The sequence below is a fragment of the Myxocyprinus asiaticus genome, chromosome 39 (assembly GCF_019703515.2).
Source record: "Myxocyprinus asiaticus isolate MX2 ecotype Aquarium Trade chromosome 39, UBuf_Myxa_2, whole genome shotgun sequence".
Lineage (NCBI taxonomy): Eukaryota > Metazoa > Chordata > Actinopteri > Cypriniformes > Catostomidae > Myxocyprinus > Myxocyprinus asiaticus.
This window is the reverse complement of record NC_059382.1, coordinates 1,972,474-2,044,562: the sequence shown is the minus strand read 5'-3', so window position 1 is coordinate 2,044,562 and position 72,089 is coordinate 1,972,474. Positions and strand designations below refer to the sequence as shown.

The 72,089-nt window shown below is 38.5% G+C and overlaps 1 protein-coding gene and 1 pseudogene across 1 annotated transcript in view; one reads left to right on the top strand and one right to left on the bottom strand.

Moving 5' to 3' along the window:
• Positions 1-28,343: 28,343 nt before the first annotated feature.
• LOC127429921 (NACHT, LRR and PYD domains-containing protein 12-like) lies at positions 28,344-63,140 on the bottom strand (annotated as a pseudogene).
• Positions 63,141-68,723: 5,583 nt separating this feature from the next.
• The window catches only part of LOC127429923 (26S proteasome non-ATPase regulatory subunit 2), a 14,045-nt gene continuing 10,679 nt past the window's right edge, over positions 68,724-72,089 (top strand). The window contains exons 1-4 of the mRNA XM_051679286.1: positions 68,724-68,890; positions 70,265-70,321; positions 71,397-71,561; positions 71,693-71,814. Of these exons, the coding sequence (XP_051535246.1) occupies positions 68,786-68,890; positions 70,265-70,321; positions 71,397-71,561; positions 71,693-71,814 (449 nt within the window). The 5' untranslated portion in view covers positions 68,724-68,785. The remainder of the gene's footprint in view (positions 68,891-70,264; positions 70,322-71,396; positions 71,562-71,692; positions 71,815-72,089) is intronic.

Genomic DNA, 72,089 nt, shown 5'->3' with positions numbered 1-72,089 from the left:
CTTCTCAGATGTTTCTTCTGAAAAAAAAAAGACCCCAGTTTTCTCAAGTAAAACTATTGTAGAGTTTCAGAAGAGATCTCGACAATGTCTCAAAGTGTGCTCAGATTTGCCAAGATCCCAAAAATGTGCAATCAAACTCAGAGATCTCAATTATAAATTCCAACATTTCTTCAAATTCTTCTATTACCAAATGATCTGAGCTATGCCATGCTTGTTTTAGCACTATACTCCATACAGCTTGTGGGGCCACAATGCATATTTAAGTCACAGGTCTTTTATGGGGCTGTGGACATCAGTGAAAAATAAAGCTAAATACAAATAAACTATTTTATACATTTATATTATATAAATTATCTATCTATCTATCTATCTATCTATCTATCTATCTATCTATCTATATATATATACATATACATATATTAATAATTATAATAGATTGATAAATGATAAAAATATATAGTTATAATTTATCAAATATATTATTTTATAAATTATAGGTTTATAATTATAATTTATTATTTTATTTTTATAATTGTATCATTTTTAAAGTGAATTTCGGGCAAAAATAAATAATAAAAAAAACATAATAAAATAATTAAAATTGTTTTATATACTGTATGAGTCTGTCGTTACACATTTCAATTGTATGACAAATCTGCTAAATGCACAAATGCATACGTAAATATTATGTACAGTATAATTTTCATGGATAGTATTTACCCTCATATATACGAGTCTACTGCTAACCCGTTCTCACTCCCAAGGCGTAAACATCATTCTGTGCTTGTGGATAACCATTTAAACAAATATGTCAGAATAAAATCCCAAAAAGTGTACTTGTTGCCATGTGCATATCATCCCACACTAAACACGGATCTGTTCGTAAATTACACGTGAGGATTACTTTTTAAGCTACTATTACCATTTCAATTGTTCTCTAGTGGCATATGAGTCCGATAACAGATTGTGACAGTAAAAGCACATTCACTGCAGACAGACAGACAGACAGTTACCATCCAGTGGCCTGTCTCTTGTGTGTGTTTTATAAACAGAATCTTCTTACAGCTGAATTGTAGTGTTCCTCGGCACGTCTCATGACACTGGGCATTAAACTGACTCTCTGAACTGTCAAATACACGCCTCGAAGATGCCGTAAAAAACTACAATTCTAAAGCTCGCTCTTGTGCTTTCCATTAGCAGTCGGACACGTGGATTTTTGTCATGCTACCGGGTATGACTGACAGATCTAGAATGGCTGTTCTGAGGCCTGTGACCTAAAGCTCTGTCACCTGAAGCTACATGATCTCAAGTTTGGAGCGATTGGCTGCACACACATGGCCCTAACTGACTTAATTAACCATGCCGTGATGGATTCACTGTTCACGCTTGACTTCGGGCAGGTAGAAAGTTTATCTGTGTCCCTGTGAGAGAGTTTATTGCTTTGGTTAAATTTAGGAATTGGAACGACTCTTTCAGGTAGTGGAGCACTGAGGTCGAAGAGCAGAAATGACAAAAGCTCTGTTCCCAAACCTAGTAAGCTGCCTATCTAGACAGCATTTTAAAGACCCCATTGTATTGAAGTTTAGTTTTTCTCCGCATTACCCTTTGGGTCTGTTTATGCCAAACAGGTTTATTCATCCATCCGTCCTGCGTGTTTTTTAAATTGTTTTTCTGTGAAAACATGCACTTGACTGACGTCTTTGTTCTGCCCCATATCTGTGTTTGTGTGTATGCTCTTGCTGGATTTTATAAGGACTCAGTATTTCTGTTTGTTAGAAGCATTCTAAGGACACTTGTTGTGAATTGAAACTCAAGTGTTTTCCTGTCTGTGGTTTCAGTCCCTCAGCAGCTGTCCTTGAGTGATTTACAAGAGTTTCTTTTTTCTGATTTGCCAGAGACAATTATTATGCACTGAAATTGGACCTGAATAAATTATGTAGGGTAGAAAACAATAAATCTTAATGAGTATTTTTTCATCAATGCCAAAAAATAAATAAATAAATAAATATTGTGAGAAATTGCCAGCTTTTAAACTTAATTTACATTAATTAACATACTGCATTTTCTTTTTTTAAATAAAATAATATTTTAATGAAAAGTTGTGTCCTTACTATTTAATGCAGTGACATTATTATTATTATTATTATTATTATTATTATTATTATTATTATTATTATTATTATTATTATTATTATCATAGTCATACTGAAATTTTTTATTTAAAGGAATATTCTGGGTTCAATGCAAGTTGAGCTCAATCAACAGCATTTGTGACAATACTAATTACAACAAAAATTAATTTTGACTCGTCTCTCCTTTTCTTTAAAAAACAGTGAGACACTTACAATGGAAGTCAATGGGGCCAATCTGTAATCATTAAAATACTCACTGTTTCAAACGTATAGACACAAGACATAAACAATATCTGCGTTAATGTGGCAGGGCAGATTAAACCCTCCCTGTGTCACTGACTTGCGTCATGTCATTATGACATTACTGACAACCTATCCACAATATTCCTGAGTCCCATGATGCTTTGTGTGCAATGTGGGCGGGACTTCCAGGCCAAGAGTATAAACAAATATAAACCTATGTTCCAGCACAACTTTAAAGATGACAGAAACTTGGAAACAATCGAAAACATAATTAAAGCGATGTAATATTGATGTAATATTCTTCCCCGTCCATCTGTTATTAATGATCGGTGGGAGGATGAAAGTATCATGCATTAGAAGCATTTTAGTCATTTGTTGAGCCTTTCGTGTAGTGATGAAGAAACTATGAACAGGCTAGCCTGATAAGCTCCAACACTTGTCAGTGTTATTCATAGCTGTAAAGGTTGGACATATTTTAATGAGGACTGTAGATAATTCTGTGTATTTTAAATCAGATATTGATTGTAGTCAGTACCCGAAGAGTCCGTTCTAGCGAGCTTGTGTACTTACAGAGACAGCAGGATCCTCATTTCAGGCTCACGAGATGATACGCTCATGCTGCTGTTATTGTTTGGATAAAATACAATTATTTTGTGGGAGATGAGTGTGTAGTATGCTCATTCTAGTGTTATAACTGTTAGTTTATGCACATAATCTCCGTATCTTACTGATAGCCTAAACCAGTATGAAATGTTTGTTGTTGCCAGAACAGCTGATAGTATTCAGAGACAGACTGACTTTATTTTTTAAGGAAATAAAGATGCACTAGCAGTCACACAGTAAACTGTGCCATACAGAAAGAACCACATGTAATATAAATAAATACATTTATTTGGACATACAGTACATTATAAACACTGTTCATAAAAGATCAATATTCTCTGTACAGCAACTTTGAAACAATATATATTATTAAAAGCACTTTACAAGTACATTTCATTTATACTGAATAATAATGTCCACATTTTTATTTCAAATCAATTAGTTTTTTTCTTTCCCTTAAGGGAAGACATGGACATCCTGCAATGGAAGGAAAAATGCAGAGCAAAGGGAAATCAAATTACAATTCATTTTAAACGTCATAAAACATCTCACTACCTATGTCACATCTCATAATTATGGTCTTCCAGTATAGAATTCATCCATTGAGCATCACAGAGTGAAACAGATCAAACATCAGCACAATCCATTTAACCAGATTGTTTGTTTTTAAACTGAGTAATATCTTCAAAACATGCAAAGCATCTGTAAAGGTCATCGCTGAATAGAAATGAGCATGCATTTAAAGTTTCTAATGAACTTTCAGAACATGTACACACACACATTCTCCGCTGTTGACTTCTTGTCAATAAAGTGAAAAGAGCACGCAAACAAATTATTCCGAGATGTTCTGATGTCAGTCCCTCTGTATGCAGCCGGGTGGACGGAGAAGCATTGGGTGGAGTGCTATTTTTGCTGATCATAACATTGTTTTAGCCCAAACTTTAGTTTCGCTCGACTGTTAGGACAGTGATTAACTACACACATTGTCTAAAAAATTTTCAAAAGCATTTTACAATGTTTTAAAAGCAAGAACACAAAAAAAATACTGCCGCTAGCCAACCGGTAGTTCCGCCCACCTGTCAAAATACAGTGGACGTGCTGAAGATATTGTGGATAAGCCATCACGGCCCACCTGTTTAAGGTCAGTATATGTCACCTGGGAATGCGTTATGGCCTGGGACCCAACATTTCCGGTTCCTGGCATGTCTGGCTATGTTGCTTATGTCTCCTGAGAGTGGGATTCGGAGACGCCCCTATGCTTCATTGCACGTTAACTACTGCCAGCTTACTCCCAGGTATGTTTTATGGGTTTCTTTTCTCCCCTTTTTCTCCCTAATTTGGAATGCCCAATGTGCTCTAAGTCCTCGTGGTGGCGTAGTGACTCACCTCAATCTGGGTGGTGGAGGACGAACCTCAGTTGCCTCCGTGTCTGAGACCGTCAATCCGCGCATCTTATCACGTGGCTTGTTGAGCGTGTTACCGTGGAGACCTAGCGCATGTGGAGGCTTCACACTATTCTCCGTGGCATCCACGCACAACTCACCACACGCCCCACCGAGAGTGAGAACCACATTATAGCGACCACGAGGAGGTTACCCCATGTGACTCTACCCTCCCTAGCAACCGGGCCAATTTGGTTGCTTAGGAGACCTGGCTGGAGTCACTCAGCACACCCTGGATTCAAACTCACGACTCCAGGGGTGGTAGTCAGCGTCTTTACTCTAACCTGTTTTATGAGTGATTTTAATTAAGCGTTAGTGTCCTGAGGCCGTAGCATGGCTTAGCTGTTTATGCTTTGTGTTTTAGCTAGCTGCCACGCATCGGTTCCCATTAATTTGCGTTATTCATGCTTACTGTTGACCCTAACCATGGTAAAATGAGTGACCAGCTTCTCTGTATGGAAGTCTATTTATGTAGTATTCGTTTTGTCTTTTGTTTTTCTGTTGTTAAATGTATCGTCTTGTATGGCTGGCGGCGTGTTCCTGTTGCCGGGGCAATGAGGCTAAAACTCCGGTTGCCCTTTTTTATTTGATTTGTTAGTTTCTATTTAATTTCTATTGCTCATGTTTCGTGTTTTCTTTGATTTTTGTGCCAGTTGGGCTTCTGCTTATAGTGGTTTGCATTCTTCTATAAAACCAGTTTAGCTTTATTGAGTTTGCAGCTATTTGTTTCAACACTGTATTTTGCCCTCAGGGAAACACACTTCCATCTCCCTGCCCCAGGTCGATTTATATTGGGGCACTCAGAGTTGCTTTCTCTTTTTATGATTGTATACCCTTGATGGTGTTTTTTTCCAATGTGGGACCCATTGTTCCCTTGCTCTAGCCTGCCTTCTGCCATTAAGCCTCAGCCCTTTAGTTATGATTTCTATATGAATGTCAATTTTTGTGTCATGGGCTAACAGCTCGTTTTACATGTAAATTATATTGTGTGTGGATATATATACACTGGCAGCCAAAAGTTTGGAATAATTTACAGATTTTGTGGAAATAATGAAAAGATTTTGTGCTCTAATGGAAAGAAATTGGTACTTTTATTCACCAAAGTGGCATTCAACTGATCACAATGTATAGTCAGGACTTTAATAACATGAAAAATGACTATTACAATTTGAAAAAAATGTTCAGAACTTCTTAAACTACTTCAAAGAGTTCTCATCAAAAAATCCTCCACGTGCAGCAATGACAGCTTTGCAGATCCTTGGCATTCTAGCGGTCAGTTTGACCAGATACTCAGGTGACATTTCACCCCACACTTCCTGTAGCACTTGCCATAGATGTGTCTGTCTTGTCGGGCACTTCTCACGCACCTTACAGTCTAGCTGATCCCACAAAAGCTCAATGGGGTTAAGATCCATAACACTCTTTTCCAATTATCTGTTGTCCAATGTCTGTGTTTCTTTGCCCACTCTAACCTTTTCTTTCTGTTTTTCTGTTTCAAAAGTGGCTTTTTCTTTGCAATTCTTCCCATAAGGCCTGCACCCCTGAGTCTTCTCTTTACTGTTGTACATGAAACTGGTGTTGAGCGGGTAGAATTCAATGAAGCTGTCAGCTGAGGACATGTGAGGCGTCTATTTCTCAAACTAGAGACTCTGATGTACTTATCCTCTTGTTTAGTTGTACATCTGGGCATCCAAATATTCCTTTTCAAATAGTGATGGTGCTGTTTTTTACATCAGTAATGTCCTGACTATACTTTGTGATCAGTTGAATGCCACTTTGGTGAATTAAAGTACCAATTTCCTTCCGAAACAGCAAAAAGTGTGTGTGTGTGTGTGTGTGTGTGTATATATATATATATATATATATATACGTGCTTGTGCGTGTGTGTGTGTGTGTGTGTGTGTGTGAAGGGGAACTCTGTGACTGGATTCCAATCCTACATGTGCCATTAGGTATATACACTGATTTGATCAATTAAATTTTTTTGTACTAAATAAAGATCTATATTTTTATAACTGGACCCACGTCTCCTGCCCTGTGTGTAGAACGAACCTGTATGAACTGTTTGGTTAAATCTGCCATTTTCATTAACATTTCCCTGGGTGAAATTCCCAGGGTGGCGTGGTCAAACTCCTTTCTAACTTAAAACCTAATTTGTCATTTTACACTGCCCTCACTCCACTCCGCTACATTAACATGATTTTAGTGAGATAAAATCGCTAACTAACCTTTTTTTTTTTTGTGTAAAGTTTGTCAATTTTACAAGTTTGTTGCCATGACGAGGTAATGTCAACAAACCCTAAAACCCCAAAATGACTGTAAAATGACAATTTAAACAACTTAATAGCTCAAATAACACATGACTTTTAACAGAAGAATTAATGTAAGTGCTTTTATAAAATTATAAGCTTCACATTGCTGCCATTAAACCCTCCAAAAATTGGCCCCATTGACTTCCATTGTAAGTGTCCTACTGTAACCTTGATTTTTGCTTTTTTAAAGAAAGGAGGAACTACTAAACTAAAGTTGAAATACATTTTTGTGGTAATCACTATTATGCCACAAATGTTGCTGAGTGAGCTCAACTTGTTACATTTATGCATTTGGCAGATGCTTTTATCCAAAGTGACTATGGCTGTGGGGATTGAACCAACAACCTTCTGATTACCAGTTATGTGCTTTAGCCCACTACACCACCACCACTCATATTGTGGTGTAACTTGAATTGAACTAAATTGGGATTACAGCCAGGGGTGGAGCAAGGGGATGGCCAGGGGTGGCCGTGGCCACCATGGACCCCATTGGCCACCCCACTTAAACCCCCCACCCCGGTCCGACGAAAGAAACATCCATTTTCTCTTTGATTTCTTTACATGTTTAAGCCTTGTGGGTAAACTTGCGGACAGCTTTTTACAGAAAGAGGAGTCAATGTTGTTCCACTCTTTAAACAGTTGATGAGACCAAAAATTCTCTATAGGGTTCAAATCTGGACTCTGGCCAGGCCAAAACATGAGCCTGATGGACTTGGTCTCAAGCCACTTCTTGGTGGTCTTTGCAGTGTGGGCAGGAGCAAAATAACATCTGATCGTTCATCTTAAGAAAACAACCTTTCTGCAATATTGTCCTGTATGCCAAAGCATTAATCGACTTTTCACAGTACCAGCAGCTGAAAAGGATCCCCACACTTCTCTCCTCTTCCTCCATGATTCACTGTGGTAGAGATGCATTCACTATTCTCACCAGGTCTTTGAAGACACCTCTCAGGAGCATCACCATCCAACTCAAATCGTGATTCATCACTGCACACAAACTCTGAATAAAACTTTCCATATTCTGCTAAAAACTTCATCCTGTCCTTGATGTTTCTGAGATAGCCATGGCTATTTAACACATCTTCTGGACACAAAATCTACATTAGATATCCTGCTTATTGTTCTACTCTTGACAGCAACCCCTGAATGATTTTGGAGCAGATTTTCACCACATATTGTAGATCTCTCCCTGCTCGATCACTCCTGGTGCCATTTATGAGCTTGTAATCAGACCTTTTTTGGGCTGCACCAGTTATGGCAGATCAGCAACTAATGACTAATCTTTTAAGAAAAAAACATCCATGAAGATATTTTTGGAAAGTGTTGTACACCCAGACAGTGTTATTTTAATCATTATCATGATTTTACCTTTGCTTATAAGAAGACTATATAAGTGAATTTCCTGTTTCCAGCTTTTTCCCAAACAGTTCACTGCAGCAAAAGTTAATGAGCAAATGGTCGCACAGAAGTGCACCAGGAGTGCATTTGTTTAATTCTTGCTAATTTCCTGACCATTTTTTTATTTGTTGTTTTTTGTTTTTTTGGTGACCATTAAAAGCTTAATGTTTTGCCACTTTAGGCTTGGCCCATTTTTTTGCCCAGGACTGTATATTTTCAAGTAATATTTACCACACTCCTTATATTACTCATATTGAAAACACAATTATAAAAACCCCTAGAAAAATCCTGAGGGAACCCATGGCGAATTAGCCTTTCGGGCTCGCTTAAAAATTTATCACGGCTGAACAGCATCATATAGTACGCCCCCTCGTACCTTGCTTTAATAAAGAATTTTAATATTGGGCTACTTTTATAATAAAAACAACACAAAACTAATTTTTAAGTGTGATTAAAAGTAATATTGTTTTACATTAATTTTCCATTTCGGATAGATTTTTCTGGTATAAACTAGTCTCTCTGTGAATTAACTTTGTGAGTCTAATAGTTTTATTTGTGTTTTAGATGGAGTGGAACGGTTCAGGAAAACACACACACACAAACACACACACACACAGACACACACAAACACATGCATACATGGGTAAATAAGCAAGCTGTTAATTAATTAAATCATTGTGTAGGAGCCACAGGGAGTCATTAAAGAAACCAGTGCAGAGAGAGAGAGAAAGAGAGAGAGAGAGAGAGAGAGAGAGAGAGAGAGAGAGAGAGAGACTGTTGGTCTCTGGCAATTAGGGTTGCGTGGTATACCGGCACTAACGAAATATCACGATACCAAAAAAATTAACGATATCATATTGTTGCTAATTTCGGTACCATTTTACAGTATGTTGCCATTAGCAAAATGTTATGAGATGTGAACGTTTTAAGATGAAATCATTGACAATTTGAAAATAAAATTTAAAAAGATCTCGATGGCCAAGTGTGATCATTAAACAACAGAATGGTGTCATTTAAATAAATAATATACAGTCCCATTCACTGCGTGCTACAGAATGAACAAGAGGTGCTGCTCCGCTCTATATACTTCACACATACACACACACACGCGCGCGCGCACGTTATACTTGTGCCACAATTCTGCATGCACAAAATTATATTTTTCGTTTGCTCAAAATGAATTTATCTTTGCAAGAAGATACATCGTTTTACAAATCTGAGTTCAACCGTGTGCAAATAACTTTTTGTGTGCTCAAAATATCATCTTGCGTGTGCAGAAAATGCTTTTGCATTCAAAATATTATCTTGTGCATGCAGAAAATTTTTTTGCACTCAAAATATCATCTTGTGCATGCAAAATAACTTTCTGTGCACTCAGTTTCATCTTGCGCGTGCAGAAAAAACATTTTGCACTCAAAATATCATCTTGTGCATGCAGAAAATGTTCTGCACGCAAAATATCATCTTGCGTGTGCAAAATAACTTTTTGTGTGCTCAAAATATAAACTTGCGCGTACAGAAAAACATTTTGCACTCAAAATATCATCTTGCGCATGCAAAATAACTTTTTATGTCCACAAAATTTCCTCTTGCACATGCATACATTTTTTTGTGCGCTGAAAATAGCATCTTGTGCGTGCAAAATAACTTTTTATGCGCTCAATTTCATCTTGCACATGCAGAACATTTCTGGGCACATATATAACTCAATACTACTGTTGCTTGATTTTCATGCAGTGTGTTTAGTGTGTAAAAGGTTGTGAACACTCAAATCTCCTCAGGTGTGGCTTGAAGATTTAGTTTGTGAGTCAGTACAGGAGTATTACAGCATTAATGGGAAGCTTGATATATCTAACCCGTGAAGAACTCAAACGTCTGTCAAAATAAAAGTTTTATTTCAGCTAAAATGAAAGCTCTATTTATGCCTGAAAATTGAAGACAGAAAAATATAACTAGTGTAAACAATTGAATATTCAAAAAGTAGCAATAATACTCATAATAACAGTAGTATAATATTAAATGGTTATATTATGATTATTATCATATGTAAGCAACATCACAAAAGTGTCCTGCTTGTGCCTTGAGGTAATCAGATTTTTTTTCCATTAATGTTTTCATCAATACTGTAAATCTCTGTTGTGCAGCATTTTATTTTACCAAAAATAGAATTTCATTTTTTTTTTTTTTTTTTAAATTAATTTTTATATTTTCATTAAAGTTGCATGTATTAATAATAAGATTTAATTAAAACATTTAACATGGAATCCATAAACATTTAAATGGAAAACACAGAATCTGTGAGACTTTATGCAGTTCTTTTAATCAAGTCATTTTCTGTGTAATTTCATCAAAAATATGAGGTTTTTATTTGTTGCCTAAGTATTGATTTAGTATCGATACCGAAGTACCAGGGCTGGTATCATACCGAAGCCAAAATTTTGGTATCGAAGCAACCAAGTCCATACCTGTGACACCAGTGTCTCACCTAAGACGCAATCTGAGCATTCTCAGTGTTTATTATATCAGATGGACAGCAACCAGCAACTCACCATGTAATGAGAGACTTCTGTTAGCAGACTTAAAGTGCTCATATAAAAATGAAACCAATTTACTAGATATTTTGAGATATAAAAACATACTGTAACTTTCGTTCAGAAGTCGAAACTTCTTCTCTAGTCCAAAAGAACATTAATTGAACATTTCTGAAAGCTGAAACATTAATTTATCACTGCCCACGTTTACAGATCAATATGGGTATATTAGGTGTTCAGAAAGTGGTCCAGTCATAGTAAAGGAAATAAGGAGGAAGTGGGATCAATACTATTATTCCTAAACATCAGAAGAAATAATGATAAGAGTAAAGTCTGTCAAAGCTTGTGCTGTTTGTCTCTGTGTGTAGCACCTGCCACTCTGCAGATCCTTTCTGAAGAATCCTAATGAAACGAGCAGCTGAAGTTTATTTTAAGAAGATCTCTGATCATTTCAGTCTGATCTGAACAGTTTGAGCAACACATTTCAGCACAGATTGTTTTATGAATCTGTCACAATGTAATGCAGCTGCACAAGGAGACTGTTATAGATGGAAGCAGCAGTTAAAAACAATGAGTGCAGCAAAGCTTTGTAATATTTTTCTGAAAGTCATAAAAATTCACCACAGTGTCTTTGAAATTCTCTCATATTCTGTATTCTGTTCAATAGAATTCTGTAGTGGAAATGACGTGAATGGAAATGGCATTTGTAAAGGCCAACTGTACAAGCTGTCTTTTACAGCTTAATTGGAAATGACGCCCATAAAAATATTCTGCTCTCGAGTGATATTTCCCTTGATTTTTCTTTGTTTTGTCACATATTTCATGCTCTTCACTGACACTTTTGTACACTTGTTTAACAAGTACACTAACTTTTGGAAAAGAAAAAAAACTATATTATATATATATATATATATATATATATATATATATATATATATATATATATATATATATATATAATACACAATAAATATTAATAATAATAATAATGTTTTTTGCTCATTTAGATGATCATAATTTTAAACATGTAATAATATGTATTTTAATTATGGACTTTCATAGTTTAATATTGAAAGTCTGGGTCTGAAGGATAAAACAGTCAAATCCATACATAAAAGACATTTGAAAAGTACCAGAAATAAATGATGAAGGCCTGGTGAAAAGTTCCCAATTCAGTTATAATGACACTTTTATATAACAAAAAGAACAAAGTTGAAATCTATTTGTTTTAATAAAAATCAACCCTACTGACTGCTGTCATTAATTTGCAATTTCATATGGTAAGCTGGCTAAATGTCACAGTCATGCTTTTGACTCAACTTAATTGTGTGCTGTTGCTAAGCAACAGAATCCTAAATGAACATTCAGAAAGGAGAAGTTATGACCTCTTAATATTAATGCTGTTTAGAGATTTCTTTGTGTGTGTGTTTGGATCACAAGTGTAATGAACAATTGTCTATAATATTAAATAAACGACTAAAGATTTGCATGTTACAGTTTACAAACCATTTAGAATATAATTTTATTCCAATTAAACTTTAAAAAGCCATCACCTGTAGTGGCATTAGCAGAAACACTGTGTTCCGGTTCACTGAGAATCTGTCGAGCTCTTACATGCACAGATTGTGTGCAGACTATCATGATGACGCAACCGTCTGGTGCTGTGGTTGATTTGGTTATAACTCTACAATTATAGTCCTTGTTGTGTATTTTCATTTAGTCTAAATCAACTGAGTCTGAGGATAGTTTTGTGTAGCACAGCTGTGCTCAGTTTACAGGTGGATGATGAATGTGGCAATGTTCCACATATGATGTGTTGCTAGTTAATCATTGTATTGTTTCCTCATTTGTTTTATTTCATCAAGTGTGCGGTTTTATTTTTATAACCTTCTAACTAATCAATAACACACCATATGTCTGCAGAGTGTTTTGTAAAAATAAACACAAAGAATTTAAGGCCCAAACTTGCATCTCTTCATGTCTCATAAGCAGCACCGGCATGCAAGGTAATCTGGGCCCCCTGACTGTATATTTCTCTGGGGGCCTTTCCTATTAAAATACAGTTTAGAATTTTTTGTGGGACCCCCTGTACCTTTGGGCCCCTAGAATCATTACCACCTGTCAACCCACTAGCTACGACCCTACAGCAAAAACCTGAAAATAATTGTAATAACACCCCAGAGACATTTTGTGCATTAAAATAGAGGGGATGCTTCTTTGGGCATCTAAAAGTGTATTTCAATTGACAGATTACACTCTAGTGTGCAGTTGTGACCAACAGTAAAACCACGATTCCAGGGAGTAGGCAAGGGAGGCAGTGTCTCCTCAAAAATTTGGGTGAGAAAATAAAGGACTGATGTAACAAATATTGTGAAATGTGAGCTCAGATTTCTAAAGTCACTCTGTCAAACAGCGACACCCAGTGGATAAAGTTTCAGTGGGAGGCAGCGTCTCTCAAGCCTCCCTTCAGCTCATTGCAATAACATTGAGCATCTAAAGTGTGGCAAGAATGTGAGGGAGGTAACTACCGAATATAGACAAAAAGTCACGTGAGGGGAGACATTGGCTCAGCTGATTTGTCTAATATGCTGTCAATCAATGCAATAAACCCTGCCTCTCATGCTAGTGTAACGGTGGCCAGCTGATAGATAGCTGTGCAATGTGTATAAACCTCACTCTCCTGACCTCAAGAGGTGCACTAGTGACTGACACTAGAGGCTTTAGCCTCCTTGTTATCGCACCCACCTCCCATGCCAGAGATGCCGGTTTGAGTCCAGTACGGAGCGGGTAGAACAGGAACGTCACAATGGTGCCGTGACCCAGATGGGAGTGAGTTTTATGAGGGGTGAGTGTAATGGTGGCCAGCTGATAGATAGCTGTGCAATATGTATAAACCTCACTCTCCTGACCTCAAGAGGTACACTAGAGGCTTTAGCCTCCTTGTTAGTGCACCCACCTCCCATGCCAGAGACGCCAGTTCAAGTTCCACACGGAGCGAGTAGAACAGTAACATCACAATGGTGCCGTGACCCGGATGGGAGTGAGGTTTAGGGGGGTTAGTGTAACGGGGGCCAGCTGATAGATAGCTGTGCAGTGTGTATAAACCTCACTCTCACTAGCGCACTAGCGACTGACACTAGAAGCTGTAGCCTTTTGCCTCCTTATTAGCGCACCCGCCTCCCATGCCGGAGATGCTGGTTCGAGTCCCGTAAAGAGCAGGTAGAACAGGAGTGTCACACTAGTCTCCGCAGATTACTATGAATGGGACAAACTGAAGTAAGTGGAGAAACTATTTGCACAGAAATCTACTAACCCACACGGACAACAGCACTTTTGGTCACGTCCAAATCAAAATGAACTTGAAAAGAAGTGCTAGTGAGCCGCTTGAGCGATTGCTCTTAAATGTGGCAGCTCGAGCCTTCATGAAACCTGCACTGTTTACCAAGGAGAAGATGACAAATGATCCAAAAAATAAAGATGACTATAAAAATAATAGGCGAGCAGGGATATGTACATGGAAACATGAAATGTACATGAAATATGCTTGTTGCTGCATTCCTCTAGGTATTTTTTAAGCAATGTAAATATAATAATTATTATATAATACACTTGATGAGTATTTGATTTGACTTGATTTAATAAACAGGGTTAATATGAACTTACAAAAATATAAGTGTTTCATGATTATTTACAGTGTAAGTTAAAAGGTATTTCATAAGCCTTCCCATACAGAAATCTGACATATGGCAATTAACAAATATAATAGTTCAGTTTGTTTGGGCATATACTGTATGTACATAGCCTATTCAAATTATATGATATTAAACTACAGTATGATTTTAATGTGTTACACGTAGCAGGAATTTGTAGTATTTTGTAATTTTGTTAATATGTTTTCATTAATATGCATTTTTGAGCAAGTATGTGATTTTTTTTTTGCATTGTGTATTTTTATGTAGGCCTACTTTTTTATATCATATGTTGTGAAATCTCATATGTCAGATTTCAGATTTGTATGGGTTTAACCTGAAACTGTGTAAATGTCAACTGGAACCAATGGTGAAGATTTGGCTTGAACATTGGGAGGGTTGCAACGTGATGCAATCCCCCCAATCTTCAAGCCAAATCTACGCCCTTGTGCATGATGTACAATCGTACTTGGAATATTACCACTGTGTTTTATATCAGTCTACGTGCGGTTAACCTGTCACGTTCATTTGGAGCGTGCCACACACGTGCAGCTGATCAGATCGGGAGCGGCATTAAGACAAGTGCTATGAATTATTTTTCTCTTCCTTATTCAGCCTTTGGTGGATTTACAACGTATCTAACTTTAGCATTTGCAATATTTTTTGCAAAATCTCAATTTCTCAATTTAAAAAAAATACAAATGGTGTCAAAACGCAAATTCGAATTAATCAGAAACATCGTAAAAAAATGCCCAGCCCTAGTTTTACTCATTAAAACCTCAATCTAATATTCACCTTAAAAACCTTGTCTGATTTCGACACCATTTCACTCGCTTTTGGTGCCCCCCGCTGGACAATTCACTGGGAAACTGCAGGCAAACGTGTAATGAAGCACATAATTTAGTTCTGCAAAAAAGTTGCCACACTCACATAATATTCATGAGATCAGGCTGCATCCATCCATCCATCCATCCATCCATCTCAATGAATGCTTAACAGACGAAACAGAGTTTATGGATAGAAGGGTCAATTTACAGTAAACTAACTTTGACAGCTTAGACAGTCGCCTCTGGAATAACCTTAAGTCAAATGACTGGCTCAAGGGGATAGCAGTGCTAATGGATCTTCCTTGACCAAGTCCAGAAAGTCATATTACATTAACCATTCAAGTTAAATCATCTTATTGTGTTTTACACTGTTGATTTACCTGCTTTTACTGCTTAAAGCAGTTTAAAGGCATCACACAACCTCCCTTTCTCAACAAAAATGACATTATTGATTGGAATTTTATTTTTTATTTTTTTTTTCTAGCAGCTTTTCTGCTGGATGTCAAACCTGTTTCACACAGAAGTAGATGAAGGCTGATTGGAGCAATTCTGATAAATGGCACCCATTCCACACTGTCTTAGAGATCATCTTCCGCCCCTGAGGAACATTCTCCAAGAGAGAACACCACAAAATAGAAGGAGATTTGTATATTTTCTGAAGAAAATGTGTGTGGTGCTTGACCAATTTTGGGGGATTATCAGGGCTTTGCTATGTGGTTGCTAGGGTATACTGGGTAGTTCCTTACTGGCTCAAGTCAAATAAGTCCACCCCTAAAGCTCTATGATATTGTTGAGTTAGGGTTAGTGGTTTGTTCAAATCCCTAATCCCCCAGTTATGACCAATGGTAAAAGTGATGCTTACCTTAGAAATGGGAAGGTAACTAATGGAAAGGTAACTGAATTGTTAGATTATGGAATGATTTAATATCTCTATAATAACTGGGTCCTCATTAAACCGGATTATTCTAAACTCAAGCCAGATGAGAAATATGAGGCTTCTACACAACAGTAGCAATATCCCCCAAGGCCTCTGTGACTCAAAAAGCTCTAGATAATTTTCACACAGAAGGAGAGTGAAACAATGTTGGAATGGAAGAAAGGAGATTGTACATCAGATGAAAGAGACGAAAGACAGAGGACCGATGAACATCATAGTCTCAAACAACAACAAAGATGCAAAACCATTCCAGGGGGACCACAAGCTTTCTGGACTGAAATCTTGTCTCATTGTAAGTATTTTGAAATTCATGTCAACAAACACTCTTGATGTATTTTAATGAGCTGAAGTATTTTAAAGAGTTACATAAGGAATGGTATTAAAATTGCTTAGTTTTCTTAAAGCAAAATATAATTTATTTTGATGTGGGGGTGAAATATGACCTGGACATATTTTGATGAGATTCATCCTTTTAAGGTGTTTTAAAAAGGTTTATAAGAATTTAAAATAATTTGTAAGTGATAAGACAAAATTAATAGAAAGGTAAGAGAATAGAAAGGAAATTGACCTGGGCCCCAGTTAATCAAATACTATCACTATTAAGTCTATGAGCCAAATTACTAGAGAGGAGAGTGGCACCTTCCTTGGAGGGATGGAGTCCATCTCTCTTTAGCAGGTCAGGTCTACCCCAAAAGGTCTTCCAATTGTCTATAAATCCTATGCTATTCTCCAGACACCACTCAGACATCCAGCCATTCAGTGACACTAATCTACTATAAACCTCATCACCATGACAAGCAGGGAGGGGGCCAGAGCATATTACAGTGTCTGGCATCGTTTTTGCAAGTTCACACACCTTTTTAACATTATCTCTAGTGATCTCTGACTGGTGAAGCTGGACATCGTTAGTGCCGACATGAATAACAATTTTAGAATTTTAGAAAATCTACATTTAGCATTAGCCAGCACTTGTAATTTGATCTGATGTCAGACGCCTGAGCCCCCGAAATGTATTTAACAATAGTGGCTGGAGTATCACCTATTATCACCTATAATTAAGGCTCTTTCAACATGATTCTCAGTGGGTGCATCACTGAGTGGGGAGAATCGATTGGAAACCCTAACAGGAACGGGAGAGTGGTGTCGCTTTGCTGAGCGAGTATGCCGCCAAGACGTCACCCAAACGCCCTGCTGCAAGGGCTCTACAGCCAGAACCAAAGTGTGTGTGTTGCTTGCTGTACTACCCGCATCCAAAACAGTATCTTCCGGCTTCTCTTTCTCACTGACCTCCATAAACGTTCGGATGCATGTCTCTAACTCATTAACCTTCACTGTCAGCCTGACTAATTCCTTACATTTATCACATGTGAATCCCTCACTGCTGACAGAAGAAGCTATAGTAAACATGTGGCATGCAATACAGGAAGCAATAACATGAGCGGATGCCATAACTTACCGAAATTGTTTGTTGTTGTTGTTGTTGTTGTTGTTGTTATGGTTGTTCTTGAGCGGCGAGGGTTTGAGATCGATTTGGATCCCTCACACACTTGTTTGCTGTTATTATGATGGTTCCTGATCAGCAGAGGTTTGATATTGGTGCAAGAATCCCTGTAAAACACAGAGGAGAAAACGAATGCATGCAGTCGAAATGCAAGATGTAGACAAGTGGGGAGGGGGGGAGAAAAGTGTGCATGCGGTAATATACACGCAGTTGAAACAGTAGAAAAGCGGTAAAATGGCAAAGGATGAAACGATGAAATACTTGTTTCAATAATATGTTTGTTTTTTATTTGCCGTTTAAAAAAAATAGGTAATGCCTAATTGCCTTAGCATTACAGTTCTGCTAAGCGGAGTTTCTGAGTAGGTTTGAAACGATTAGTCGACAACATCGACAATAAAAAATTGTCAACAAAAAATTTAGTTGTTGAATAGTCATTTGATCTCATTTAATGTAACATGAGATCATATGAAACTCTAATGATGACGTGCATGAGAGCAACACTGCAGTTCCCGCCTGAGAGGAAAGGAAAAATTACACAGATCACAGTCCAGATGCACTCTAAACTTTCCAAACAGCTTCAGGAGATGTAGATCGCAAAGTATGAGGGAATTATACAAAAATACAACATAAGTAAATACAGAAGCCCTCTCATTGTGGAATAAGTGGAGCTGGAGCAAAACTTGCGTGTTGAGCGTCTTTAAAAGAAACACCCCGGCATTACATCATAAATGCAGTTATATTTAATGCAATATATTTTTAATAAAGTTCAAATAATATGGAAGCAGATCCTGTAAATAACTACAAACTCCAAAACTGGCATTTCTCTGTGCGGTCAGCGCCTCTTCTATGAGATGTGCGAATGTCCCGATCTAAGGGGGAGAGACTGAAACTGCACCCGGCTGATGCACACTCTGTTGCGGGGACGCTTGTCCCTCGAGCACACACTTGCTGCAGCTAGATTATAACGTGATGGCTCGCGACTTATTGAATCAATATATATGTTACTGTGCATTTCTTATCGTGAAGAAAATTGGCAATACGCAGCTTTATTAATAAGAGAAAGTTTTTTTGTTTTTTTTCGTGAGTTAAAGATGGATTGAAGTGAACAGAAAGGTGAGAGAGGGTAGTCTTCACCCCATTATACACTGCAACAAAATACGTTTTTGATTTGTTTTTGTTTTGGCTTGTTTTCCAATATAAATATCTAAAACTACTTTAAAGCAATGTACATTTACTTTAGCAGCTGTACTGCAGAAAAAATAAGTGTTATCCGAGAATGTTGAATATAATATTAAAAGCCTGTGGCTTTAGTGAGCCGCCAGAGCCCCCCCCCCCCACATGGCGCCTATGCGTTGCATACCTTGCATATATGGTTTTTGCGCCTCTGTATTCACAATACACTTATATTTAAGATACATTCTCTTAAAGCAAGTCTAAATATCGTATATGTTGCTTCTCAAGTAAATATATCTTGTTTTAAGGATTTTTAGACAATTTTAAATGGAAAACGACAAAAACACTTGATAACAATATAATTTTCTGCAGTGGATTTTTTACTGAATTAAACATAATAAAAAGTATTTTTACCCTTTAATTCAGTAAATGTCATTTAGAGGTATTTTTAAAAGATGATTTTGTCCTTTTTATTGTTAGTAAACACATTTAATACAACCTTTTAACTCGGGGCACAAGCTGAATGATTAATAGTTGCTAATGATTAATCGTTGCAATAATCGCCGAATAGTCTACTAATCATTCTAATAATCGCTAGATTAATTGATTATCAAAATAATCGTTAGTTGCAGCCCTATTATTTTGAAATGTATTATTAAAAATATATGCAGGGATTTCGCGGGTGATGTAACGTACTGCGCCTGTCCACTCATAACCTCCTCAGGAATTATTAACGCAGTCACGATTTCTCCCTCTCATCATTTCACCTGTTTTAAAGGTATGTCATGTGCTAAAAATACACAAAATATCTCAAAACTGAATGACAATGATTTGATTAAATCGACTGTCAAAGAAAACATGACTGTTGAGTTTAGTTTAGGTATCACTAGAAACTGTTTTTGGACAGGCTACTGAGGCAGCATTAATGCCATGATTAACACCATCTGGTCAAAGTCTTTTTAACAAGTCAGTCCACTGTCTGCCATCTTTGGAACGCTCTTGGGAGGCTATTTCCAGTCATTCCTTACAAAAAATCTAAACTAGCCGCAAATTTGCATCTCATTATTTTCACATGCAAATGAGCTTTTGATTCGCCGCAAATGTTTGCCAGAAGTTTGCAGCTCTTTGCTGGTAGTGGTGAACCCCCGCCAAACCTTTGGCAACAATGAACAATTTGCCGCAAGTTTGCCGCAAAGCTCATTTGCGTGTGAAAATTATCAGTAGTGTATTTACAGCAAGTATTCTGCAAATTTGTCATGTACTCTCGGTTTTCGTAAGAGATGCCATTGCAGCTCCTATCTACTTGAATGTAGAAAGACCAAAATCTCCAAAATCAACCAAAATGGTTAGTCAAGATTACAATCAAAGAACATATTTCAAATCAGCAATAAAATCTGACAAAACTGGAATCATAAATTGTGATTCTTTACCTCATAATATGCTAAAAAAAAACTACATTTTCCCGGCTAGTATAGCTAGTGCGCATGTGCGTTCTAGAGTTGATTGACAGGTGATGACTGTATCTAAAAGGTGATTGGCTCTTTTACCTGTAAGGCGGGACTTCCTGTCTGCATCCGTTGACCGTTGTGCGCTCAGAAGCTCCTTAGTTGAGCGTTCCAATTTGTCCCATACATTTTAATAGAAGTGACCTGTCTCTGCTAAATAATCTCTGATCTGGTGTCCACTAAAGGAAACGTGTCTGCTTCATTCATCCAACCAAACCAAAATGGTGTAATAATCTAAAACAAAATCAAATAAGTTTTGGCGATAACCAAGTGTATATTTAATAACTGCAATACTACTTTCTCGCTAGAAAGGTGAGAAAAGTGAATAAAAATGCACATACACAGATTGGCTATCAACTGCCTCTTTGGCCGCCATTTTTTTCCCTTCAGCTCAACAGCCGTGGATCCGCACGCACAGGATTGTGGGATTTCATAGGCAGCAAAGGATACATCTATGCTGCCTTAAAAAATCAATCAGATGAAGGTATCTCAGTAGACAAGATGTGACACAAACTTTAGATTCGGACGTGCCTTGATCACTTCCTACCCCCGGAGGCAGCATTTTCCTGGTTTCGGATGCAGTCATTCTCAGTTTTGCGTGCTCTTTGTTCATGAGGTGCTCACATGACACACTTACTGAACCCAATTTCAGAATAATGTAACCATTTTTTTTTTACAAATGAAGATATAATTCATATTCAACATTAATAATGCAATTTACAAACATTTGTGTATTTGTATTATGAATCAGAGTGAAATTTAGGTAGTATAGCCTACTATAGTTAGATGAATATGAATTGCAACACCTTGATTAGGTACATTTGTCAAAAGCGTACATGTGATAGTCCATCATTTGGATTTATGCCTATGATACATGAATGGAAAATATTTAAATTGCATTTACTTTTCATCAGTCCACCTGGAAACGTCACGTTCACAAGCTTCCGTGTTGATACAGCGAGCGGTTTTGAGGATTAAATTATTATTGGATTTGCCAAAGCTTGCCAGATAAGTGACATAAAATCTTTTAAAGATATTAAGAGTTTTGTTTGAGGTATGCAGTTGCACGCCAAGCACATATCCACAAGCATAGCTTAATATTCTGCTTTGTTTACTTCGTTAAGTCTGGGTTCCATGCAATCGTAAATTTTGCGTGATGGACTTCCTGTGGGGAATAATTTCCTCACGCTGATTTGCCTCGAGTTCAAGTTTGGTGAACTTTGACAGGTGAAATCCCCATGTTGACCAATAGGAAGTTGCTTGGTTTGTTGTGACCTCTGTGTGGGCGGTGCTTCATAACAGCTACACTGAAAATTCACAGTTGATAAGGATATAATTTTAGCAGTGAGTTTTTAACTGAACTCTTTTTAACTTAAGTCTCAGTGAGTATAAAGTGCAGCATTAAAAAGGCTGTTTGACAATTATATTTTTGCTGGTTTCATGGGCGCTCAACGTCCAGCCACGCCATCTTGCTCTGCGGAATTGCGCTGTGAGAATGCATGTGTGACCACGCCTTTAGACTCTCAACATATTGTACGCTACTTGTTCATGTGTTTTCGATGCAGACACTCATGGAAAATGCCACACAATTATTTTATTTGTTGCCCCCCAAATCAGTCTTTTATTATGGTTTAATATATTTCAGAAAACCCCACCCCTACATGGCACATAATGACAAAACCAACTGTGATTGATTGATTTATATGTCAGCAGAGGTGGGTAGATTAGCCAAAAATGTGCTCAAGTAAAAGTACAATTACTTGTGCTAACATAAATAATTACTTGAGTAAGAGTAAGAAAGTATCCAATTAAAAAAGTACTCAAGTAGTGAGTAACTCATTACTTTCACAAATGACATAATGGACATTATCTACCCTATATTCCATTACATCAGTGGCGAATTCTCAGGGCCAGCAAAGCCTTCTCTGCTGGCCTAACATGCCAAATAAATAAATATTTTTCATCCTTTCATTCTCAATCACCATTTTGCCCATGTATTTTTAATCGCTTTCCACTCTTAATTAATCTACAAACAAATAGAGAAAAATGAAAAGTTTATCCAGTCAGAATTTATTCCTTGATGCTTACAAGCGAAGCGTAACAACTGTTTCACAAATCGCATGCCCGAAGCAGCGTGTGAGTTTGAGCTCCTCCCCTTTGGGCCTTCAGAATTTCCACAGAATCCCTCAACAGTGCAAATGAAAAGGCATCTAAAGTCAAACTGTCAGATTCATCAGCCAATCAGATTGATTTATTTGTTCTTGGTGGGTGTGATCTTTAGGATATGTCCCGGTCGAGGCCTTCTAGCTGGCCTTGAGTGACGCAATCACGCTTAAGTGATGTACGTTATTTGAAAGCGAAGAGCATAAGATCAAGCTGTCTGACGAGTCGGCTGTCATCACTGCTGGTGTTGCCATTGTGAAAGAGATCCTTATGGATTTAAAAACACGAGCTGTTCTGCATGATCGTCCAATTGCTTAATTTATTAAACAGGAAAGGAGGGCTGATTTTCACTTCAAGCAAATTGGTAAGTGCTTTTTGCATTATTATAGCAACTTCAGGAGTTTTCTAAGTGTAAATTAGGCTGCTTGAGCATTAAGTGTCGTTTCAAGTTCTGGCTTTCGTGCGTGGATGTGTTTTTAAAATGTCAATTGGTATTACTAGTTAGCTGCGACATAATGTATGATGCCCAAAGGCATAGGGTATCTTATTCATTGTGAAACTGTGTTTTCTTAATGGCATGAATCACACCGAAGGCCTAGACTTTAAATGCATGGCCTGCCACTGCATTACATGATACACATTTAGCATGTATCACAGAATTATTATTATTATTATTAATGGAAATTCTGTCATCATTCACCATCATGTTGTTCCAAACCCGTATGACTTTCTTTCTTCCATGCAACACAATAAGGAGATTTTAGACAGAATTTGGTCACCATTTACTTTCAGTGAATGTGTTTTTTTTTCTCTATATTTTGAAAGTGTATGGTGACTGTGTCTGTCAGTCTCTATCATTCTGTCTAACATCTTTTGGGTTCCACAGAATACAGAAGGTCACACAGGTTTGGAACAATATGAGGGTAGGGAAATGATGACGGAATATTAAATTATGGCCATCACTTTAAAGGGGTAGTTCACCCAAAAATCTAAATTCTCTCATCATTTACTCACCCTCATGCCATCCCAGATGTGTATGACTTCCTTTCTTCTGCAGAACACAAATCAAGATTTTTAGAAGAATATTTCAGCTCTATAGATCAGTACAATGCAAGTGAATGGGTGCCAAAATGTTTATGCTCCAAAAAGCAAATGCAGGCACCATAAAATTAATCCATACGACTCCAGTAGTTAAATCCATATATTTAGAAGTGATATGATAGGTGTGGGTGAGAAATAAATCAATATTTAAGTCATTTTTTGCTAGAAGTTCTTCTCCCAACCCAGCAGGGGGCGATATGCACGAAGAATGTGAATCACCAAAAACACAAGAAGAAGAATGTGAAAGTGATCTTTTTCTCATCCACACCTATCACATCGCTTCTGAAGATATTGATTAAACCACTGGAGTCATATGGATTGCTTTTATGCTGACTTATGTGATTTTTGTTTCTTTTTTTTTTTTTTTTGCTTTAAAATGTTGGCACCCATTGACTTGCATTGTATGGACCAAAAGAGCTGTGAAATTCTTCTAAAAATCTTAATTTGTGTTCAGCATATTAAAGAAAGTCATACACATCTGGGATGGCATGAGGGTGTGGAAATGATGAGAGAATTTAACTTTTTGGGTGAACTATCCCTTTAAGAGCTCTTGTCAGATCTGGATGAATTTGTCAATAAGAAAAGAGGTTTGGAAATTTTCTAGTAATTATTACAGTGAAAACGTAAATGTCCCACAGGGAAATATAAACCAAAGCAAGATCATGTTTTCTTAATGCCTACTTTCACTATTTCATTGCTTTTAGTTGTTAGTTCAGGGTAGTTACAGTTTTCAGTGTCGAAAGACTTTAGATCATTAGTTCTGTACAGCAGTACCGCCGCTCCCTAAACGCAGAGTACGCAGCCTGTGTAGGGCACCACGTGCAGAAATCAGAATCAGAATCAGAATCAGCTTTATTGCCAAGTATGCTTACACATACAAGGAATTTGTCTTGGTGACAGGAGCTTCCAGTGCACAACAATACAAAAACAGCAGCAAGACATAGATTATAATAAAAAATAAAAATAATAATTATACACATACGTACATACACAGACACATACATACATACATACACACACGTAGTGCAAATCTAATACAAATCTGTTACGTACAGTGCAAATGTTTTTTTTTTTGTTTTTTTTTTTTCAGAAAAAAAATGAGATGGATAGCCTGAGGGAAAAAACTGTTCCTGTGCCTGACAGTTCTGGTGCTCAGTGCTCTGTAGCGTCGGCCAGAAGACAACAGTTTAAAAAGGTAGTGGGCAGGGTGAGTGGGGTCCAGAGTGATTTTTCCAGACTTTTTCCTCACTCTGGAAGAGTATAGTTCTTGAAGGTGGGGGGGCAACCAATAATCCTCTCAGCAGTCCGAACTGTCCTTTGTAGTCTTCTGATGTCTGATTTCGTAGCTGAACCAAACCAGACAGTTATTGAAGTGCAGAGGACAGACTCAATGACTGCTGAGTAGAACTGTATCAGCAGCACCTGAACTTCCTCAGATGGCAAAGGAAGTACAACCTCTACTGGGCCTTTTTCACAATGGAGGCAATGTGGGTCTCCCACTTAGGGTTCTGTGAGATGGTAGTGCCCAGGAACCTGAATGACTCCACTGCTGCCACAGTGCTGTTTAGAATGGTGAGGGGGGTCAGTGTTGGGGTGTTCCTCCTAAAGTCCACAATGATCTCCACTGTTTTGAATGTGTTCACCTCAAGATTTGTTTTGCTGCACCAGACAGCCAGCTGTTCAACCTCCCTTCTGTATGCAGACTCATCGTCATCTCGGATGAGGCCGATGACAGTGGTGTCGTCTGCAAACTTCAGGAGGTTGACAGAGGGGTCCTTGGCGATGCAGTCATTGGTGTAGAGGGAGGAGAGTAGTGGGGAGAGCACACATCCCTGGGGGGCACCTTTGCTGATTGTACAGGTGCTGGAAGTGAGTTTCCCCTGTCTCACAAGCTGCTGCCTGTCTGTCAGAAAGCTGGTAATCCACTGACACATAGATGTGGGAACAGAGAGTTGGTGTAATTTATTCTGGAGTATAGCTTGGATGATGGTGTTGAAAGCCAAACTGAAGTCCACAAAAAGGATCCTTGCATATGTCCCTGGTATGTCCAGATGTTGCAGGATTTGATGCAATCCCATGTTGACTGCATCATCCACAGACCTGTTTGCTTGATAAGCAAATTGAAAGGGATCTAGAAATGGTCCAGTGATGTTCTTCAGGCCAACACCAGACCACAGACATGAGGGCGACAGGTCTGTAGACATTAATTCCTGTGATTTTTGGTTTCTTTGGGACAGGAATAATGATTGAGCGTTTGAAGCAGCATGGGACTTCACACTGCGCACGCAGCTGTGTGAACCTCTGCTGTCGTAAAAGTCCCATTCAGTAATCTCTCAATAAATTACGCATTAATTAAAATTAAACCCAGTAATGGAACAGCAGGAACGCCGCCCATTGTAATGATATAAAAGCACAAAAATTAAATTAGAAATGTACTTGAGTGAGAGTAAAAAGTACCCACATTTAAACCACTAAAAGTAAAAAGTTACTCAAGTAAATGTAATGGAGTTAAAGTAAGGTGTTACTACCCATCTCTGCATGATAGTTATACTGCCTCGTTCACGCCCCAAATGATATTGTCGTTTGGTGTCACTAGACTCTGCGATCTGTGAAGCTGGTGGGCGTTCCTACTGCTGTTGGTTTAATCTTATTGGTGGACTGTACATCTAGCCATAGCAGCTTTGGAAATTCTGATTATAGATTATATTGCCGGTAAAACTAAGATGTCATTCTAATTTGACAAGGAATCAGTTCTATTGCTTCTAAAAATGAATAGCCTATTTTGCTGGCGAGAGTGTTTTTATATAACCTGCAGCAGTGCTCAATGCATCATATTATTAAACACAACGAACGATATATCAATATATGAATCAAACTCACTCAGAATGCCGCCACGGTTTTCCACACATCATTTTATTAGCCCATATCCATGTATGTGGTGACATATAATCAGGGTTGGGAGGGTTACTTTTGAAATGTAATCCACTACAGATTACAGAATACATGCTGTAAAATATAATTTGTAATGTATTCTATTAGATTACTCAAGGTCAGTAATGTAATCTAAATACTTTGGATTACTTCTTCAGCACTGGTAGATTTTTGAAACACCTCCAGTATCTCACTCACTGCCTAGAGATGGATGACGTGAGCTCCTCTGTCTTCACTCTCATTGGTAGTCGCTCGTCATTTGCATAAAATTAACAATTTATCGACTTTGTCTTGTCGCTTGCCACGGCGATCTCTACTGCCAACGTTCACTACAGCTCGTGTCGCCAGAAGTCGCTCTGCTCTTATTGAAAATGAACTGGATAATGTCCCTTTGTCACGCAGTGCCGTCGATGGTGTGACTAAGTGGCGGTCCTTGGCCAATTAAGGATGCAATACAGTCCAGACCTTTGCTGTGTTAGTCAAAGGTCTGGCTACATGGGACTAACTATAAGCTATTTGAAGCTAATGTAATACTGTGGGGTGTTTTAAAGTAAATTATTGAGGAATTGTTAATCACAGTTATGATTTCACCCTTTCATTCCTTTATCTATTCATTCATTCTGGCTCTGTAAGTGTGTTCTGTAAGAATAACATTTCAACAACATTCCCATAACATTATTACACTATTTCTATTATCCTGACTTTATCGTATTTCTACAGTAATACAACAACATTTTCTGGTGATGTTTGCTAAGGGAAGCTTCACAATTACCATTACTCTTACATAGGGTCAAGGATTTGCACAAACTCCTAACCCTAAGTATTAAACTTAAGCATGCAACTAGCCTCATACCATTTGTAATACGGACATGAATAATCCCTCAACTTGTGTGGTTGAGAAGAGGTGTGCTTTTAAGAGATCAGATTCAGGCTTTTTACCTGGTGGATAAAAAAACCCGGAAGAAATAGCCCACAGACTTACATATAAGCAGAGACCAGAGTGCAGAATGTCATAGACTTCAGCTGGGCTCTTTTGACTTAAACCAACAAGCAATGACTTAGAAACAACCGAGAAGACCCTGGTAACCACCAACCATGGCAACAACCCACAACACCCAATAGCATGGTGGTGGTGAGTTCTGAGCTGGCAAAGATCACTCACATTTTGATACTGACCTCACAAAGGAGATGGAAGAATAAAGCCATGATTTCTGTGAGCATCTTCTGCAGAGTTTTTGCCTATACGGCAGGCTTTTTTTTCTTACAGAAGTACCTTCATTATATTTTGTAAACATTTTTCCAACAATTGTTTCAGGAAATCTGGTTTTCTCCTGGTGGAAATCACAGCTCATCTACATGTTAGAGGAACGGCTACCATGAGGCAAAAGAAAGTTCTCCCCTAAAGTTCTCCAGACCTATAGATACCCATCACTGCCTTGTAAATAATGAATTTGAATGAATAAAATCCCTTTCTTTGGCAATATCTCTCCTAGATGAGACCATTGCAATACAAGATGAAGATAACATCTCATTTGTTCTCAGCTAACTGCATCCAGCCATTCTGGTGTTCCTCACGAACAAACATCTATGGTAAGCGTGTTCTTGTTGATCCCTTTTTCAACAATTATATTATTTCATTTAGCAGACACTTTTATACAAAGCGATTCAGTCAATATATACAGGTCTAAATTGTTTGTTTCCTTGGATACTATCTACGCATGTCCTCAAACTGCAGTTGTTGTGGCAGATTCCCCAAAACAGCAATCGAAGCGCAGTCGAGTCAAAGATTTCTCGGAGGCACAAGTTCTGATTCCAAAAATAGACTTTTATTACAGAGTAACAAAGCCGAGGTGGTCCATGGAGCATCTAAAATTACACTTTAGAACATGCATATTTTATACAGTTTCTGTTCTCCTTATCTCTTTAGGCGATGGCCTCTTCATCCAATAAAAACATCTTATGCCCCCCTAGTTTCGTCACCACTGTCTCCCTTCTAGCTGGTCATCCTGACCCAACTTGCTTTATATGCATAAAACACACTGTTATCACTTCATATGCTTACATATTTTATATTAACTAACAATCATTACTTTCTGCATTAATTTGATTAGTATATTAAATAATTTCCCTTATTACAGTCATTGGTTACACAAAACATCCCTGTAAGATGGAGAAATGTGTGCGCTGCAACAGGAGGCGTTTGATCCTCAACACACACCCATCTCACGAGTATTATTACACATATACATTTGTTTCATCTCGTTTCTAGCACTAATTAATGCACATATATTATCTGCATCTTTCAGGCACCAGGTAGTGACTCTGCTCTTATTAAAACATTCTATCATTCTTTTAGTATCGACACACACAAATCCTTCTGGGTTATTCACAGAAATGTCATACAGAGAGATACAGAGAGAGGCTGTAATTCTTCATAGAGAAGTTAAGTTGTATTTTTCCAACATATCTAACAGATTGAATAACATTCATAATGCAGTTATTCATTGATTACACATTGTCATTTTTAGATCATTGCATATTGCATACATATTAAATTATCAAAATGGATTAACTGAATGATTAAATGAAAATATCCCATTCAGTTTAATAATGTTTTGCAGTCCAGAGTACATCAGAAGTCAAGATGTTAAGTTTTTGTTAGCAACAAAAGGAGGTGGCTAGGAGAATGGATAGGGCAGCCAAAGACCTGAAATAAACAGCAGGTTTACTTTAAATGGTTGCATCACTTATATTAAGTATTTAGGTTGTTAGCTGTGTGTGTGTGTGTGTGTGTGTGTGTGTGTGTGTGTGTGTTAACTGTTTATTAATCAAGAACTCATCATTGAGTAATAATCCAAAGTGTCAATTTCAGTTTATGCCCACTTCTGTTGCGTCAAAGGTTTCTAAGGCAAGTCTTAGTGCACCAAGTTGAGAATTATGATCGCTATAGACCTTATTCAGAGTAGCAGTATATTTATTTTTTGACAGGAATGAAAACGAGTCTGTGAAGGATAGACTTTACAGACGTGTTTAAAGCTGCAGTAAGGTTACAATTTGGTCTGTTTCTCACCCAAAACAGATTGTAACACTTCAGAAGACATGGATTAAACCACTCAAGTCATATGGATTACCTTTATGATGCCTTTATGCCCTTTTTTGAGCTTGAAGTGTTGGACCCCTTTGACTTGCATTGTATCGACAAAACACCTCATATCTCCATCAAATTATCTCTGTGTGTGTTCCGCAGAAGAACATTATACGTGTTTGAGACGGTTTAAAGTTGAGTAAATGATAAAAGAATTACCATTTTTTGGGCCAAATATTCATTTAAACAGCACATGTTTGCATACATCATGGTTTAAATTAAAGCAGACAGGTTTAATCTGACCTTCAAAACACTCTTACACAAACACTGATCACTGACTATTCCTTAAAATGTGTTTCTATAAAGTGTAGTTCTGTATTGTAGATGCATATCCTTAGTATCTTTCTGTCTTATATTTGAATGAGTAATTAATTCACTGTTCTTCAAATAAACATCACATCCATGCAATTTTTAAAAATACACTACAACAGATGGTCTAAGCCCGGCAGGCCAGTAAATCATCAAATAGAATTTTTTCTGATCTCTCCGGCAGAAATATTCTGAACATTGAATAGAAATTCCTAAGAGGTTTTATTGTTTTGTGTGTTTGTGTATTAAGATTTCCATGCAGTAGATGATTTATGCCGAAATTCCGCAATCCTACAAATCTCACATATGCTCACAAATGCTACACATATGAACAAAAAAATACACTTTCACTGGCTCACACAGACTCATACACTTTGTTAATACAGATACAGTTATACAAGCACACACACACACACACACACACACACACACACACACACACACGCTGGTTTAGTTTCGTTTAAAGCACTCTGGTGCCATCTGCTGATAGTGGGGTTAATCCTTGTCTGCTAGTTGAGACACAATCAATGTATGTGTAACTTTGACACCCTCTGCTGGTAACACACATAATTTAAAATAATTTTAATTAACAAAAGTATACATTTTACCAATACAAATGTCCACTTTGTGGAAGAAACGAAAAGTTGCATTGTTTCAGAGTCACTTCAGCAGATGTATTTGATCATTAGGGAAAGCTTCACACACATATCCGGTTGTGATCACTGTGGGGTGAGCATCTCTCTGTAGAGGTTCCTTATTCTCAATAAGTTGATCCTCAAAAAATCACAGTGACATCTAAAACCTGTGAGTACAACAATAAAATACAGTCACATATGCAGTATAGGACAGAATTGCTTACAGATCTGTTCAGGAGATCCCTTTCAGAAAAAAAAAAAAAAGAAAAAAAAAAAAGAAACTACTAGTATGACCATTGAGATTTATTAAAAGCTTAAATGTGATGTCCACTACAATTTTGTTCAATACTGATTATCAACAAAAACTGTAAAAGTTGAAAATGATATTCATATTAGGGCTGGGCGATATAGCTAAAAACAATTATATCTCGATATTTTTCAAACTTTTGACGATATTTAGATGTACTGTCTATCTAGATATTTTTGCATTTTGCTCTGGAATCATTTAAAAAGGTGATTTTCTTTTGCCCCCCATGAAAAAACAAAAACAAAAAAAAACATTTGGATAGAACAGCTATCGTTTCAAAATACATACAAAATGTTTACTGCAAAATCAACACACAGTTAAAAAAGGTATCTAGACATAGTGACAACTTACTGCTTTTTACTAAATGAACACAAAAGGCATATTTTTTAAATCATATTTATTTAAATGTACCTATATAAAAATATGAAGAAAATGGTACAAAAAGTGCACTCTTCTTTCTTTTTTTTTTTTTTTTTTTTTGTAGATAGCATTTCAAGTACTATATTTTCACTTTTAAATGTGCCAGTAGAACAATATGAAGAAAAGGGTACAAATCAGGCACAAAACAAAGTGCAGTCTGCCAGCTTCTTTAGAGGAAAGTACTTGAAATACCAGTATTATCTTTTTACACTGATGTCAATTAACACAAGGATTGATATTCAGTCATATTCAAATGAACCAAAATAACAATACGAAAAGAAAAGAAGAAAGAAGTGCAATTTATCCGTTTCTTTAAGTGCATAGTACTTCAAGTACTAATTAGATTATCGTTTCAAGTAAATGAACGCAAGTAATGACGTTCAATAATTTTTAAATGTAACAATATGAAGAAAGAGTGCAAAACAGGTACAAAAAGTGCATTCTGTCAGCTTCTTTAGAGCAAAGTAATTCACATATTGCATTTTACAATATGCAGCTGGGGTAACAGGTTAAGCATTTTTTCATAAAGTTTTTAGCTAAGAACATGATCTATCAACTGTTTCTGGTTTAAAAGATGCTCTGTGGCATGACACTATGTTTCCACTGGCACTAAAAACTCTCTCAAATGGGAAACTAGTTGCTGGAACACATAAGTACTACCTGGCTAGTTTTGCCAATTATGGGACATTTTCCTCATGGATTCTCCACCACTGAAGTGGATTTGTGTCACTGTCAGCATTTTCAGATTGCAAGTAGCTTTCCAGTTCCTTATCAATGGTGTCCCTCTGGGACAAAGCCCTTCAAGAAGATGATGATGCTGCCTCTTTAAAGAAGCTCCCCACTGACTTATTTTAACTGTCTGGTGGCTCAGGTGGAGCTTCTGCACTTGCTGTTGGAGTGTACACCACAGTGTCAGGCTCAAAATAAGTTTTAGCATGTAGGGACTCTAACTCGTCAACAGCTTGGATCAGTGAAGGAGCAAATGTTCAACAGCCTGTTGGTCTCAGGAGCAGAGTATGTGTCACTGAGGTACTCCAAAACAGAGCTTTTGATTGATTTGGTGAGGTCAGTATCTTCCTCTTGAGGTGCAAGGATATTGATGTTGAACAGAGAAAGCACAGGTTTGATACAGGAAACTGTCACATAGTCCTGACCTGACAATGCATCGATGAAATCTAGAAGGGACCGTAGAGCTTTGTGAACAGACTCCAGCACCTCAAGGTCATACCAGATAGGAACCAAATGTCTTGTCTTTTTATCAGAGGCAACGACTTTGCTTATGGCTGGTTCTTACTCCAGGACACAAGCAATCATTAGTTCCCTGGATTCCCACGTGGTAGGTGACTCTTCTTTGATTGAGGTCCTTCTGGAAACTGGTTTGCAGACAAGTGGATTTAAGCTCCCAGCCATCAATAAAATGTATAGTTAGACTGAGGTAGGGTTTGTAGGTTCGGCTCATCCACAGGTCGGAAGTGGTCACGAATTGTATTATCCGAGATAACTTTTGTGACAGCTGTTCGCAAATTTTAAAATACAGTTTCAGGAGTGCTTCCTGAGCTATATTTCGGGGGTCGATTGTCTTTGGCAGCCGCTTGAACACAATGTTTTCCACAGACCTGACTGGTATCATATCTTTGGTTATGGGAAACGTAACCGCTGATGTAATTTCTTCCCACTTCTTACTATTTTTCACATATGGTACACCGTAGCAGAATGATTCAACCAGCTTTGCTTGTTTTGGGACAGAAGGCCCACCAAATTTTGGCAGAAGAAGAGGCCGAGGCAAGCGATGGCCCGCAGAGTTTCATGCATTCCTCGTACGCCACAGGATGTTGCTTGAGGTGGTGAAAGAGATTGGTTGTGCTACCAAACTTTGTGGCTATCTTCTTCTTGCACAGCTTGCAAAAGACTGTATTTCATTCAGTGTCTGTTTCTTTAAAACCAAACCATCCCCATATTACAGATTGTGCATTCTTTTGGGGGACTAAATCATCATCACCTCTCATGTCTCTTTCCACACCTGTGTTGCTTGCTGTCACCATTTTGCTAATAATGTGTAAACAGACCCTCCCCCATCAGTACATCTCTTGTCTTAAAGCTGTCATACTTGTAAGATAAAAAGGGAGAGTGAAATTGGCCTACTGGAGCCATCTTTAGAAAATTAAGATTAGAAGATATTCACGATATTTCCTAATTTTATATCATCAGAAAAATTATTTGCGATAATATTGCTAATATTCTATGTATTGCCCAGCCCTAATTCATATAATCATTAGCAGGCCCAATCAGAATCTGCACCTGCAAAACTTTGCAAATTTTGGCTGAATTAGAACACCCATCTTTCACAAAGTTCTACATATTGCCTGCCCCTTTTGTGTTAATTATTTTAGTTAATTTGATCATGTTTTAAGATAAGATAAGAATGTACAGTAGTACTTTCAGGTCAATTTAACATATTTGTCATGTTGAAATCCATTCTGCATATTTTTGCCCAAAATTAGCAAAGAAATGTTTAAAGAAAAAAGTTCAGACACCTACAGTAATGGGCTGTGAAAAGGTGGAGCATAATGTGAGGTCCTTGTTTGTTTTTTTCTGAGAAAATATACACACATAAGATGCCTGTTAGAGAACAACATTTTATTCAAAAGTAGCAGAAAAACATTTAACATATTTCTAGTTTATAAGTTATTGTTCAGTTGATGAAATTTATTATACATTTTTTTTAAATTACACTACTCACAGTTCCTTCAGTTCATAATATGGGTCCTTCTTTAGATCATTAAGTAGCTTCCATCCTGAATCTCCTAGTTCATTCTCAGACAGATCCATTTCTTTCAGGTGTGAGGGGTTTGATCTCAGAGCTGAAGCCAGAACACCACAACCTTCATCTGTGAGACCACAGTTCCTCAACCTGCAGGGAACAATGACATACTCTTTACTCTCTCAGTTCAATGTTAGTATTTATTAATAAGGGGTTCAAGCCCGAAGGGCTGAAACCCTATTGTAAATGTAGGGTTTCGCTTTTATCATTTTTTTCTCCACTAAAACTGATCGTGGAGAACAAACCGTAAGGCCTAGAGACTTGAGACTTTCAGGTATGGTAGTGCTATTGGTCACTACTCAGGTGCATGAACTCACCCCGATCAGCCAAAGAGGGGTGCTACAGTGAACAAAACAAATACAATTCACATTTTGGTCCTTAACTCTTGAACTGTAACCAAAATATTTTTTTCCTATGATTCCTTGAGTCATGATGAATCATTTTGCCCCATGTCATATTTTGACAAGCTTAAAAAAGACAGATCGAAATGAAATGTGGTAGGCCTATTTGTCTCTTGGCCCAAGAGGTCTGTGCAAAATGTGAAAACAATTGGCCACTGGAGACGCTATCGCATTTTACAAGCGTTTAAATAATTGTATATACCTATGTGTTTCACAAAGAATATTCATATCTTATTATAGATCTCCTCGTTCAGTATTAACCCATTTGTTTTCATCCCTGCCCACTAGAATGGTCATCATTGTGGATTCCGATGAATGTTATTTAATGTACCTCTTACTAAAAATGGGATCAGATGGTGTTTAGACCAAGCCTCAAAAAACTGAATTAATATTTTTTTTTCACCATTGTTTCAAAGTTATGCTTAAACGAATTTAGTGATGGCTACCACTAACATCTTGGTGATGCTTTGAAGTATTGAGACAGGTGAGGTCTAAAATCACAAAAATGTATATATTTGGTTACAACATCAGAACAGTTTGGCCTAAAGTCATGTACTGTACCTGGCCTCTTTGGATTGACTTCACTGACAGTTTGGAAGACTGTAAAGGCATTGTTTTGACCATCTGCTTGCATGATTACTCAATGCTTTTTGAGTAATCATGCAGCTGATATTGACAGCTATTAAAAATCAGAAATGTGAAAAAAACATACCAAGCACTTTAAACAGTACTGACAACCATATTCTGCTGTATTCTGCTTAGCCTAAGAGATGTTCTTACCACAGCATCTCCAGTTTACATCGAGGATTCTTCAGTCCAGCAGAGAGCAGCTGCAATCCTGAGTTGCTTAGTTTATTCCTAGACAGATCCAGTTCTATCAAGTGTGAGGGGTTTGATCTCAGAGCTGAAGCCAGAGCAGCACAGCCCTTTTTTCTGACACCACATTCCCACAACCTGCACAGAACAATGCTTCAATTTTATTTGGACACTTTAGTCACACTTAAAGCTGTTGTATGTGACTTTTTCTGTGTTAAAATACTTCTTCCTATCCCAGCTTAAAATGCAGAAACAACTATAAGTAAGCCATTCATAGGTTAATTTTCTTAAAAACTGTAAGCACTGTGTTTCTATGGCGCTATGAAGATTGCTCTGTTTGTTTTGAGCAACCCACTTAGGCCCGCCCCAACAACGTTACTCGGAGTGAGTTGGTGTGGGACTAAATCTTTGTTTGACCAATGGGAGACATATTCAGAAAGCTGTTTTGTAGATGTCACTGTAGCGGCTTTTTGCCTGCATCATGAAAACATCCTTGTTATGCTGTTTTTACCTCAGTTCAGACAATTCCATCATAAGCTCGATAATCTTCGGATTCATCAAGCTTATTTAACTGCAATGTTTCATCACATATATTTTGAATATTGTAAATTTAGTTACATTATACTGTCATTTTGATATTTTAGATCCCCTAACCCAACCCCATTCCTAAACCTAGCACTTTAAAACAATATAAAGTTACAGATTTACAAACACTTAAATTTAATCACTGTATTTTTACTTTATGCTATTATATAGATATTTTTGAACAGCTAACCCCACCCCATGCCTTAACCAATAATACAACAACAATATAACTAACCAACCATATAAAAGAGTACAGTCACAATAATTTATTTAAAAAAGACAAAAAATCACTGTAAAAGTATTCCAAATGACTCATGATACATTTAAAGTCTTCTAAAACCATACTACAGCTCCGTGTGAGAAACCAAGTGAAACTAAAGGTTTTAATAGCTGACAATCTTCCTCTTGGTGAAGGTAGTCACATCTTATTCAAAAATTCAAAAACATTCACATTTCAGAATGTCACAATTGGTCACAAGACATGCTAGAGCCAATAGCACTTGACACCATTGACGTCAGAGCTGGCATAGCGCTTGCTGATGCGACAATTTGAGTGTTTATGATGGGGGTGGGGATGCTGTTTACTTCATATAAACTTAATTTTGGATCTGTTTCTCACATAAAGCCATCACACTGCATCGGAAGATGTGTAATACAGCGAACAAATCACATGAATTGTATTTTATAATCATTTTTATGGTGCTTTTCCCTTTTTTTGAGCTGCAACTCTGACATTCTGAAACCTTGAACCCTTTATGTCCCGATGCAAACAAAACAATGAACAAATAAGTAATAAATAAAGCAATTAGTAAATTATGTCTGAATTTTCAATTAGCTTAATTTAAAAATGTAGCTCCTCCAAAAATGAGTTGAATACTGTATCAGAGTGACTGTTAAACATTCAAAACACCAGATCATACTGTGAGATTAGATGATCTTACCTCAGAATCTTCAGTTTACAGTTAGGATTCTGCAGTCCATTACAGAGCAGCACCAATCCATAGTCTCCTAGATTATTCCTAGACAGATTCAGTTCTAAAATGTTTGAGTGGTTTGAACCCAAAGCTGAAGCCAGAGCTCCACAACCTGTGTATGTGACACCACAATACTCCAACCTTGAAAGCAGAGAGATTACAGCAATTATTGTGAAGTGTTAAATAACAGTGTTTTCAGGTTGATGAAATGTAATTCATCAAGACTTTTGGTATGAATGTGAAATTTATGTTGTAGAACAAAATGTCCAAGTATTGTCAAGTAATACTCATAAGTTGAAAAACCCTACTACAAAAAACCCATAGGAAAATCCAGAAGGAACCCATGGCAAATTAGATTTCCGGGTTCGCCAACATATTGACGTCATGGCTGAACAGCTTTATACAGAGTCTGTGCAGCTGTTACATGTTAAATGAACGAAAAACTCATACACGAAGACCAACTTGAGAAGTAAACTTATCAATTCTGTTTCCTGTACAGATCCAGTGAGTACCTATATGGCTGTCATGTGTCAAATTAACAAAGACTCATGCCCAAAGACTCAGGAGGTGAACTAATCATTTCTGTTTACTGTATGGAACCTATTGTATAGAACCTGTCCCAAGTCAAATGAACGAAACACGAGCACGGGTTTTGCGCATGCGCTACCACGACAAAATTAACTAATCACTCTCTGAGTATATTCATTCTTGAGTCATGTATGTCCCCCCTTCTGTTATCATTACTGACACTCAAGCCCATATGAATTTCTCTCTTCCGAGGAACACAAAAGGACATTTTAGGCAGAATGTTAGTTACCATTCACTATCACTGCATCTTTTTTCCATTCAGTGAAAGTAAATGGTGACTAAAATTTTTTTATTCTGATTGCTGAAAAAGGACAGCGATCGATGGGGCCATATTGGTTAAAAAAAATAATAATAAAGAAAATGTGACTCAATGAGCACTATGTATCTCAGTAGAAAGAAATAGGGTATAATGAAATACGGTAGAGGCTAATGTCAAACTAAAATAAAAATAGGGCATTTGCCTACCCATATGCTTCAGCATACATTACCTTAATACATGCTTATTACATTCACAGAATTTATGCATTAAACACATGTTTAAACACTCACAGTATTTTATGCATTAAACTCATGCCCAAATCACTCAAATCATTCCGTGCATTTCCAACCAGGCTTCAAGGACATGTACAACAGTCCAAAACAATAAAATTCTCACTATACTTGCCCACCCAATTAGAAAACACTCTGGGCTACAAACCACCAAACAAGACATGATCAGTACCAAATCCACTTACCCAGTTCCTGCACGTGTGCACCAAACGTGGTCAAACTACACACATGTAATCCACATGCATCCCTCAGTAACCATCCACAACAAACACCCAACTTCAACATCCAACTCCTCTGAACACACATTCAATGCAACTCAACAACATTTTGTGCTAAATTTGACATTCACCCAAAGAACCCTCAAATGACGAACAAAACCAGGAGCTCTCCCAAACAATGCCCGCCCCCATGGCTCCAACATGAGAGAGTGCCTGAAAGCAGGTGTCGCAAAACTCTGGTGCAAAACTCTGGTCTTTAAGGGGCCACATCCAATTTATGACTAGAGTTAAATTACAAGAAATCTCTCCACCTGGCTACGTTCTCCCCTGTGAAAAGTCATTGCCCCAGATGATTTAATACATATTTTTCACTTCTTTAAAACCTTCTCTAAAGAACACACTATGCAGGCTTGTTAACACCTGAGAGAAGACTTTAGGACTGAGTAAAACAGCATTGCATACTGATTTTGACTCATTGTTTGAGTGTATGCCAGGATTGGCTCATTTAGTTCTTCTTGGTGCAGATACAGGCTATTTAATCTCTGGTTCAGACACCCTAGGAGCTGTGCCAGTGTTCAGACACCCTAGGAGCTGTGCCAGGCACATTCTCTGTCCCTTGCAGACTAGGATATGTGACCTCTTCTAGCACAACAATATCAGGATCAGAATGCACAACTTCAACCTGCTCAGAAACAGATTCTCCCCTCGATAGTGGTGTTGTGGGAAAATGGGTTTCAGTCACTTCTGGCTCAGGAACAGAGTTAACATAAGGGCGCAAGACAACTCTATGGACTCTCTTTATAGGACCACCCTCAAGAGGCTCAATCATATGTGTGGTACCCTGCACATTTATGACACTGTATACAGCAGGTCCCCATGAATCCTGTATTTTGTTCCTACAAAAAGGTCTGTAACGCAAGTATACCTGCTGACCCACATCCCTAACAGGGCTATAGACCTTGCCAATAAAAGGGGCAAGTCTCTCTGCAGCCTTTTGTTCATCAAATTCCCTGACTTTTTCATGAGCTTCTCTCTGTCTTGGTTAATCACTAACCAACCATGTTTTCTGTCCACAGTTTGCTCTTGACCTAGCAGTGCACCTACTGGAAGATGCAGGTTGACTCCAAACAGCAAGTAATGTGGTGAGTATCCAGTGGTTGAATGTGGTATTACATTATAAGCATAAAGTGCATCCGGAAAGTATTCACAGCGCTTCACTTTTTCCACATTTTGTTATGTTACAGCCTTATTCCAAAATGGATTAAATTCATTATTTTCCTCAAAATTCTACAAACAATACCCCATAATGACAACATGAAAGAAGTTTGTTTGAAATCTTTGCAAATTTATTAAAAAAAAAAAATTATAAACGAAAAAAAATCACATGTACATAAGTATTCACAGCCTTTGCTCAATACTTTGTTGAAGCACCTTTGGCACCAATTACAGCCTCAAGTCTTTTTGAGTATGATGCTACAAGCTTGGCACACCTATTTTTGGGCAGTTTCTCCCATTCTTCTTTGCAGAACCTCTCCAGCTCCATTAGGTTGGATGGGGAGCGTCGATGCACAGCCATTTTCAGATCTCTCCAGAGATGTTCAATCGGGTTCTGGCTGGGCCACTCAAGGACATTCACAGAGTTGTCTCGGAGCCACTCCTTTGTTACCTTGGCTGTGTGCTTAGGGTCGTTGTCCTGTTGGAAGATGAACCTTTGCCCCAGTCTGAGGTCCAGAGAGCTCTGGAGCAGGTTTTCATCAAGGATGTCTCTGTACATTGCTGCATTCATCTTTCCCCTCGATCCTGACTAGTCTCCCAGTTCCTGCTGCTGAAAAACATCCCCACAGCATGATGCTGCCACCACCATGCTTCACTGTAGGGATGGTATTGGCCAGGTGATGAGCGGTGCCTTGTTTCCTCCAGACATGACGCTTGCCATTCAGGCCAAAGAGTTCAATCTTTGTTTCATCAGAACAGAGAATTTTGTTTCTCATGGTCTGAGAGTCCTTCAGGTGCCTTTTGGCAAACTCCAGGCATGGCTTCCGTCTGGCCACTCTACCATATAGGCCTGATTGGTGGAGTGCTGCAGAGATGGTTGTTCTTCTGGAAGGTTCTCCTCTCTCTACAGAGAAATGCTGGAGCTCTGTCAGAGTGACCATCGGGTTCTTGGTCACCTCCCTGACTAAGGCCCTTCTCCCCCGATCGCTCAGTTTGGCCAGGCGGCCAGCTCTAGGAAGAGTCCTGGTGGTTCCAAACTTCTTCCATTTACGGATGATGGAGGCCACTGTGCTCATTGGGACCTTCAATGCTGCAGACATTTTTCTGTACCCTTCCCCAGATCTGTGCCTCGATACAATCCTGTCTCGGAGGTCTACAGACAATTACAGTAACTTATAACTATAAGTGGTTAAAATCAGTAAACTAAGTAAGTGATGTGGGTCATTGATTAAACAAAATAATTTTGTATGAACTATAAGTTTTAGTGTTAAAGTCCTTGAAATCATCCCGAATAAACTGAAATACACGTAGATGCATTGTCCTTTGATTTTGACCGATATTAGAGGTCAATTCATTTTCTATGTAGTTTAAGAGAGTGTTGTCCCTCCTTTGACCAAGTTGATATAGATCTCATTCAGTGAGAAGCATCACAGTCGAATGAGCCCATGCGTCAGACAGTGGTTCATGAAGAATCCCATGTCTTTGAGTTTGAATCAATTCAAGACTCTGTGAAGTCCATCTTAGTAGACTGAAGTAAAGTCTGGCTGGCACATGCTGCATTTGGTCATCATCACTGAGCGACACAGTGGGAGTCAGACATCAGGCAGGACCAGAGATGGATCTGGCAGACTCTGGTAACCTCAGGATGTAATACAGAGGTTTAGACAGGGAAATAAATAGAATAAAGTTAGCATAGATTCCATTCATTTTTTGGTAGGTTTAAAGAATAAGAGAAGTGTTTTCGGTTCCGGAAGACCTAACTAAAGCAGCATAACTATGAACTGAGGGATAAATAAGGTGTATGCCTGGTTGAATAGATACATTTTTAGTCTTGACTTAAAATGAGTGTGTCTGAGTTCCGAACACTGCTAGGAAGACTATTCCATAGTTTAGGAGACAAATATGAAAATTATCTCCTTTTGTGGATTTTGATATTCTCGGTATTGTTAACAGGCCGGAGTTTTGTGATTGTAGTGAGCATGATAGATTATAGCATGATAGAAGGTCACTGTAGTACTTTGGAGCTACACAATTCAAAGCTTAGTAAGTACTTAACAGAATTTTAAAATGTATACGAAAATTAACAGATAGCCAATGTAACAGATCAAATGGGGCTGATATGATCGTATTTCTTGGTTCTAGATAACACTCATTTTAACACTGCATTTTAAACCAGCTGAATTGTATTTATTAAACCTGTAGGACATCCACCAAGTAATGCATTACAAATCAAATCTGCCTGATTCCATTCAATTGTTCTTTTATCGATAACAGTGGTGTGCGTGATGACGTCATGCCTAAAAAAAAACACTTTGTCGCATAAGTTTTAGTTTATCGCAAAATAAATCTCCCCTTAAGCCGTTTCCATACAGAAATGTGTGTTTATCACTAATTGTTTACCTTTTGCCTCCCCGATGTCCCTATTTTTGTTAAAATGGGGAGAGTTTTGAGACAATAGCTAGCTTACTGTCATTTTAATTTCACAAATAATTGCAATCAAAAGGGAACAGGTGCCCTTCTGATAGGACTGTAATATTGGTCCTGATGCTGCGCCTATCGCAGGTTGCCACCGGTTCCGACCTGAAAGCGAATCGTCATGGCCCTGTTCAAGCTGGCAACCTGCACCAAGTAGTGGGGGAATCTTTCGGTCTTAGTATAAGGACCATCCATCGATGTGTATGCTGTGTGCACAGCTATTAAAGAAAAAGTTATCCTGTGTATTTCAGGGTTTACATATGATACATTCCTGATATTCAATAGGCCGTTTTGAACAATCATCTAATCTAAAGCATCGCCATCAAAACTGCATTATGTCCCACATATTTGTCCAGCAACTTTTAACAACAAACTGAACTTGATTGTCATCTAAAATTAATTTAGCATCATAATGCAATTGACATTTTCTGAAGAAGCTCAGCAAATGTGATCAGAGTTAAAGCTGGTTAGATTGAAAATATTTAATACAGAGGATTTTGCCAGCATTTTTTCAAAAGTATAAACAATAATTTTATAGAATTGGACTATGTTATTTCCAAAAAAAGCACACTGGTACTTTTCTCCTAGTATTGTGTATTTATTTTTCATTTGCGCACAGAAAAGTTTTTGTACTGTGAGCTAATTCCATGACTGCCGTCTATTATTTTGAATGGTGTGGAAAAGCAAATTTAATAAATAAACCGATGTCTTCCGTGATTAAATTAATCGCAAACAGTGGCCATTCATTTGTTCTCCGTGCACTTGTCGATGGGCATGATACGAGATATTTGTGTTGGCACTGGAAGTGTCATGTTTGCAGCATCGGATCTGTGCTATGCCTTTAAGATCAATCCATAATCACGTACAATAAATTGGCTTTCAAGGATGTATACCGTTGTCGTGATTTACACAGGCTAACGATTGAGGTAAATTCTGTCATGTGACACTAAATTTTTGCATTACTGTCAATTTTCTCGACAAAAAGTGTTTCCAAACCAGTTTTTCATGACATCTGAAGCATTGACATAGAGTTTATGCGTTAAATGTGAGTTAAACGGAAAAATATTATGTCGACACTTGTGAAATTTTAGCAATAATTTGCGTTTCCATCGGCTTTATTTTGATGCACTAAAACTGTCAGAAATCCTTGGATGGAAACGTAGTTTATGTGGATGTTGAAGTCACTGACAATTAAAGCGCTAACCACACCAACCACTAGATCTGACAGAAAATCAGCAAATTCTTAAAGGAATTCAGAATATGGCCTTGGGGGTCTATATGCTGTTGCAAGAACAAAAGACAAATATTTTTTATTTATATCTTACGATGTCACTAAGCATTATCAGTCATTATCAAAATTAAACTTATATCCAGACCTTTGAGTAACACTGAAAATATCACTGAAAATTGTAGCAACACCTCCTCGTTGACTTTTCAGATGAGGCTCATGTTTATAACAATAACCAGAGGGGGTAGACCCATTTAAACGAATAAATGCATGTTTTAATCCAGGTTTCAGTCAAATAGAGTGAATCCAAACTATGATCTGTAATAATTTCATTTACAATTAGTGATTTGGATAAAAGCAATCTAGTGTTTAGTAGCCCTGCTTTTATATGATGTTTATCTTCAGTTTTTTTTTTTTTTTTTTTTTTTTAAGATTGACATCAATGAATTTTTTTCTAAATTATTTAGTGAGAGTTTTGTGTTTGGTAGTTCAGGGAACAGACACTCTCTATATGATATCTAGGTGATACAGTCTCTATGTGTTGTAGTTTATGTGACCTGTGTGACGTCTCAAGGCAGCTAGCAGACGTTCGGATTAACCAGTTTGTCTGCTTCCTGACCTGGGCCCCAGTTAGTCAAATACTATCACTATTAAGTCTATGAGCCAAATTACTAGAGAGGAGAGTGGCACCTTCCCTGAAGGGATGGAGTCTGTCTCTCTTTAGCAGGTCAGGTCTTCTCCAAAAATTCTTCCAATTGTCTATAAATCCTATGCTATTCTCCGGACACCACTCAGACATCCATCCTTTCAGTGACACTAATCTACTATAAACCTCGTCACCACGACGAGCAGGGAGAGGGCCAGAGCATATTACAGTGTCTGACATCGTTTTTGCAAGTTCACACACCTCTTTAACATTATCTTTAGTGATCTCCGACTGGTGAAACCGGACATTGTCAGTGCCGACATGAATAACAGTCTTAGAAAATCTACGTTTAGCATTAGCCAGCACTTGTAAATTTGATCTGATGTCAGATGCTCTGGCACCCAAAATTAATTTAACAATAGTGGCAGGAGTCTCTATTTCCACGTTCCTTACAATAGAGTCAAAAGAGCGCTTTTCACATGATTCTCAGTGGGTTTATCACTGAGTGAGGAGAATCAACTGGAAATTCTAACAGGAATGGGAGAGTGGTGTCACTTTTCCCTATGAGTATGCTGCCAAGATGTCACCCAAACGCCCTGCTGCAGGGGCTGTACAGCTGGAACCAAAGTGTGTGTGTTTATCGCTGTACTACCTCATCCGAAACAGTATCTACCAGTTTCTCTTTCTCACTGACCTACACTGGTGTTCGGATGCATGTCTCTAACTCATTAACCTTCTCCGTCATCCTGCCTAATTCCTTACATTTATCACATGTGAATTCCTCACTGTTGACAAAAGAAGCTATAGTAAACATGTGGTATGCAATGCATGAAGTGATAATATGAGCGGATGTCATGACTTACCGCAGTTGTTTATTGTTGTTGTGGTGGTGGTTTTTGATCAGCGGGGGTTTGAGACCGATGTGAATCCCTCACATAATTGTTGTTGTTGTGGTGGTTCCTGATCACCGGTGGTTTGAGATTGATGCAATCATCCATGTAAAAAAATGTGTGCTGTAAAGCATGCAGTTTAATCACGATAAAAGTGGAAAGGTGGGTGTGCGCGGTAAAATGAACCTTTATGTATCGCATTAAAAAGTATAAAAGCGGGAAAAAATAGGAGAGATTAAAGATTAAATGCTGAAAATAGAAAGATAAGCAATGCTAAGCAGGCTAGCAGGCTACAAACATGAGTGCTAGCAGATATAACGGATTCATCTGAATAATATAAAAAATATTCGTATGATTGATTATCCTAGAGGCACAAGGATAAAGCGACATTTTAAATAAACCTATATAAAATTACAAAGAATTTATGAATCTGTGCAACCAATATTTCTAAAGTGTAGACCTTATGAATGGCAATGTGCACATTGTGATTTCAGAACGGATGGGCGTGGTCTCGACTCTGTTTGCAGTCTCCGTTAATTGTGCACGTCTGGAGCTTATCAAGTGTAACATTAACTAAGATACATCATCATATACACGTTCCACTTCATACGATTCACACGTGATTCTCATGTATTCATTTGTAGCCTAAACCTGAGCGTGATGTTAAATTCCTGACCTGAAGTGATGACTTCACGTCGGAGCCCATCTAGCTGTCTTTTAAAGTTGACCACATTTATGTCTACATAAGCAAATAAGGAAATTTTCTGGTTGACTTTATTCTGAAAAAAAAGATTAAATGCTCTGTAGAGTTTTCATCTATTAGGAATATTCCTCCTTATGTAAAACAAGAAATTGAAATATGATAAGTCTTTTTTTTTCTTCTTCTTTAAACTGTGCAACCTGTGGTAAGGCGCTATATAAATCTAACATTATTATTATTGTGATGGTGTCTAATCGTACAAATTCCTGATAGACTTTCACCTGGTTGTAGGCTATATTGATTTTATTTTCCTTTCTATTAATGTTTGAATTCATATTTAATAGTCACTGCAACGTGTGCTTGACATTTCACATTTTGCTTGACACCTCCTGCCTTCAGAATAATGTTGTTATACATGCACAGACAAACAAAAATGGTTTCATGCAGATAATAATATCTGAAATACCAGGAGAAACCAAAACATATTCCACAGTTAATGTAGCCTACAAATTCAGCTTCATCTGGTAAGAAAAAAAAAAGAATTAAATAATATTTTTTAAATAATAGTTGTATAATAATATTATTATTATTAATAATAATAATAATTATTATTATTAGGCTATTATTATGAAAAGGCATATACAAGGCATATTTTATTAATAGAAACTATAAACGTAAGAGTAACATTTAAAAATGGGCATTTCATTTTGTTTTGACACACTTCCAGTTTAAGCCACGCCCTCACCTGGATCTGTCAGAATACAGAGACAGATACAGATCATTTTATCATATGAACAGATACAGATACCAATACAGATAATGGCTTCGAATTAAAACTGGTTTTGTCAATAGTTAATTTAGTCAATTATGATTTTTGTCTTAATTGTGCAGCCCTACCATTTAGCTTGTGTCAGGTCTCATGACTGAACTTAGTCATTTGGACAAAATTTGCTATTATCACTATTTCGTCATTAGCAAGTTCAAGGCCCTGTTCTCCATTTTATTTCTTAACACTGAGATAATAGGTGTGTTTAACTTCAAGTCCACCTCCCCTTACCGAATGGTGTGATTTGCCTGCTGTCGTCAGAGTTCAAACTCTGAAAGTTGGACAAAATGTCTAACCAGTATGCATTGCACAGGTCGGGGCAGCGCTGCACTGTGTCAAACACTTAATAAAACTTATGCCAGCTCTTCTAATCGTGCTAATTCCTCTCTTGCTTCCTCTCTGCTCCTCTCTTGCTTATTTGGCAGATTTTATTATTACGTCTAAACTGAATTACTGTTTAATACTTGAAACCATGATCTGCAATACAGTGATGTTTTGTTGGTTGGGAGATGTTTATTGTATTCACTTGAAATAGCTGCTGAAAGTAAATGTAAATCTAGTGTTTTGATAGTGTAATGACTGTTCTGAGTTACTGTTACTTACTGAACTGATCTGGTTTCTTTAACCACAGGCGACAGCTTCTGAAGAACTTCATCTGCATTGTGAGTTCTCATCAAATCTGTCAGACTAAAATGTTTTATTTTCTGCTCTGAGCATAACAACACAAAAACTAAAGCTGACCACTGCGAATAGGTGAATTTGGTTCCTTCATTTCTTCTATTTTGTAGATAATGTTGGATATTCTGCACTAGAGAATCGTCACCCAGTTCATTCAGACAGTGGAGCAGATTGATGGATTTCTCTGTAGAGGGATTCTTATCAATCTTCTGTTTGATGTATTTAGCGATTACATTTGTGTTGTGGCGGTTTGTGTAGATTGTCAGTTTTAGTATTTTTTGTAAGAGAATCTGATTGGAATACAGTGAGAGACCCAGCAGGAAACGAATGAAAAGGTCCAGATGTCCAGTCTTACTCTGTAAAGCCTCATCCACTGCTCGCTGGTACTGCTCATATATTAAAACTTGATTTGATGAAATATGTTTCACCCAGGACAAAAATCTAGAGTATAGTCCCGGTTGGGTAATTTGGTCAAACACATTTGTGTTGTTGTTTGTGATGGAGAGGTGAGCATAAACTGCCGCAAGATGCTCCTGAATGCTCAGATGAACAAAGCAGAACACTTTCCCCTGATTCAACCCAAGCTCCTCTCTGAAGATCTGAGTGCACAGTCCTGAGTACACTGAAGCTTCTGTCACATCAATGCCACACTCTCTCAGGTCTTCCTCATAGAAGATCAGATTGCCTTTCACAAGCTGTTCAAAAGCCAGTTTCCCCAGTTTGAGAATCATGTCTTCATCTTTCACTTTCTTCCCGTAGTCCTTCTCATGTTTGATGTTTGTCTGAATGATCAGGAAGTGTGTGTACATTTGAGTGAGAGTCTTGGGGATCTCTCTACTCTTTGCTTCACTCAACAATCTCTCTAGAACAGTGGCTGAAATCCAGCAGAACACTGGGATGTGACACATGATGTCGAGGCTCCTTGATGACTTCAGGTGTGTGATGATTCTATTGGCCAGACTCTGATCTCTGATCCTCTTCCTGAAGTATTCCTCCTTCTGTGGGTCATTGAATCCTCGTACCTCTGTCACTCGATCAGTACACTCAGAGGGGATGAGATCAGCTGCTGCTGGTCTGGAGGTGATCCAGATGAGAGCAGAAGGAAGCAGATTCCCACTGATGAGGTTTGTCAGCAGCACGTCCACTGAGGCTGATTCAGCGACATCACACAATTTCACATTGTTATGAAAATCCAGAGACACCCGACACTCATCCAGACCATCAAAAATGAAGCAAACCCTATATGTATCACTGCACATTTACATTTCTGTTGTTTCTGGGAAGAAGACATTAAGAAGATCCGAAAGACTGTAGTTTTTGTCCTTCATCAAATTGAGCTCTCTGAAAGGAATTGAAAATATGAGGTCAACATTATGATTGGCATTCCCTTCAGCCCAGTCCAGAATGAACTTCTGCACAGAGACTGTTTTTCCAATGCCAGCGACTCCCTTTGTCAGCACAGTTCTGATGGGTTTGTCTTGTCCAGGTAAAGGTTTGAAGATGTCATTGCATTTGATTGCCGTGTCCTCTGTTGCTGTTCTCCTGGATTGTGTCTCAATCTGTCTCACCTCATGCTCATTATTGGTCTCTCCACTTTCACCCTCTGTGATGTAGAGCTCAGTGTAGATCTCATTCAGGAGTGTTGGGATTCCCTGCTTTGCTGTTCCTTCACACAAACACTGAAACTTCTTCCTCTGATTAGATTTAAAAGTATTTATGACTTCAGCCGGTTGAAAATCATTGCTGTAAGTTTAAAAATTACATTTATAAAATTACATAGAGTAAAATACCCAGATCAATATTCACAAATATAAAACTTAGTAATTATAATAAGGCTTAGCAAGCAAAGAGAAAATCAATGCATCAATATAAAATGTTAAATAATTATGAAATACATTTGTACAGAATGCACATGCTCTGATTATGCTACACTATTGACTGTTCCGTTTTCCGCGACTCTACATAGGATAAGCAGGTATGGAAAATGTACAGATGGATGTTTTGTTCTCATGCATCGAAGGTGCTTAGGCACCTATTGTACATTTCTGTCAGTGTTCTCATAACTTTTCAATTAATTTTATACCATTTGTTAGTTAATGTATTGTGAGTAAGTTTAGTTTACCTTAAACTTTGTGACGATAGTTTTGAGAACCGTGTAGATTTTGATGATTGAAGTCTCTGAGGCTGCATTGACCTGCAACAAAAAGAAAAGAAAACTGGATTTTACACCATTAAGTCCATTCATCAGTCATTCTCTATATGAGCTGCACTATTGCTGAGTACGTGCAGTTACAGAAGAACTAAATTAAAATGTCCATAATGGATCATATTATAGTGAGTTTAGACTAAAAATTGTGTGTATCCAGTTTTCCTGAGCAACCACTGGGCAGTGCCATGATCATTCTAATTGCCAGTTTTCTGTTTCTGGTCTTGAGACACAATGTTAAAACTACCAAAACAAGCAATTCAGATGGAGAACATGTTAAGTGTAAAATTAATTTCAGGCTCAACTTGTGCAGTTGTTGGCTGGCATAACAACTCAAAGTAATTAATGATATCAACTAAACAAATCTCTGATCATCGCTTCATGGCATCTACATACTCAGGTGAGGCACTGTAAAAAAAACGGTCATCTCGACTCTCTGAAGTATTAGCACTTTAAAGCCACGTGTTTTTGAAAATGTTTACAAATGTAATACTTTAAACATCACAATACTCGCAAAGAATATACATCGATGCAAGCAAAAACACTGGAGACTGGAAATTGAAAACAGGCGAATCGTGGAACACTTCTGCGTTCAGGAAAAAGGTGGATATGGGGCTTTTTTTAATACCTGCCTTGATGCAGAATATACTTTTATATGGTTTCTGCATTTTGTATGACAGAATGTTATATAATGGACTTGATGGAATTTGATAAAAGTTGTTTAAAGAGCTTGTTGTGTTGTGCTAATAAGAGAAGGGTGAATTAGAGACGTGCTAATTGAATGCGAAAATGTCCCAGAACCCAGATTAATCTAATTCTTCTTAGTTTGTTTACTTATGAATTACCTAATGGGGTTTATAAATGCCAATTTAAACATCTCTGTTGAACCTTGACAAAATTGTCATTTGATATGTGAGTGAAATAATATGATTTGTATTCTGCTCACAAACTTTCCATCTTTACAACGACACCCATTTTGTGTTATTCAGGTGAGTAGTTAAGTAATTTGACAATTTATTTTTCAGCACAGAGCATCAAAAGTAGGCTATGCCAAATCATTTTGTATTATTATTTAAGCGACTCAAGAAAAACCATACAGTAATTTCCTAATTTATTTTCTGCTTGCTATGCAGGCAACATGTATAATACATAATATGTACCTAAATTTCAACATGTTCACATACTTTGAACTAATTTCTGCTGCTACAATAATTTAATAAATACTTTTGAATCCAGAAATTGCCTGGATTGCTTATGTGTATTTATTAATCAAATAGGCTAGTTAACATTTTGGCTGTGTACTTGCAGAACGACGCAGACACACCAATGCAGAACTATAAATGCAAACCAACGCGTTGGCCACTACGCACAGCCTATGCCGTAGGTCTGATGCAGAAGTATAAATCAGCCTTTACAGTCAAAACAAGTTAACAATGTTAACTTTTTAAAACAACAAACTGACTTAAACTTTTAGCATAACAGTTATTACTTCTAGATGTACTTTTGGTATTTAATCAAACTATATTTGGAAAATGTTCCAGTTTTTCTGTAATTCTGTACACAGTTTGCCTAATTAACCTAATCTAACAGATATAATCTAATAGTTAAATATATATAATGTTATAGACATGAAATATGACTCCTCCAGGGTTTTACCTTTGCTCAGAAGTGCCTCTGTCTCTAAAGTTTACAGGGTGTTCCATTGAATAATCACTCTTCATGGACACACAGCTGGGCTCAGTTGAATTGGATCTCTTTTGTTTGATTCTGCTGTAACAGATCATAGACTTCATACAGTGGGATTATCTCTGTAAATTCCACCTGCAACAAACATTCTAAAACATTGGTCTCTTTCATATTTGGACATATAACATTTTTCTCAGACATTTATACTTTTTTTTATAGCTATGTGTTACTTCATTTATTTCTGTAACATTTATTAGTTTGCAGTGGTTAATATTTATTTTGTTGTTTTCTGTACACATTCTGCTCTTCTGGAATGACCCGTTTCATTTTGGTTTCAAGAATAATCTGGAGAAGAAATTTGGAGACTGTCGACATAAAAATGCAAAAAATCACACAAAGTGAAAATATGATCAATTAATCTGCAAAATAACAAAACCATCCTATCTGCAAATATCTGCTCTGTTAGAGGTATGTGTTTATACCTTAAATCTATTTATATTTGTTTATTTATATATATATTCTATGATGTGTTTATACACCCTGTTTTAAATATGTACAGTAATTATATTTTTACATCCCATCATAGTTAATGATGCCTAATGCATTTACTAATGTTTCCATGACCTCATATTAATGAGACACTAGTTTATTTGTTCATGTTGAAAGGTGATTAAAATGCTGAAAAACTCGAAACAGTGGAGACATTTTTACTTGTCACAGCACCTAAAATACACGCTTTTCCCTCATACATTAATGTATATTTTGAAAAAATTGACATCACATTTGCAGTGGTTCTATGGATGTTTTAAAGTAATGACAACTTTCACATCTGTGGAGCCCATTTTCATGATCTCACCTTGTGCCCCAACACTGGATATGAATTATTTAATGGTGCCATGCACTTCTGCAAAATGTTTAATCTTTAATCCTGCATGATTGATTTCAAAGATACTATTACTCTATAAAGTTTTGTCTTGACTGTGTGGTGGAACGACATGCCCCTCTCTTGGATTATTGTTCCTATTCCTCTTCTGAAGACCATCTTTCAGCCAGGCTCACAACACAATTGGGCCACAACATCCTTCAAATGCCATGGTCCAGAACATTTATGCTGGCTGAGAAGCCAGCCCCATAATCTAGAGAAGAGTTTGTTTTTTTTTTTGTTTTTTTCATCTGTTTCATAGAAGTTGTTCAATCTCATATTTCAACTCACAACAGCAGCTAATAAAAAGCACTACACTTCAACTGGATGGTGAGGGGAAAATAGTAAATACCCATAATCCTTTGCAACGTGAACAGCCAATCAGAACTAAGAACAAAGTTAAGCTGGGATGCTACACTGCCCTCACCTGAAGAGGCTGCCATCCCCGGCAGCTCTTCTTAATTTACTCCTCTGAGGTGACGTAATCCTTTTGTAAGTCAGACCGTCGCTGTGCATGGCGTGGACATTGCACCTCATCCGTAATCTGTCCACAGTGAAAAAAGGTGTGGGCGATATTAGCCCCATCATGTCCATCAATGGCAAAGGGATTGATGGTTATCTAAGGTTCTTAGTGCTCTCATTTGTCCAGGTCTCTACCCATGGCTGGTAGAATGCCAAATGGTTCCTATACAGCACCACGGTCTAATACTCCTAAGGCCCCATATGAACCCTGTATACAATACCTGAGCTCTTATTCAACACTTCCCAAAGTCCCAGCCCAATGACTGTTCAATTTAGGAGAATGGCCTTTTTTTTCCTGATAGGGCAAGAAACCCAAACCTGATCTCCAGCACCAAAGTCTGGGCTGTTTGTCTGTGCATTGTAAGCACACTTCTGCTTGCTAGCAGCCACCAATTGTCACTCTCTAGCCAGGGTGTGGACTACCCGCAGCCAACAGAGGTAATCCATACTGGAGCCACCAGGAATTTCCGACACCGGAGGTGCCTTGAAAATTAAGTCCACGGGCACTCGTAGCTCACGCCCAAACATGAGCCCTGCAGGAGTACATCCAGTTGACTCCTGCACTGCTGTCCGGTATGTATACAGGATCAAAGCTAGGTGTTGGACCCAGTCATGCTGATTCTTGCTAGTGAAAATGGCAAGCTGAGTGGCTAGGGTGCGATTGAAATGCTCTACTAGGCCGGCACTCTGTAGGTGAAGGGGGGTGGTACGGGTCTTTCGTACCCCCAACCGCCGACAAACCTCTGTGAACGCCTCCACCTTGAAGTTCCACCTTTGAGCACTATGGATCTCCGCAGGTACCCCGAACCGGCAGAACATCTCCTCAGCTAATTTCCCCGCAGTCGTGATGGCATTTTGGTCAGGAATCGCATACGCCTCCGGCCACTTCATGAAATAATCCATGGCCACCAGAATGTAGCAAATCGCAACCTCCGAGGTAAGAAATGGGCCCAGTATGTCCACCCCCCTGCATTCTATGGGTGCCCCCACCAAGTACTGCTGCAAGGGGGCATGTGGTCTTTGGGAGGGCCCTTTTTGGGCAGTGCATACATCACAGCAATGCACATACAGTTCCACATCTTGTTGACAACCTGTCCAGTGGAACTGAGCCTGCAACTGTTTCAGAGTCTTTGCTATGCCAAAATCACCACTCCCAACCAAGCCACGCACTGCTTTTAGTAATTGTGGACAGAGGGACCATGGGATCACCAACTGACCGCCAAGCCATCCCGCAGAGCCAGAGAAACCCATTGCAAGTGGTAGGCTTTTACCTCGGGGTCCAGCTGAGCTACTAACTCCCTCTACGGTCATTGCCCATGCTCCAGCTAAACCCACATCCGCATCAGTACGGGTAAGGAGGAGCCTAGCGCTGCCAAAGTTGTTGGTGGTTAAAAGCAGGTATGTTCTCCTCAACTAATATGAGGACCATCCTCAGTATTGCTATTTATTCCTCCAAAGCCTGATAGTAGCAGCATTCACCAGTCTCACAGGCTGGGGCTGAATATTTTGCTACAGATCTGCAATGAAGCTGTCCAGATCCATCATGATTTACTTGAACTCACAGTCTGCCATCTCACTTCAGACACCAGTGTAAAACTACACAGATTTTGGGGTTCAACAAAAACTCCTTTATTGATGTCATCAAGATAGAACATTGGTAGACTTGATTAAAATGTAGGTGTATTTACATCTGTTTAATTTCAAAGATGAAGCATCAAATACACAGAATTCACAACAGCATCTAACAAAAAGCACTACACTTCTACTGAATTGTGAGGGAAATAGTAAATACCCATAATCCTTTGCAACGTCAACAGCCAATCAGAACTAAGAACAAAGTTAAGCTGGGATGCTACAGTATGTTTAATGTTTATCTTTATCTAAATTCTGCTTTCTACAAGCTTTCTAAATACATAGGGCTCTGCTGCTGCTGGTCTGTAGGTGATCCAGATGAGAGCAGAGGGAAGCAGATATCCATTGATGAGGTTTGTCAGCAGCACATCCACTGAGGCTGATTCATTGACATCACTGTCACATAACTTTGTGACGATAGTTTTGAGAACCTTGTAGATTTTGATGATTGAAGTTTCTGAAGCTGCATTGACCAGCAACAGAATTAAGAGAAAACTGGATATTACTCTATTAAGCCCATTCATCAGTCATTCTCTATGTGAGCTGCACTATTGCTGAGTACATGCAGTTACAGAAGAACTAAATTAAAATATCCATAATGGATCACATTATAGTGAGTTTAGGCTAAAAATTGTATGTATCCACAGTTTTCCTGAGCAACCACTGGGCAGCACCATGATAATTCTAATTGCCAGTTTTCTGTTTCTGGTCTTGAGACACAATGTTAAAACTACCAAAACAAGCAATTCAGATGGAAAACAAATTTCATTAAGTGTTATTTGGAGTAAAACCTAATTTCAGGTTCAACTTGTGCAGTTGTTGGCAGTAGACTCAGCCTATGCCGTAGGTCTGATGCAGAAGTATAAATCAGCCTTTACAGTCAAAACAAGTTAATGTTAACTTTTTAAAACAAGAAACTGACTTAAGCTTTTAGCATAACAGTTATTACTTCTAGATGTACTTTTGGTATTTAATCAAACTATATTTGGAAAATGTTCCAGTTTTTCTGTAATTCTGTACACAGTTTGCCTAATTAACCTAATCTAACAGATATAATCTAATAGTTAAATATATATAATGTTATAGACATGAAATATGACTCCTCCAGGGTTTTACCTTTGCTCAGAAGTGCCTCTGTCTCTAAAGTTTACAGGGTGTTCCATTGAATAATCACTCTTCATGGACACACAGCTGGGCTCAGTTGAATTGGATCTCTTTTGTTTGATTCTGCTGTAACAGATCATAGACTTCATACAGTGGGATTATCTCTGTAAATTCCACCTGCAACAAACATTCTAAAACATTGGTCTCTTTCATATTTGGACATATAACATTTTTCTCAGACATTTATACTTTTTTTTTATAGCTATGTGTTACTTCATTTATTTCTGTAACATTTATTAGTTTGCAGTGGTTAATATTTATTTTGTTGTTTTCTGTACACATTCTGCTCTTCTGGAATGACCTGTTTCATTTTGGTTTCAAGAATAATCTGGAGAAGAAATTTGGAGACTGTCGACATAAAAATGCAAAAAAATCACACAAAGTGAAAATATGATCAATTAATCTGCAAAATAACAAAACCATCCTATCTGCAAATATCTGCTCTGTTAGAGGTATGTGTTTATACCTTAAATCTATTTATATTTGTTTATTTATATATATATTCTATGATGTGTTTATACGCCCTGTTTTAAATATGTACAGTAATTATATTTTTACATCCCATCATAGTTAATGATGCCTAATGCATTTACTAATGTTTCCATGACCTCATATTAATGAGACACTAGTTTATTTGTTCATGTTGAAAGGTGATTAAAATGCTGAAAAACTTTAAACAGTGGAGACATTTTTACTTGTCACAGCACCTAAAATACACGCTTTTCCCTCATACATTAATGTATATTTACCCTAACATCTTCATGTTGTAAAAAAAGTTATTGGACATGTTATTTGTCATCTACTGAACTGTAGAGTGTTTATTTTGTTAGTGCTTTCTCTTAAATTTGCAGTGGTTCTATGGATGTTTTAAAGTTATGACAACTTTTACACCTGTGGAGCCCATTTTCATGATTTCACCTTGTGCCCCAACACTGGATATGAATTATTTAATGGTGCCATGCACTTCTGCAAAATGTTTAGTCTTTAATCCTGGATGTTGCACCTCGTCTGTAATCTGTCCACGGGGGAAAAGGTGCGGGCAACAGCAGCACCATTACGTCCGTCGATGGCGAAGGGCTCGATGGGTATCCAAGGTCCTCAGAGATCTCATTTGTCCGGGCCTCTGCCCGTGGCTGGTACAGTGCCAAATGGTTCCTATGCAGCACCACTGTCCGGTGCTGCTGAGGACCCATACAAACCCTTTACACAAAGTATTTTTCAACACCTCACAGGGTCCCAGCCAATGACTATCCAATTTAGGTGAACAGCTTTTTTTCCTGATAGGGTAGGAAACCCAAACCTGATCTCCAGTGCCAAAGTCTTGGCTGTTTGTCCATGCATCGTAAGCGTGCTTCTGCTTGCCAGCAGCCACCACTTGTCGCTCTCTAGCCAGGGTGTGGACTACCCACAACTGGTCCCGCAACCAACAGAGGTAATCTGTACTGGAGCCACCAGGAATTTCTGACTCCGGAGGTGCCCAGAAAATTAAGTCCATGGGCACTCGTAGCTCGCGCCCAAACATGAGCCCTGCAGGAGTACATCCGGTTGACTCCTGCACTGCTGTCCGGTATATGTATAGGATCAAAGCTAGGTGCTGGTCCCAGTCACGCTGATTCTTGCTAGTGAAGATGGCAAGCTGAGTTGCTAGGGTGCGATTGAAATGCTCTACTAGGCCGTCACTCTGCAGGTAAAGAGGGGTGGTACAGGTCTTTCGTAACCCCATCCGCCGACAAAACTCCGTGAACACCTCCACCTTGAAGTTCCACCAGTGCATACATCACAGCAATGCACATACAGTTCCAAGTCTTGTCGGCAACCAGACCAGTGGAACCAAGCCTGCAACCGTTTCAGAGTCTTTGCTATGCCAAAATGACCACACCCCACTGAGCCATGCACTGCTTTTAGTACTTGTGGCCGGAGGGACCATGGAACCAACAACTGGAATTCCATCCCCTGGTGACTGCCAACATCGGTAGACCAACCCATCCCGCAGAGCCAGAGTGTCACATTGCAAGTGGTAGGCTTTCACCTCGGGGTCCAGCTGAGCTACTATCTCCCTCTACGGTCCTTGCCCATGCTCCAACTAAACCTGCATCTGCGCCAGTATGGTGTCCCCCTCCTGGTACTGCCGAAGTTGTTGGTGGTTAAAGGCAGGTGTGTCCTCCTCAGCGTCAGTCCTAGCTGATGCTGGGGCTGTCCTCAGCACTGTTGTTTGCTCCTCCAAATGCTGACAATAGCAGCATTTACCAGCCTCACAGGGGCGTTGTCATGCTGCCGACCAGGCCGATGCTGAATTTCAAAGTTGTAATCCTGCAATGCCCCCAACCACCTCACCACCTGGCCCTCCGGTTCCTTAAAATTTAGGAGCCAGGTCAGCGATGCATGGTCCATCCACAACAGGAATTTCTGTCCATACGAATATGACCGGAAGTGGCATAAAGTCTGTACCACCGCAAGTAGCTCCCTGCGAGTTACACAGTAATTCCTTTCAGGATGGCTAAGTGCCCAGCTGTAATAAGCAACTACTCTTTCTCTATCCTCCCCGACCTGGGAGAGCACTACCTTCATTGCTGGCATCAGTGTCCACAATAAAGGGCTGGTCTTTACATGGGTTTGCTAGCACCGGAGCTTGGACCAATGCTCGCCGAAGCTTATGGAAAGCCATGACGCAAGCCTCATCCCATCAAAAAGGCCTCCCTTTGCCCATCAGCTGATGCAGTGGGCTGGCGACGGTAGCAAAGTCTTTGAGGAACCAATGGTATTAGGATGCTAGACCCAGGAAACTCCGCATCCCAGCAAAGTCGTTGGGCACAGGCTAATCTCGCACGGCAGCCACCTTTGCGGGGTCAGTGGCCATGCCGGCAGCACTTACCATGTGACCCAGGTACACTGTTTCCCCTCTCAATAGCGTGCATTTCTTGGGACACAATCACAAACTGGCATGGTGGATTGCTTCAAAAACCTCCCGCAAATTACACAGTGCCCCATCAAAATCCTGTGCGTGCACTATAAGGTCATCCAAACAGACCAGACGGCGGCTACGAGGAATGTCCTGAAGCACCCGCTCCATCAGTCGCTCGAACGTGGCTGGGGTGTTGCACAGCCTAAATGGCATAATCTAAAACTAACACAGCCCCTGCCCGATGGTAAATGCAGTCTTTGGTATAGCATCCGGGGATAGCTCTACCTGCCAGTAGCCACTACAAAACCCAAGGGAGCTAAACTGGACCCAGTGATATAGTCCAGGGTGTCATCTATCTGGGGCAATGGGTACAACTCCTTCCTCGTGACAGCATTGAGGCGTTGATAGTCCACACAGAACCGCCATGATGAGTCCTTTTTGACCAGCACTGCCAGCGCTGCCCACGAGCTGTCCGAGGGTTCAATATATCCCGCCTGCTCCATTTCCCGTATTTTCTGTTCTGCTGCCAGCTGCTTGGTCAATGCCAGACGGTGTGGCCACAGCCAGACTCGGCAGACCTCCTCAGTTCCCTCATTGTCATCCTCGTTGGAGTACTCAGCTTGATGCACCCTCACAGGAGGAGGGTGAGCCATGGCTGGCTGCCGTACTGTGCTGAAGACGGCTTCTGCACGCTCCGCCTCCTTGAGCACCTGCATTAAGGAATTGGGGCGGCCAGGCGGATGTGCTGCCGGAGTCTTTCGGGCGGGAGCACCTGCAGAAAAGTGTGGAGGGCCAACATTGGGCATTTAATTGGACATCTGCCATGAAGGACCCCAGGCTTTCACCCTCCTCCCTCAGTGGGTATCCAGTTTATCTCACCTTTGTTCTGGTGTATGCTCCGGTGTTTCCACGATGGTTCCGTACTGCCGATGCTCAGCAGGTGCGAGATCGAGAAGGATCTGCAGAGCCGGACCCTCAAGCGCCAACGGCAGGTAGGTCGCCGCATCCTCTTGGCTCCACCCACTACGCCAGGCAGCCAGCTGGACTTATGCTAGGTATAACTCACGGGGCGCTGATCCGTCATACCTTGGCAGCTTCACCAAGGCCCTTGCAGTAGCGGCTTGCCCTGCATTTCCTGTCGTTGTGCCTTTGTCTGCTTCGGGAACCTGTATCCACCTTCCGAGATGATTGAGGCCTACATAATCATTCTCATCCGATAGGAACACGTCTTCTTCCCCAACCTGCCCATGACGACAAAAGGGGCGATCGAACCCTCGCACAAACATACACTATATTGCCAAAAGTATTCGCTCACCCATCCAAATAATTGAATTCAGGTGTTCCAATCACTTCCATGGCCACAGGTGTATAAAATGAAGCACCTAGGCATGCAGACTGCTTCTACAAACATTTGTGAAAGAATGGGCCGCTCTCAGGAGCTCAGTGAATTCCAGCGTGGTACTGTGATAGGATGCCACCTGTACAACAAGTCCAGTCGTGAAATTTCCTCGCTACTAAATATTCCACAGTCAACTATCAGTGGTATTATAACAAAGTGGAAGCGATTGGGAATGACAGCAACTCAGCCACGAAGTGGTAGGCCACGTAAAATGACAGATCGGGGTCAGCGGATGCTGAGGCGCATAGTGCCAACTTTCAATCGCTACAGATCTCCAAAGTTCATGTGGCCTTCAGATTAGCTCAAGAACAGTGCGTAAAGAGCTTCATGGAATGGGTTTCCATGGCCGAGCAGCTGCATCCAAGCCATACATCACCAAGTGCAATGCAAAGCGTCGGATGCAGTGGTGTAAAGCACGCCGCCACTGGACTCTAGAGCAGTGGAGATGCGTTCTCTGGAGTGACGAATCACGCTTCTCCATCTGGCAATCTGATGGACGAGTCTGGGTTTGGCGGTTGCCAGGAGAACGGTACTTGTCTGACTGCATTGTGCCTACTGTGAAGTTTGGTGGAGGGGGGATTATGGTGTGGGGTTGTTTTTCAGAAGCTGGGCATGGCCCCTTAGTTCCAGTGAAAGGAACTCTGAATGCTTCAGCATACCAAGAGATTTTGGACAATTCCATGCTCCCAACTTTGTGGGAACAGTTTGGGGATGGCCCCTTTCTGTTCCAACATGACTGCGCACCAGTGCACAAAGCAAGGCCCATAAAGACATGGATGAGCGAGTTTGGTGTGGAAGAACTTGACTGACCTGTACAGAGTCCTGACCTCAACCCGATAGAGCACCTTTGGGATGAATTAGAGTGAAGACTGCGAGCCAGACCTTCTCGTCCAACATCAGTGTCTGACCTCACAAATGCGCTTCTGGAAGAATGGTCAAAAATTCCCATAAACACACTCCTAAACCTTGTGGAAAGCCTTCCCAGAAGAGTTGAAGCTGTTATTGCTGCAAAGTGTGGGCCGACGTCATATTAAACCCTATGGATTAAGAATGGGATGTCACTTAAGTTCATATGCGTCTAAAGGCAGGTGAGCGAATACTTTTGGCAATATAGTGTATATTGGCCATCCAGTGTGCCTCACCTCTCTGTGGCCCGATAACTTTCTCTTCTGGGGTTCTCAACCTGGTAGCAATAGCATTATCTTGAAGCTGGCGCTGAACACCTTGATGTATATCTAAAATGAAGCTGTCCAGATACAACAGGTTCTACCTTAATCCACAGTCTGCCATCCCATTTCTGACACCAGTGTAATGCCACACAAATTTTAGGATTCAGTATATTCTTCTTTATTAATGTCATCAAGTTGCATTATTAGTAAATTTGATTAACATAAAAGAACTTTCACACATGATTTGTTTCACTGAATATATTTAGCACATCCACAAAACTCACAACAGCATCTAACAAAAAGCACTACACTTCTAATGGATGGTGAGGGAAATAGTAAATACCCATAATCCTTTGCAACATGAACAGCCTACAGAATGCTACAATATGTTTAATGTTTATCTTTGTAAATTCTGCTTTCCACAAGCTTTCTAAATACAAAGGGCTCTTAGACATTTGTTCTATGTTTACTGCAGTGTTTTACCTGCATTTAGAGGTGTCTCTTTTAAAGTTTATGGGGTTTTCCATTGAAGGATCACTCTTCATGGACACACAGCTGGTCTCAGGTAAAGTTGACCTTTTTTGCTTGATGATAGGCCTGTCAAATAGTACAGAACAAAAGTGAATCAAAATGTTCTGCAATACTATCACCTCAACTTCATAGTATTAAATGAAACCACCATGAGACAGGTTAGTTTTACCCTACTGATGATGTGTTGTTGCAATAGTATTCCTGCTCAATATGAAAGGAAATACAGGTTCAGACGTTTGGTGCATGTGGGATTATGACTGAGCACCTCTAAGTCAGAATCCCCCTAAATGAAACAACAGAGCAGTGCCGTGGGACTCCGACTGGCCCGGGATAGCCGGCCTAATAAGGCCTGGCAAGGAGAGTCATTCGAGACGGGGCTGGGGCCTGGCGGGATGAGTGCCGCCACTCTCCCTTCACACACCACACGTCTGTGGAGATCCTGGTGCTGAATGACTCGTAGACGGCCTGACATAATGATATGTCAAAAGTTTTTTGGTAGTATGCCACCAAACATCCTGACACTCAGAACATTCTATTAATTCCCTGTGTAGTCCTGAAGTATAGTGCTTCTGCTGTTATATTAATAATATAGCTTGAGCCAATTCATATTTCTATCCAGTAATCACTTCACACTCATTTTTATGTAATATACTGTACATATGTATTTTATTGAATATTCCGATTATCCCTTTTTTTAATTAATTTAGTCACAAGCTTTGCTCCCTATGAATACATTTCTTTTTCCACCTTTTCAGATGCTGTAAGATGAACTTTCTCAAATTTCTGCATTATAAACCTTTAAAGACAGACCTACTGTGAGCTCCGAGGTTGTTCATCAATGGTATATGCTTCTGTTAAAGCCATCAGTCTGTGTCATTTCAACTTCACTGTTTAAAAATCGTGTTTAATAGCAGAATCCCTGGTGAACAACAACACTACCCATGATCTTGAAGAGAAAGATCCACCAATCCAAGAACTGTGGCCAACAAAGCCTGCAAAACAAGCCCTGGAGCGACCACCCACTTCCATGACACACTGTGAATGATTCAATCTTGTTTGTCTCTCTTCACCCTCAAACTACTGTTTATATTTGTATTTTTCGTAATATTTTGCGGTAAACCTAAAAATATTGTTAGTTTCTATACTTAAAATCAGCTACTTAAAATCAATAGTTTTATACATTTTCATCAATTTTTTAACTACGTAATTCACAATGCTTCATGGGTCTCTTTGTGAAAGACTGTAAGTACACACATAAGTCAGAATGCATCATCACAGTCTGTGAAATGGGTCCATTAAGCCTCAGTTTAATTATCACATTTAAGCTGTGTTACTTTTTCCTTTTCCTGCCCTTCCGCCTGAATCCAGCAGTGACTTCATCTTCAGAGTTCAGTGGATGATCCATTGGCTTGTAATCTTCACTGACACTGTTGAGTCTGATTGCACTTGAACAGCATTTGAGTCTGGTCTCTCCTGATGTAGTCTTCAGTAAAGATAAAGATATCCAATTAATCTTTGAAATCAGTCTATTATTTGATCATCATGTGATAAATTAGTCAAGCTCCTGTGTAGCAAAAATCTGTAAATTATAATTCTAAATCTCTCTTATTTGGATTAAAGTATTTTATCTGTTCTGAATTCAGAAAATGGAAGTTGTAACATGTTTTCTGTTAATAAAGCTGCTTCGTTTCAGGTTTGTCTTGCTGATCAGGTTGAGCTACTCCTTGAACTCATAATCTGACCTAGTTTGTTACTTTTCTGTCTCTCTGAAATCTTAATTTCTCTTTTATGCTCAGAGGCAGAATGTTTTCATTAAAATAATATTTGCTATAACTTTCATTGCTGTTTTAAGTTGTCTCTAATATCACAATCATTTAACAGATTATTTTATATTATTTATACAGCAAATTACAGACACAGTGTGTTCTATTTCCTAATCCCAAAGTAAGTAATTAATATATTTTAGCCATTTATTAACCACAGATCTCATTAAGGTAATAACAAGGACATGGACACAAGTGTAAATATACATACAGTTTTTCCTTCTGGCAATAGAGAATAATGTGTGCAGTAGACCAGTGTTCTTGTCAGAAGAGCTTTTATTCCCATATAAGGAAGTGTTTAGCTCAACCTTAGTGATTCTCCTCCTCTGGTGAATCCGATCCACTCAATCTGATTGGCTGGAGGACTGGTACCACCCTCATTCTCCCTCTTCACACTCTCCTTCATTCCTCCTTCCTGGATTGGTGAACTGGGGGAATTCTCCCTCTCATCATTTTACCTGTTTTACAGGTATTTCATCTGTTTAAAAATACACTAAACATCTCAAAACTGATTGATAATAGGTTAATTTAGTCAGCTGTCAAATAAAACATGACTGTATTGAGTTTTTAAATCATAGTATTTAAAGATAACACAAATTTAAAAGTATGCTATATCTCCCTGTAATAAGTCAGATGTGTTTTTGCCGCAACTATTAAGTGAACTCTCCCATTACATAGATAAAAATGTTAAAAATGTCATGTTAATTGATATTAGTGAAATTTGAGTACATATTTGAGAGTTAATTTACATTTGAAAGTGGTAGGGACATTGCAAAATATTCTCAGTTTTGTACTCTCTTTAGTCCAAGAAGTGCTCATGTGACACTACTGAACCCGTTTCCAGAACGGTGTAAGGATTGGATATCCATTAGGGATGGGTGACGTCGCTTATTTTCTTTTCGATCCGATACCAATTATTATTAAATCCATAATCGCAAGATACCGATAAAGATACCTCTATTAAATTGATTTGTGTGTGTGAATATATAAGGATAAAACAGGCAGTTGTATATATATTTAAAACCCATATTTTTGTATTAATTTTTATTATATATATATATATATATATATTCAACACTCTGCTTTTCCAGATTGTGTCATACTACATACTGTTTGTGTTGAAGCTAGTGAGAAGAGTCGATCATATATAGTGGCACCCCTTCCCCGTCCCGGCTTAACACTTAGAAAATCAGCTCAATTTAACTATAACACGATGGGTAAATGACATGAGAAGATGGTCAGAGGTGCCGTACAGAGATATTTTTAATGATGTTGTCTCTTAGAGATTCATGAGCACAGAGGCACATCAGTGCGTCAGCAGCGTGAAGATAGTCAAGTCATTTTTATTTGTACAGCGCTTTTCACAACACACATCGTTTCAAAGCAGCTTTACAGGAAATCATGCATTAACAGAAAGTGAAACGGTAATATCTATAAAGTCTTAGAGTCATCATTGTGTAGTTTGATTAAATATGACTGTAAATTTTGAATACAAATAAACTGAATTTAGATCCCCAGTTAGCAATCTGAAGGGCGACTGTGGCAAGGAACACAAAACTCTATAAGATGTTGGTTAATGTAAGGAATAGGTATAGTTTAGTTTAGTTTAAACTTTATTATCCATTCTGTTTGTCACAGAACAGAAATTTGTCATTGACGCTGACATCATACATACATGCATACACATAGTAGTTACACATTAACTCAAAATACCCATAAACACAAAACTGATTAAGATTAAGCTAACTATGATTCTCAAGTATACTTTCAAGCATCTCAGAATAACATTAGTAAATTAATCAAACAACCAATTAAAATAATAATACCATACCATAGAGCCAAAATATGCTGACCTGGCAGTTTTAGTGCCTGTCTGTAGCTACAGACACTATCCTTCCATTATCAATGTTCCAAATTTCAAAGCTCATTATGAGTTTAACAGTTGTTATTTCTACAACTATGTTTGCCTAAATGCATTATTTATTTAATTTTAAGTTACCAATACATTTTGCTCTCTGCCTTTCACTGTAAATATATTGTGGTCAGGGCAGCTACATTTATTAGCAGGTAAGTAAAGTTTTGTTTACTCACTGGATAAAACCTGTGCTACAACCATGCTTGTCTAAGCACATTACATTTAAGCTACCAGTGCATTTGCTCTCTGCTCCGTTCACTGTAAATGTATTCATGGTCAGGGCAGCTACATTTAGCTGCAGGTAAGTAGGTTGTTCACTCAGATAAAACCTGGGCCGAATTATTGTTCCTTGCTAAGCAAAAACCGAATATTCAGTCAAGCTTTACATGTTTTGGACCATGTGTCATGTTGCTGGTTTTTCTGGCTTTATCAGGAGCTTCAGCTTCAAACATCAAAAATTTCGCACCTACCCACATCATACCCATTCATCTAGACACTTCCAAATGTCATGCCCAGCCACCCTGCTGACTGGCCCATTTCTGCATCATGTGAAATTTTTACTTCACTGTCCTGCTCACAATTGAGCGTAGAAGCAGTCCGCACAGTTAATTCTCTGTCAGAAGGCTTATGTCGGATCCTTCCAATATTCTAATATAAGCTCTTATATAATAGCTCATATAATATAAGCTCCCGTCCGTATGCACCAGCTCTGATTCTCTGCGCCTCTATTCCCATGCCACTCACAGCTCCACTCTAGACAAAGTTCTCACAAGCCGGGTATTCCCTCTCCAGTAATAAAGCCATTAGCCCTTCTTGTCTCTCGAATATTCCGGCATCGCACTCTATTTCCCCAAGATGCAATCTTCCTCACCTCTCTATAAATTAGGCTGATCATTAGTTCATACTTCCTTCCTCCCTCCAGGCTCAGTTTCCATATGCAATCTCCTGTCCCTTGGGTCAAATTATTTCATTCATCAAAGCCGCTCTCTCTCGCCTCTCCACGCTAGCCCCATTCCATCAATAACTCTCTGATAACGTATCTATTGAAGGCGGCTGCTGATCGGACCTCCAGTTTTGTCCCGTTACTAAATCACTGGAACAGAAATTCCCATTTCCATAATATAAAAACCCCAGAACCTCAGACAGCATGTCCCTTTTTCACTGACGCAAGCCCTCAACAATACCACTGCCATTGCGATCATCTAGAAGGCGGTCCTCCTCCAGGCTTGTTGTGCCCCTACTGAGACATTTTGACATGGCAGAGCATAAACTGCACTTCATTCTCTCAGCCGAGCACATTCCCAGATTTCTCAGTTCGATCGCTGACTCTCTTCTCATTTCCAGGAGCTTCATCTACACTTCCCTATGCCAGCACACTCCCGTCCCCTGCCTGCACCTTTCTGACCTTCTGCCGGACTAAGCCCCTCACTCCTCCTCCATTTAGATTCCACTAAAACTCGTGTTGGAAGGACACGGCCAGTCCACGCTCATTTCTCCCTTTTCCTCAAACACTCCAAAACAGACCACTCACGCCGTGGTCGTAGCATAATGAGGTCTACAGTCTCCAGTTCCTCCTGCTCCTGCACCTCTACGGTTATATATCTCAAACTAGTTCCAAAATTCTTAAAACCTGCAACATTTTCCATCATGTACACATATATTCCTAAGAGGCTAAACATTAAACACTTTAACTCGGTTTATTTTTCTGGTTTAAAGAACCTTGTTCTACCTGTGTGTACAATGGCATAGAGTAAAGGTAAGAAAATCGTCCCCTGCACTCTTTAAAAAGGTGATTTTGTCCCCTGCATTTTTCCAAGCTAAACCCATATCGAGTTCAAATGGTGGATTTGCATATAGTATTCTTTGTGTTTTATTACTTTGGGCTGATTAAGCAACCATCCAGCCAATCACAGGTGAGTTTCATGAGCCGAAACAGCCCTTACGTAATAGGCCGTCAGTCAGACAGTCTAATCAACGCGGCTCCGTTCATTTCTACAATGCTGCTTTCAACAATCCTCATTTATCCATGTTTTTTATCGGCATTGATGTTGATCTAAATTAATAATCTAGAGATGAGGAACACAGAAATGAGAGTTATTTATCAGCATATCATTCTTGATTGGCAGCATTACATGAAATGCACTGCAGGAAAAAACAAAGAACAATCCTTCTTTAAGAGTTTATATCAGCGCACGAGTCTTCACTAAGTTATGCTTTTTACATTATGTTTGTGAGGTAATAGTTTGATCGGCTGCTTTTGCCAATTTAAGCAGATTATTACTCATTATAATTATTATGATTATTATTGTTGTCTTTTGATAAAAGTCATGCTCAGCAGCTCACAAACTGAAGGGAAATGATCAATTTGATTTGTTCTTATAATGCTTAAAACCTTTACTGAAGTCTCCTTGTAGGTCTTTAGACATATACATTTTAAAGGATTAAAATGTACTTTTGATCGTTGATTCAGTGACTAACTCTTTTCACACAAGACACTCATTTGTCAGCACCATCTGGCATCAGCAGAAATGGTCACTGAATCATAAAATGGATCTGAATGAATTTTGGTGAACGTAGTCAAAACACTCGAGACACTTGGATACATTTAAATCCCACATTGCACAAGCACAGAGCAAAAAAAAAAAATTGCACAGTTGTCATTATTGTAATTGATTATATGATTTATTCAGGACCAGCTTGTGCTCAGTCTTTTATTGTCATGTGTGAAACAGAAGCCCTTTATTTTGCAGCTATTTTTGCAATACTTGAATATTTAACCCTTGTGCGACCTTCGGGACATTTCTGTCTTTTTCGTTTGTGTTTTTTCGATCATTTTGGTGGTTAATGCCAACGGCATAAATTTTGCCAAAGGTGTGTATTTTTGGGGGAATTTTGATATTTCAACCTCAGTTCCTATAATACATCTATAATACACTGTGTACACAAAATAGTTACACTCAGGACCTTCAGGACAAAAATGTCCCCATTGAAACCCATTAAAACTGCAATATTTGATCCCAGTGCCATTAAAGCATAAAATCATGAATTCTATGATATTATGATTTCATTCCGGAGCCCTGGCATCAAAATGTAAATGTTTAATATTTTCCACCAGATGGCGCCATTTTTCTCATGTTTAGCCTATGGAGCAAATACAAGCTTTTTCCCTATTTTCTGTTTGCTGTATTATAGAGCACTGCAGGCCAATTGAATAAATGATGCAGCTAAAATTGTGTGTGTGTGTGTGTGTGTGTGTGTGTGTGTGTGTGTGTGTGTGTGTGTGTGTGTGTGAAAAACAACAACAGTGTACATTATGTAAACATGAAAATGAAATGAATATTTGGTAGTTATGATCAAGACTGATGTTGGTTAAGTCAGTGAAAGTGGAAAATAATATTAATATCTAATATTTTTATGGCAGTTGTTTGACGTGGACATTTTTGTTCTATAAGGACCTGAGTGTGAGTTTTTTTTTTTGTTTGTTTGTTTTTTTTATCTGACACTGCACAAAAAATAATAATGCATCAAAATCAATGTTGTTGCTTATCATTGACATATCCCAGACTGTGATAATCCCCCCCCCCCCAAAAAAAAATCCCTTTAGCATTTAGCATATGGAAAATAATTCATTTTTTGTGTTGGTTTTTTGGGGGGGGGGGGGGGGGTTTCATAAAAAACAACAGTAGCATTATATTTAAAAACTGCAACTTAAAAGGTTAAAATTCTGAAAATTAATGAATATTTGGTAGTTATGATCAGGACTGATGTTGGTTAAAAAAATTAACTTTAGATATTAACTAAATAATATTAATATCTAATATACAGTGCAGTATTCAATGCGGTCGACAGGTGTCAGTGGTGTGTGGTGCAGTACAGTGCAGTACTCAGTGCGGTCGACAGGTGGCAGTAGAGCGGCGCTGTCTCATACGCAGCAGCCACAGAAGAAGAAACCGCATCAGCAGAGTAGACTCGCGTTCGGAGGAACAGCAGCAGGAAAATCATGGAGGAAACCGCGAAAAAAGAGAAAAAACTGACCGAAATCAAGGAGGAGAAGGACAAACAACAGTCGGGCAAAGAGAAAGAGAAGAAAGAGGAGCAGGAGCTGGTAAAAGAGAGAAAAGCACACTTTACAGACACAGTTTGAATCCGCCTGAGTCACTCTACAGGCCAAACACTCACAATCAGTCAAATACATATATGAGTATTCACTATTTATTCATGATTTATCCAATATTATCAATCAGAATGATCACAACACATTTTAAAATATCATATCTGAGCTGGAAAGACATTAATAATAATAGCAATAGCTTAATTGAACAGAACTGCAGGTACTTCATGAATATATGTGCTTGTATTCACCTATAAATATGTTATAAACAAGAGTTTTATTCTATAAGTGAATCTACGTATAGATAAATAGATGTGCTTTATTGACCTCAGACGAGATAATACTTATAAGATTTAATGACTAGATTAGGGCTGCAACTAACGATTATTTTGATAATCGATTAATCTATCGATTGTTCGACTATTTGGCGATTATTGCAACGATTAATCGTTAGCGCTTAACCGATTATTCAGCTTGTGCCCCGACTTAAAAGGTTGCATTAAATGTGCTTACTAACAATAAAGAGGACAAAATCATCTTTTAAAAATACCTCTAAATGACATTCACTGAATTACAGGGGAAAAATACTTTTAAGTTTAATTTAGTAAAGAAATTCACTGCAATAAATCCTATTGTTATCAAGTGTTTTTGTCATTTTCCATTTAAAATTGTCTAAAAATCCTTAAAACAAGATACATTTACTTGATAAGCAACATATAAAATATTTAGACTTGCTTTAAGAGAATGCATCTTATATATAAGTGTATTTTGTATATAAGTGTATTTTTTCACTAAAGTAAAGACAAAATAAAGCTGCGTATTGCCGATTTTCTTCACGATAAGAAACACAGTGACACATATATTATGATTCAATAAGTCACGAGTCATCACGTTATAGTCTAGCTGCATTAAGCGTGTGCGCTCAAGGGATGAACGTCCCGTGACAGTGTGCATCAGACGGGTGCAGTTTCAATCTCTCCCCCTTAGATCGGGACATATAATTCCCTCGTACTTTACGATCTACATCACCTGAAGCTGTTTGGAAAGTTAAAGTGCATCTGGACTGTGATTTGTGTAATTCTTCCTCTCCTCAATCAGGCGTGAGCTGCGGTGCTGCTCTCACGCGTCATCATTAGAGTTTAATGAGATCTCATGTTACGTTAAATGACGTTAAATGACATCAAACGACTATTCGACAACGGAAATTTTTGTCAGTGTTGTCGATAACGTAGAGTAATTGTTTCAGCCCTAGTCCTCATTGAGATGGCATTAAGTAAACGGTGTGTGTGTGTGTGTGTGTGTGTGATATTAAATTATTATTCAGTGTATAAAAACATGATTATACAATGTGACTTGTGTTTTTTGCAGTCAGAAGAAGACAAGCAGCTACAGGAAGAGCTGGAGATGCTTGTGGAAAGACTCGCTGTGAGTTTGTTTTTGTTGTATTGCATATTTATTGCCTGTAATCTTTTATTCAGACATGTTTGTGTTGTAGCTGTTTAAAAAGAACTGGAAATTATAATGGACCTTATTTACTTGAGGTCAACCAGTATATATACATTTTACAGATTAATCCGTTTTTTTTTTTTTTTTCATCTCTGGCCTAAACCGATCATCTGTTGAGTATATGCTACAAAAAGCTTAATTTGATAAATATTTAAATGTAGATATTTGTAACAGAGCCACAACTCTGTCTCCATCACTATTAATGGACTAATTCACAATTATTAATCTGAAGTGTTATAAAAAAACACATATGGCAACTGACAAGTGATTGATGATCTACCATTGATGAATTACTGCTTATACAGTATTTATTAGCCCATATGGCAATGTTTTTCCCCCAGTAATTCTATTGTAATACATTGTAGAGGATTGTATTGTAAGAGTGCATGTTTTGTTTCCCTTGTGTGTGTTTGTGTGAGCTGGAAGCACAGCCATTTTCAAAATAAGAGTCCCCGGTGTATTTCAGGCTTGTGTATAATTGAAAGCCCTGAGTTATGCGTATATGTATAGTATTATTGGGATTTTGGTTGCACAACAAACACTTTTGGGATTTTACTTATTTTGGATCTTTTTTTTAACATTCAATTCATTGATTTTGAAAACTATCAGCTGATTAATCAGCTATTGGCCTTTTCCTCCACATTAGTTATCGGTTGACCTCTACTATTTATTGAATTAATGAGTTATTGTGTGCAATTCATTAGTGCATGTTATTCATCCAAATGTAACTCTCTCCACCTCTGATCTTTTCTGATGATGTAATCATGGTCACATGGGCTGAGAAAAATAATATCAGCCAATAATGTCATCATCCACATTTCACAATCCAATCAAATCCTCATGGATCAAGTCCTGCTGAAATATTCCATTTCACTCTAAAATGTGATGTATTACATGAATGTGATTTCTTGTTGAATTTAATGGCGGTGTTATATATTGTAATGTCAGATATCAGGCTGCTGTCACACTCGTTTTTATTCTTTCTGTCTCTCAGGAGAAGGACACGTCTCTGTACCGCCCGGCTCTGGAAGAACTGCGCCGTCAGATTCGCTCATCCACGACCTCCATGACGTCTGTGCCCAAACCACTCAAGTTCCTCCGACCTCATTATGCCAAACTCAAAGAGATCTACCAGAACATGGCACCAGGAGAGAACAAGGTGTGTGTATGTCTGCCTGCATTAGTTGTGTCTGTTTAAAAGTGTTGAATCTTATTTATATGTTAATCCTATAAAGCAATGAGCATATGTTTGTGTACAGTGTGAATAGTATCTGTCTCTCTTTGTCGCAGCACTTCTGCGCTGATGTGGTGTCGGTGCTCGCCATGACGATGAGCACCGAGCGAGAGTGTTTGAAATATCGTCTACTGGGCTCACAGGAAGAGCTCGCGTCATGGGGCCACGAATACGTCAGGTATACAACCATCACAAACACTTAAAGGGATAGTTCACCCAAAAATGAAAATTCTCTCATCATTTACTCACCTTCATGCCATCCCAGATGTGTGACTTTCTTTCTTCTGGAGAACACAAATGAAGATTTTTAGTAGAATATTTCAGCTCTGTAGGTCCATACAATGCAAGTGAATGGTGACCAGAACTTTGAAGCTCCGAAAAGCACATAAAGGCAGCATAAAAGTAATCCATATGACTCAAGTGGTTTAATCCATGACTTCGGGGGGGCCTGGG